This window comes from Peromyscus maniculatus, chromosome 5 (genome assembly GCF_049852395.1).
Source record: "Peromyscus maniculatus bairdii isolate BWxNUB_F1_BW_parent chromosome 5, HU_Pman_BW_mat_3.1, whole genome shotgun sequence".
In the NCBI taxonomy this organism is placed as follows: Eukaryota; Metazoa; Chordata; class Mammalia; order Rodentia; family Cricetidae; genus Peromyscus; species Peromyscus maniculatus.
The window spans coordinates 26,996,470-27,050,000 of NC_134856.1; the positions used below are offsets into that span (position 1 = coordinate 26,996,470).

General features: G+C 46.0%; 2 protein-coding genes and 1 long non-coding RNA gene across 7 annotated transcripts in view; 1 reads left to right on the forward strand and 2 right to left on the reverse strand.

Annotated features, from left to right (window-relative positions):
- Positions 1 to 606: 606 nt before the first annotated feature.
- On the forward strand, positions 607 to 37,107 carry C5H4orf51 (chromosome 5 C4orf51 homolog). The gene is made up of 6 exons (XM_006971727.3): positions 607 to 1,230; positions 19,963 to 20,039; positions 28,729 to 28,790; positions 31,409 to 31,469; positions 32,386 to 32,459; positions 36,878 to 37,107. The coding sequence occupies exons 1-6, from the start codon at positions 998 to 1,000 to the stop codon at positions 36,956 to 36,958; spliced, it is 588 nt and encodes a 195-aa protein (XP_006971789.1). The 5' UTR covers positions 607 to 997; the 3' UTR covers positions 36,959 to 37,107.
- Positions 37,108 to 46,607: 9,500 nt separating this feature from the next.
- On the reverse strand, positions 46,608 to 48,428 carry LOC121829375 (uncharacterized). Its single transcript, XR_006072159.2, has 2 exons — positions 48,359 to 48,428; positions 46,608 to 47,238 (listed from the first exon to the last, which is right to left on the reverse strand). It is a non-coding gene; the product is annotated as an uncharacterized LOC121829375 (long non-coding RNA).
- A 4,517-nt stretch (positions 48,429 to 52,945) lies between these two features.
- The window catches only part of Znf827 (zinc finger protein 827), a 172,854-nt gene continuing 172,268 nt past the window's right edge, over positions 52,946 to 53,531 (reverse strand). For all 5 annotated transcript variants that reach the window (XM_042277497.2, XM_016006182.3, XM_016006188.3 and 2 more), the window contains one exon: positions 52,946 to 53,531. This exon is cut by the window's right edge and continues 3,575 nt beyond it. The gene's annotated coding sequence lies outside the window, so the exon portion shown is untranslated.

A 53,531-nucleotide genomic window follows, 5' to 3' on the forward strand; every position in this document is an offset into this window, starting at 1 on the left:
TTTTAAATGCAGATTCCTGGGTTTGCCTGGGACTCAGTTTCTGAAGTCAGGGAAGGCAGCTTTTCTTCTGGAACACAGCTTCTCGGCACCACTGCAGTCACCTGAGGCAGAACCAGGCTTAGGAAGAACTGAGGGGTGGCTTGGCCAGACGCTAAGAACTGAGCAATGCTGCTCCAGGAGTGGACAAAGTAAAGGACAAACAAAACTTCGATTTCATTCTGATTTGCCGAAGAATTGTTGGTGGAGCTGGAGAAGTGTGGCCAGGCAAACACTAACGGTGTAGAGAGCAATTATGCAGGAAGGATTCCTGAGTCCAGGGCTGAATTCTGTGGTTTCTCAGCATTTGCTGTGATTCTCAACCTGGCAATTCTGTACAATGCTCAGGACTTGGCTTTTTAACGGTAACCCTCTGGGCTGACTGTATCAGAACCTGAGGTTGTATGCCGGGTTCCTTGTTATTTTAACAGTCCAGAATGGCTGTCCTGTCACCCGACCAGCAGGCATACGACTGCTCTGTGACTCACGGACACTGTTGAGTCTCCTGTTGTTGACATCACAAACAGCTAATGTTCTTTTCCCAGCTCTATGAGGTTAGGTCCTCAGGGACTATTCTTTCATCTTCAGCTCCTATCTCCTAAGCCACCATCTTTCAGATTTACATTATTTACATAGATAGTATCAATAGGCAAGTAATTTTGCCCAGTGCTTTCTTGCCATAATTATGAAGCAGTATTTTTCTTAGTCCAACAGCTAGAAGTTGGATGACTTACAAGTGAGTGAAAATCCATGTGTTTGGAATGGAGGCAGTATTTGTGGAATTTTTGACCTGTTGCCTGGTAACTGTACCTAAGACAGTTAAGCTCCCCTCTGTGACCTGTCAGATTTCAGAAGCTTGGTTGCCCGGTCGGTCGATAGCTTCTTACTACTAGAAGGAGATGAGCGCTTCACTATGCCCAGGGCTTGAAAAGCTGCAACTCATAGCAGCCCTCTCCTAGACATGTCCCACTTCTTCTACCTGGCTCCAGAAATCCTGCTCCCCTTCAGCCCTCTCACTTCTAAAGAGTTCGAGCTGATCAGACGCAAGGCCCGAGAACTGTGGCAGGAGGAGACGCGGTGGACCGCTTCTTCGGTGACAACCTACTCAGGCAGTTACCGGCTAAAGCAACTGGATGAAGCCACCTGCAGCCGACTGGCCCAAAGACCAGGCCAGCAGCAGTCTGAGTACAAACGGTAAGATCCCGAGACAGGTGCCATTAGAAAGGGGTGCTGGAGAGATGGGGAGACTTCAAAGATGTTAACCGTCTGCTTCCTGTGTTCATGTCACTTACCAGCACGGCTCCAATCCAAAATGGTATATAACAACTTATTACTGGAAGATATGAATATGAGAGTTTGACTAACATAGATATTTCTATTTTGCGAACTTGTCTATTATTACATTTATTGTGTGCGTGTGTGTGTGTGTGTGTGTGTGTGTGTGTGTGTGTGTGTGGTCACGTGGGAAGGTCAGAGGACAACTCCCGGGATCAGTTCTCTCCTTCCATCTGGTGAGTGTCTGGAATCAAACCCTGGTTATTGGGCTTGTTATCCTTGGAGCCATCTTGCTGCCCCTCCCCCTCTTTTAGACTGGGTCTCTTGTATCCCAGACTCCCTCAAACTCACTCTGTTGCCCAGAGCAACCGTAAACTCAGGATCTTCCACCTCTTTAGTACAGGAAACACAGGCATGAGCCAGCACACCCAGATTACACGTGTGGTACTGGGCATCAAACTGTAGACCTGACAACCCGACTCACATCCTTGGGCCTGAAATGTGGCTTCTGAGAATCTCTTTTGTTTCCTGTAATCCTTCCTTTTGGGGAAAGGCTAGCAAACCCACCAAGGGTGCACACCAGGACTTAAGGGTGCTCACAAGAGCTGAGGCCCAAAGGTATTCCCAAGGGCTTATTGGGACCCCAGGCCCTGTGGTAGGCCAAAGTCAAAAATTAATGCCAATTCAATTCTGCAGCAACAGATATGAGCACCCGACTCAGGGAAAGGAGGTCTCACCAGCAGGTCCTGATGAAGAGGGTTTGGCATAGTAAGGGCTTCTGGAAAGAGCTAAGGCAAGCTTCCCCGTGGTGGGAATAGGAAAAACACACCATTCCGAGGAAAGCATGTGCCCCTGGGCAAAGATGCCTGAAAACGCTGCATGCCAGAAGCCTATAGGTAGCTCAGTGCACATGAGCAGAAAGTGTAAGTCTGGACTCCGAAAAACTCCAGGGCTAATTATGAAATCTGTCTCTTTTGGTGTTATTTAGCAAATATCCAAATTCTGGAAACGTCTTTGAAAATACCTTGGATTATTGGCTCCAATTCCTGATGCAGTATTTGAATAACCCATGTATGGCTCTACTAAACGGCAGTTATGGGGCTGGAGAGATGGTTTAACTCTTAGGAGCACTGGCTGCTCTTGCAGAGAACCAGAGTTCAGTTCCCAGAATATGCATGTTGGGTAGCTTAGAAGTAGCTGTAACTCCAGCTTTAGGAGAGATGATGCCTTCTGGCCTTGCATCTCTCTCTCTCTCTCTCTCTCTCTCTCTCTCTCTCTCTCTCTCTCTCTCTCTCTCTCTCTCTCTGAAATCACGTGCATTATCCCACCTTCCCCAGCTCTCTGTAAGAGCTCTCAAGCCTGTCCCCATTTCAGTCAGCTTTGGCGGTTCCTCTGCGAAGTCTCAGGCTGTTGGCGAGATCCTTGGCCAGGTACGGGATCTTGATATGTTACTGAGATCCGCTCTAAAAACACATGGATCCAAAGAGACCCATACAACAAACTTGTTATTGTTTAATATGTTTAATAGACCTTAAAATGTGGTGAAAATGCACATAACTTTGAATTTGTTTCTCATTGTGTGATTCATCCCAGTTAGGAAGCCCAGAACATTGAAAACCACAGAAGGGCACATGCTTATGACATTTATCTGGGTGTGTTTGGAATCTCAGACACTTCAATATACTTACTGCACAGCTACTGTCCCGTTAGAGGCTAAAATGCAGCAATGAGAGCGAAGAGCAGGTCGAGCTTGGTTGCAAAGTACCGACGGCATGCTTTATTGCTTTTGTTTTTAATCTTTCTCTTTGCTAATTTTAGTCCAGAGGAGAAATGTCTTCTAAAGTTCCAAGCAAAAGCTGTTTAATTAAAAATTTTGCGAAACTGTAGTGTGTGGTGATATTGTGTTCTCCAAAATATCGTGTACCTTAATAAACTTATCTGGGGTCAGAGAACAGAACAGTCACTAGATATAGAGGCCAGAAAAGGATGGCACTCACACCTTTAATCCTAGCATTCCAGAGGCAGAGATCTGCCTGGATCTCTGTGAGTTCAAAGGCACACTGAAAACAGCTAAGTGTGGTGACAAGAGCCTTTAATCCCAGGAAGTGAGCACAGAAAGCAGAAAGGTATATAAAGGGTGAAAACCAGGAACTAGAGGCTGGTTAAGCTTTTAGGCTTTTGAGCAACAGTTCAGCTGAGATCTATTTGAATGAGGACTCAGAGGCTTCCAGTCTGAGGAAACAGGATCAGCTGAGGAACTGGGGAGGTGAGGTAGCTGTGGCTTGTTTTGCTTCTCTGATCTTCCAGCATTCACCCTAATACCTGGCTCCAGGTTTGTTTTTATTAATAAGACTTTCTAAGATTCATGCTACATCTGGCGGCCAACGTTCGTGGTACAAATTCATGAAAAAGCTGCTTGCCTGTGGCCTTGTGGGCCCCAGCTCAGGCCTGAGCTACACTCGGCTGGTTGTGGTGGCACACGCCAGTAAGATTTACTGAAGGAGGCAGAGGCAGGAGGATCTCGAGCTTGAGGCCGACCTAGGAGGCTTGCTCAGGAGAAGCTTCGGCCAGGCTGAGCCAGAAACAGTGGTGGGACCATGGAGGCAGAGACTGCTGCTCCGAGTTGCTGGCTCCTTCTCATCATGTTGGTGACTGCAATGATGCTGCTACCTGGGACGAAGAGTTTACTGCTTCTTGTTCAGAGAAGAATTGCCAGGACCATCGTGTTACAAGAAAGCATCGGCAAAGGTCAGTTTGGAAAAGTTTGGCAAGACAAATGGTGGGGAGAAATTGCTGTGAAGATACTCTCTTCTAGGGAAGAACGTTCATGGTTCCAAGAGACAGACATTTATCAGACTGTAATTCCTCCAAACCACAGAGGAGGCGCGCACACACACACACACACACACACACACACACACACACACACACACACACACACAGTCTGCAGGGAACTATGACCATGACTAACAGCAAATTTGGAATCTTCAAAAGGAAGCCGGGACTCCACAAAGATGATTCCACATGGACTATGGTAAAGCCATTAAGCTAATTAACACCACGGAAAGATTGACTTTGCACTACAAACTACTCAGGACAATTTTGAGATGGCTAGCTGAGATGATCCAGCCTGACAGACTACTTGAACAAGGACTTGAAACAAGCCCTGCACCTTCTCATTATGCAGCGACTGGACAAATGATACAGGACTTGACAATTAACCCAAAAATTTTCTTTTCAGGATTCCCTAAAGATGCCTTCACCTCCCAGAAAGCAGGAAGTCATTTTAAGAAAATGATGCCCACATTCCCAAGATGTGGGATGGGAGGTTTTTGGTTGTTTAATGAATTATGGATATTGTTGTTGTTTATGATGGTTGGTTACAAGCTGTTAATTGTTAATGGTCAGGGAAAAAGCTGAACAAGGAGATTAGATTCAGAGTTTTTGTTTAGAAAAAAGAAAGAAGAGAATAAAGATAAGAGGTAGATCATTGAATCTATTCTGAGAAAAAAGATAAAGGAATAATAGAATGAATAGATCATTGAATCTACTCTAAAAAGAAAAAAGGGAAGACATAAAAATGACAAAAGGTAGATTATTGAATCTCTTATGAAAAGAAAAAAGAGAGAATATGGATGTGATAAGATAAAAAGGTCAATTTTTAAATCTACTTTTAAAAAGGAACTACTTGTTTTAAATAGGATAAGTAATGACAATTTTTTTTCTGAATTTGTCAAATGTTAATGGACTGGACATTGTTATATATTAATGGAATTTTTTGTCTGAATCTGTCAATTGTTAATGGACTAGACATCGTTAATGTAATTCTTGACTGTATATATTGTATATACTTTTTGGATATAGTTCTTCTTGTATTAGTTATAAGCTTTTTAAAATTTTAGACAAAAGAAGACAGCAGAAAGTTGTAAAAATATTCCATAGAAACCAAAGGAAGAAAAAAGAGATCCAAATGGTTTTTTACAAAAGTTTTTTTGTGGTGGTAGTATGTTCCTCAAAATATTGTGCACCCTAATAAACTTATCTGGGGTCAGAGAACAGAACAGTCACTAGATATAGAGGCCAGAAAATGGTGGCACACACGCCTCTAATCCTAGCATTCCAGAGGCAGAGATCCACTTGGATCTCTGAGTTCAAGGCCACACTGGAAACAGCCAGGCATGGTGACTCATGCCTTTAATCCCAGGAAGTGATGGCAGAAAGCAGAAAGGTATATAAGGGGTGAAAACCAGGAACTAGAGCCGGTTAAGCTTTTAGGCTTTTGAGCAACAAACAGTTCAGCTGAGAACCATGTGGGTGAGGACACAGAAGCTTTCAGTCTGAAGAAACAGGATCAGCTGAGGAACTGGGGAGGTGAGGTAGCTGTGGCTTGTTTTGCTTCTCTGATCTTCCAGCATTCACCCTAATACCTGGCTCCAGGTTTGTTTTCATTAATAAGACATTTTAAGATTCGTGCTACAGTAGGGAGACATTTTTTATGATACTAAAAAGTCTTCTTCCATGTAAAGACTGTACAAATGCAGGAGCACAGCATGGTCACAGGGACTGTTTATGGGGCAGTGAGGGCATCCGAATAAAAATGGAAATGGTCATTTAAAATGCAGTAAGCCAGGGAAATCCTGCCCTAGAACACGACACTTTACATTGGCACTGTTCATCCTGTGTTTGCAATGACATCCTGAACCACACCAATTGTTCTCAGTTAGCCTAACTGTCAACTTGCCTCAGTTTACTGTCATCTGGCAGGAAAGTCTCAAGGGAGGAAATACCCAGGTCAGACTGTGGGCATGCGTGTGAGGAACTGACTTATCAGCTGACGTGGGAAGGCATGATCCTGTGAGTGAGTCACACCATGAGGCAGCAGGTGTGACGTTCCTTCATAGTTACACTCCAGGTCCCTGTTCTGAGTTCCGGCCCCGATTTCTCTTAATGATGGATGGACTATGAAGTAAGTGTAAAATGCAGTAAAACCCTTTCATCCCGGGAGATCCTTTTGGTCGGAGTGCTTTATCCGGGCAACAGAATGAAATTAGCATACGGCACAAGAAGAAGAAACCTGGGGGAAGCCTCGATCACTTCACTCTAAAGCAGTTTTAATTCATAAAATTCCTAATGTACAAAAACTGCGCGCGTGCTGGGGGTCGGAGATGCACAATAAGGGACGTGTACTGGTACGAGGTTAGGGTCAATCCTTGTTGCCCACCAAGATTAGAATGGGGGAGCATTGCACTTTGGAGCTGCTGAGACAGTGGCACTCTGCGCCACTAGGATTTGCTGTGCAGCCGTGGGGTGAAAACAGGGCCTTGCCTCCCCTCCGCGAGACAGGTGCTCCCTGAGGAGCTACAATCCCAGCCCTCAGCACACACTTTGAAGTCTTGAAGCTCTACTTGCTCACTCATCAAATACTTATTTAGGTCCTACTATGTTTAAGGTCTGAAATTTGATACACCGGTTCTAAAAACTCATGGTCCCTCCAAGAGCTTCTCATCAGGTGAGGGAAAAGTCACCAGGGAGACCTGAGCCATTGGGGTGCTGGAGGACCTGTTGTTTAAGCAAAGTGGGCGACAGTCAGTGTCCTACAAAGTGAAACAGTCTGATTGTGTTACTTCCGAAGCACATTCTTAGGTATTTGCTCAGGAGCACGAAAACTTAGTCCACACCCATACAAAACCAACGCAGAATCTTTATGATACTTTTCTTTATCATGGACACAGATTGGAGGAACCAATAGGTAAACAGACAAACTATGCTATATTTATACAATAGAGTATTATCCAGTGATTAAAAACAAAAAAGATATGAGGTACCAGGCTGTGAAAAGCTGAGGATGAGTCTTAGATCCATATTTTTATGAAAAGATGTAGGAAGTTACACATTGTATATTGCAAACACTGTATACACACACACACACACACACACACACACACACACACACACACACACACACACACACACACTATACAGATCACTGTTTCCAGAGGATGGGCCAGCGTTGAACAGATGAAGCACGCTGATGTTTCAGGTCTGTGGAGTTCTTCTGTGTGATGCCATACTGGTGAATACAAGACGTTAAATGTTTGTCAAAACATACAGCACTTCATAGCATAAAGAGTGAACTTTATGCAGATTGAGAAAACATTCAGGGGTTTGAGAAGCTAAAAATAGGATAAAGAGACCGAGAACTACGGCTCTGTGAGATGAGCTCACTGGCATGTGATAAAGGCTGAGGTCAGTGGGAGGGGGCTGTAAAGATAAAGGAGCTGGGCATAAGCAGGTTTTATGACTGGCAAAGTTGTTTCCCACTCGATTTGAGCAATATTTCTGAAACTATTATATGCAGAAGCTAGAACTGAACAATTCAGCAAATGGGTGATAGGTGGTGGAAGCCAAGGTTTTTATTGGAACAGGAAGTAAATGATAAGGAGTAGAGTCTAGAAATGACCCCTGTCATAATGATCAAAATTAGATACTTGCTTAGTGTAGATGATAACTTACTTAGAGATAACGATATGTGGAAATAGTTATGTGTATGTGTCTATATACAGGTTACTGTATATTTCCTCATTCTCTGCTCAGTCCATGTCAGTGGAGACCTTTACACAAAAGGACCTTGAAGCAATGTTTTGCAAGTGCAGAGATATCAAGGGCCCTGATATTGGTTTCTGCTAAGTTTTCTCCAATACAAAGGAATCAGATTTATTTAGAGAAACACAGACTCAACCAGGTGGTAGATACAATGAGCAGGGAGTGCCAGAAAATGTTAAAATGCCAAGAGGTGAAACAGCAGTGGTGGGGGGCAAATGATGGTTAAAGCTGAAAGGTACTGAGGGAAAATAAACAGATATTACTGCATCATAACCCAGTGTACCAAATAAACATCCATGAGTCCATACTGGAGTAAATAACAGTTGAATTGTAGTAGGGAAAGGACAGATTTCCCATACAGAAGAACGGCAGCCATCGGCTAATGCAAATAGCTTCTTCAGCAGCAGTTGCTACTGTGATAGTTTTTCTGCACCTGAACAGGGAGACTGATATTTGAATTTAAAAGCTTAATACCACTTATGTTAGCAGTCCCCTAAAATGAAATTTGTGAGTAAAAATTTCATAATATGTACAAGACCCACATAAAGAAAACTAAAATTCTGATACAAGAAATCATAGTATAACAAACCAATACAGATATTCCCTGTTTATGGTTAAGAAGACTAAATAGCATCAAAATGTTCTTCCCAACTCAGTGTGTGACCTGGCTTGTTTCCTGTTCCTGTGATGAAACACCCTGACAAGAGCAACGTGGAAGAGACAAGGTTCCCTTGGCTCATGGGTCCACGTTTGAGTTCATCACTATGGGAAATCAGGGCAACAGGGACTTGAAGCAGCTGGTCCCACCCACGGTTGAGAGCAGAGAGAGAGCACAGGCATGCTTGCGTGCTAGTGCTCAGTCCAGGATCCCCAAGCCTGGGGAGTGGGGCGCCTACAGTGGGCACAGCTAGCATGATGAAGACAGTTCCCCAAGCCAGGCCCATGGGCCATACTGATCCAGACAGCCCCTCATTAAGATGCTATTCCAGAAGATTCTAGATGATACCACATTGACAAAACTAATCATCACAATGTGTGAGTTCAATGCAAACCCAATTAAAGTCCCAGCAAGTAATTTTGTGAGCACCAAAAACTGGGTCCAGTGTTTAACTGGAGAGACAAACAGGAGGAACTGTTAGTTATTTAGCTGCGTTGTGTTCTTACCCTGCAAGGAAGTGTCACGAAACACGACAGAATCCGCTTATAAGAGTTTATTAGAAATACAGGGATAGAGAGTGCGCAGGCCTGTGGGAGAGACACGTGCGTAGAGAAGAGGAAGAGGAGAGAAGAGAGAACTGGGAATATGGCGCTCCGCTTTAAAAACCGGCTGGGGGCGTGGCCAGGACACGTCACTACTCCACGCATGTGCGTAGATCACATGGTCACGTAGCGCGCTTACATAGCCATGTAACGTCACGGATTCTGGTCACGCGAGATGCCTTGGCCGGAACTTGCTAGGCGGAGATGTCCGGGTCCGCCGGGTATCCTGGCTATGAGAGACGCTTTGACCCGGAAATGGCTAGGCAGAAGTGTCCGCCTGGTAAATGGGACCGTGGGGGGCATGTTGTAAACCCTTCAAGAACCACCAGCAGATTGTAGAGGAAAGGTTGGGGCACTAACAATGCTTGTCTGTGAGTACAGTACATGGCACTGGTGAACAAACAGACAGACAGACACTTGGGACAGAACAGAGCCCAGAAATAAGTGCACATAAAATATCATTTGTTAATATTTGGCAAAAAGCAAAGTTATCCTTTCAAAGCATGTTGGATCAATTGGACTCCTATGTGTGTTGGGTAGGGGGATCTAGACACAGACAAAAATTAACTCAAAATGGATAATGCTCTAGTGCAAAATGCAAAACTATAAGAGTTCCAGGAGATTAAAGCCTAGATGGCCTTGTGATTTGGAGGGCACAGAATCAAAGATTTGGTAAAATTGGACTTCATTAAAATTTTTTTAAATTATTTCTTTCTTTAAAATTTTTTAGATTATAATAGTGTCATCATTTCCTCCTTTCATTTCTGCCCTCTGAACCTTCCCATATACCCCTCCTTCATGACCTCTTTTCTCATTAGTTGTTGTTTTATACACACACACACACACACACACACATCTCTCTCTCTCTCTCTCTCTCTCTCTCTCTCTCTCTCTCTCTCTCTCTCCCTCTCCCTCTCCCTCTCCCTCTCCTCTCCTCTCCTCTCCTCTCCTCTCCTTAAATACCTACATACAACCTGCTCAGTCTGTACATATGTGTGTGTACACACATATTTATGTTTTCTGGGCTGACCATTTGGTAGCGGCTAGCAAACTGGTGTACTCTTCCTTGGGGAAGACAATCTCTCCCACTCTCAGCATCCTTAGTTGCCTGTAGTTCTTTGTGTAGGATTGAGGCATCCTGGGCTTCTCCCTGTCCCCTGACCTCCCTCTTCTGGTTCAGATTAGCCTGTCTATTGTTGTCCTTGTTCAGCTCACTTTCAGGCATCACATTGGTGAGACTTATGGGTGTGGCTTCCGACATTCCTAGGAGATGCAACCTCTCAGCAAACTCCCTGTTCCTCTGGCTCTCACAATCTTTCTGCCCCCTCTTGAGCTTTAGGTGTGGGAGTTGTATTGCAGATGTATCCACTGAGACAGGGCGCCACAACTCTCCATTTGTTTGGTTGTCGTTTTCTGTAATGATCTCTGTTTTTGCAAAGAGAAGTCTCCTTGACGTTAGGCAAAGACTGCACTCACCTGTGGGGACGAGGACAAACATTTAGAATGCAGCTAGGGATTCTGCTGGTGTAGTAAAGTGGCGGCCGCAGGTTCTCCTCCAAGATCCATGACTTCACCAGCCCTGGGCAGTTGGCTGGGTTTCTAGTCCCAGGTTGATTTCCCTCTTGTTCACTGTGTTTTCAGTCTGATTAGAGAGCTGTTGGTTACTCCCAAGGTGTGTGTGCCACTGCCGCACAACTAAAGGCTATTGTGCCATGCTGGTTCTTGTTCATTAAGTTTTAAATTTCTGAAAAATGCAATGCCAAGAGAATGAGAAAACAAGTAACAGATAGGGAGAAAATAGTTGAAAAGTCCTTTTTTGGTAAGTATTCTGATTAATATACCCAAGATTCAGAAAGAGCTCTTGTAATGAAAAGAATAAACTATTTGATTTTAAAATGGGCCCAAGACTAACAGATATCTCATCAAAGAAGATGTACACATGCTTCACTTCTATGCTATCAAGGAAATATAATTAAAACAACAATTAAATTTCACTACTCACCTGTTGGAACGACAAAAATCTGGGCTGAAGAAATGATTCGAGTTAATAGGACTCGGTGTACAACTACGAGAACCAGAGTTCCCATCCCAGCACCCATGCATGTATGCATCTGAGGCAGGTGGAGACAGAAGATCTCTGAGGCTTGCTGGCTTCTAGCCTAGCTGAGAAAGTACAGGCCTTAGGTTCAGGGAGAGATCCTGCTTCAAAGGAATAAGTGGAGAGTGGCAGAAAAAGAAACATGATGCTTTTTCTGGCCTTAGGGTACACAAACAGACATAAGCACTCATACTCACACATGCTCATACAATCACACATACACATAAATAAAACTTTTTTAAAAAAAGAATGATCAAAATCCAATAATGTTGGTGAAAGCATGGAACAGCTGGAACTTTCATTCACAAAAATACAAAACAGCCACCTGGAAGACGATTTGGCAATTTCTTGGAAAACCAAACTATATTGTTATTTAACAATTGTCTTCTTTGGTATTAATCCAGAGGAATTGAAAAATTATGTCCATATAAAAATCCATATAAATTCTTTATGGTAGCTTTATTCATAACCACCAAAACTTGGTAGGAATGAAATTGTCTTCTCACTGGTCAGTGGTTAAACTGTGGCACACACATACAACAAAATGATATTCAGTGGTGAAAAGCAATGACTTATCAAGGTATGAGAAGACATGAAGAATTTATACATATTACTAACTGAAAACAATCTGAAACAGCTATGTGCTCTGTGTAGCCAACTAAATGACATTTGGAAAAGACAAAAGAAATCTATGAGGACAGTGACTATATCAGGGAACTCCATGGGTTTGTTGAAAGGGGGAAGGATAAAGAGTTGATAAATAAAGGGGCTATTTTAGGACAGTATATCATATTACATTTGATATGATGTAATTACATTGATTTCATATCATAATGTGATATGAAAATATTACATATGATACTATTATGAGGGATGTGGATATTGTACAGGTGGCCAAACCCATGGGCTGCTCACTTCAGCTATGGACTTTGGTGTCCGTTCTCACAAGTGTGCCGCTCTGCTGAGGAATGAAGGGATGGGGAACTGTGAATGCACTAGAGAGCACTGCCTCCTCAGCTGCTTTCTGAGTGCTGCTATCGATCGAATGCTCTGACCAAGGCACCTCAAGAGACAGAGGGTTTGCTTACTCTGGTTCGCAGTTACGATGCGGGAGTCAGGTGGCAACTGGTCCCGCCCGCTGCGTTCACAATCAGTGTAGAGAGGAACAAATGCATGCTGGTGCTCAGCTCCCTTCACCGTTTACGTAGTTCAGGGTCCCAGCCAGGGAACTGTGCTGCCACAATCGGTGGGTCATCCCACCTCCGTTCCCACTCCCACCCCTCCCGTCCACTCCTGTCCACTCCTGTTCAGAAAACTATAAATTACTGAGGGAAAATAGACAACTTCTATGTATGTGGATAGATAAACCATGTTCATGGATTGGGAGACTGAATGTTGAAAAGCAGTGTCATTCTCTCCTAATTTATAGACCCAGTGCAATTCTGATAGCTTCTTTGGTTTAGAATTTGATGAGGCAATTCTAAAGCTTAACATGAAAACAAAAAGTGTTGTGATCCAGCCAAGATATTCTTAGGAAAGAATCAACTATTAGAGTTTACTCTACAGATAGCAAACACCGCTGTAGCTTAGGGGGCTACAATGAAGCCCAGTAAATAAACCGGGATAGTAGTATGGCACAAAGATAGAGCAACAGGTCAATGGAATGGAGGAAAACAGGGGCTGGAGAGATGGATCAGCAGTTAAGAGCATGTATTGCTCTTGCAGAGGACCTGAATTCAGTTCCTAACACCTCCTAACTGAGGATCTTCCTGAAACTCTGCCTCCAGGGAACCTCCCACGTCTCAAGTCCTCCACAGGCACGGCATGCACACATACACATGTAGGTAGAGTTTTCCGCCTTGCCCACAGTCAGGACAAATCTTTGTCACCCGCCAGTCCCATAGCTGCTCCGACCCAACCAAGTAAAAACAGAGACTTATATTGCATACAAACGGTATGGCCGTGGCAGGCTTCTTGCTAACTGTTTTTATAGCTTAAATTAACCATTTCCATAAATCTATACCTTGCCATGTGGCTGGTGGCTTACCGGCGTCTTCACATGCTGCTGGTCATGGCGGCGGCTGCAGTGTCTCTCCGCCTCAGCCTTCTGCTTCCCAGAATTCTCCTCTCTCCTTGTCCCACCTACTTCCTGCCTGGCCACTGGCCAATCAGTGTTTTATTTATTGACCAATCAGAGCAATTTGACATACAGACCATCCCACAGCACTTCCCCTTTCTTTTTTTTAAAAGGAAGGTTTTAACTTTTACACATCTCCAAAGTCAGCTTGGTATATTTGGGAATTTGGGCGTAGCTTCTCTTACTACTTCCTGCTGGAGGGGGGCGCTGTATCTTATGGGGACACAAAGAAAATTTTAGGATCATGGAGTAGTCCGTGAGACTGTATCGTCTGAGCCAGTTGCCTTGAAACGATTCTGGATGTTGGATCATCTGGGCCATGGTGTCATCGGAGACCTTTCAGGTGGTCTTGGCTGGTCAAACCTGATGTATCTTAATCTGGAACAAATCCATAGCCTCTGGCTTTCTGTGGAAACAAAAGCAGAGCCTCCTTTCCAAAGCAACATATCCTTATATCCAAATTTTGAAGTCAAGGTACCTTTAAAACACACATTTTGGCATAACTCAACAGCTTTTGCAATCAAATGTTTCTCTTCAGTTACGAATATCAAAGAGAACATAATCCAGATTCTCTGTGTGGTAGCCATCTTTATGTGGCTTATGTTTTATATTACCTTGAGCCTATTGCTTTAAACTGCAGCCTTTTAAGCCTGAAATGGTGCTGTGGCTGCTGGCTCCACCCACTTCAGCTTCCCAACATGGCGGTGGTACGTTTTCCGCCAGCTCTGGGAGCCATCGTGGGTCTGTGCTTTTATCCAAGCAGCGTGTAGCCCAGAAACCTCTTTTTGTTTTGTACTAGCAAAGGCTAAATCCACCACACAGCTTAATGTGCCACTTGCAGAGGCCTCATTCCTGCCATACTGCAGACCAAGCTCTCATGCTAGGAACCCGCCAGTAGCTCAAACCGGCAGGCTGCCGCTCATTTGAGAGAGACAATTAGGAAGCTGTTTTTAGTTCCGTTTTAGAATCTTTTCTCAGGTTTTAGGTGGAAACTCTTGCCCCACGTTGGGCGCCATTTGTAGCTAGAGTTTTCCTGCCTTGCCCACAGTCAGGACAAATCTTTGTCACCCGCCAGTCCCATAGCTGCTCCGACCCAACCAAGTAAAAACAGAGACTTATATTGCATACAAACGGTATGGCCGTGGCAGGCTTCTTGCTAACTGTTTTTATAGCTTAAATTAACCATTTCCATAAATCTATACCTTGCCATGTGGCTGGTGGCTTACCGGCGTCTTCACATGCTGCTGGTCATGGCGGCGGCTGCAGTGTCTCTCCGCCTCAGCCTTCTGCTTCCCAGAATTCTCCTCTCTCCTTGTCCCACCTACTTCCTGCCTGGCCACTGGCCAATCAGTGTTTTATTTATTGACCAATCAGAGCAATTTGACATACAGACCATCCCACAGCATACACACCCACACTCAGACACACATACACGGAATTTAAAGTAAAAGTAAGCCTTAGCCTTAACAAAGGAGTACAGATTAAAGAGCAGAAACAAACCTACGCTTGTAACAGGCGCTGATGTGTAGAAGTGACGTCACAGAAAGGCTGTGCTCCCAGCTCAGTGAGTTAAAGACCTTAAAATTTTCCCAGGGGCCTGCGCTGAGAATATTTCTCCCAGAGTCCTGGGGAAGACGCTATGGTCGGTGTGGGGTAGTATGAGGGAAAGGAATCTAAGTACACCGGGTTCTTTCATCGTTTACTTTATTCCTCTGAGATTAAATACTATTTACACAGCTTCAGTTCTGTACTCAGACTTAGCTCCTCTCTGTCCCTTTTCCTCCTGTCCTGTCCTAGTTCCAACTAAGCTCCTTTTGCCTCGTCCTCAGCTTTATCTTCATTTTTCTCCATCTTGGTCCTTCCCATTCCACTCCTGGAACCGGTTTATGACCTGGCAAGCAGTAACTCTCACAATACAATGCAAAACTTCAGAGGTCCCCACAAGGGCAGTGATAGCCAGCTTCATTTGCAACACAAAAGGGGACTGAATAGAGGAGGTGGGCTCAGATAAGGCCTGGAATAAGTCAGAGAATTTATGTGCTCAAAATATATTCTTATAAGTGGTTAGGTGAGTCTATCCTAAATGTGCTCAAACTACAATCCTACAGGTGGTTAGGTAAATGATTCTATAGGTCATCAAAATAAAACTGTCTCTAATTTCCTATGCCACCATATAGACTGGCAGGGTGGGGTGACTTTGCTGGGAGCTAAGAAACCTGTCTCAAAGCTAATTTGCACCTGGTATGCAAAAAACCCTTTTGTTCTGAGTCAATTGCTCTGGAATGCCATTTGGGCTGAGACAGAAAAGAGGGCCTGAGCTTCATTTGCATAAGAAATAAAACTATGCATCTACACCACCGCCTGTCTCCTAGGGTGTTACCTAGTTCAGATCAGGTGTGAGAAGCTTATACTGTTTGCCTAGGAGTTATGGGTGCACAAGAAACTGATAGTAGGAAACAGCTGATATATTAAAAGCCAAATAACATCAGATATTCCTTGATATTTGACTTCTCCAGAAGGATTCCTTGATCCTTCTAGTTATAGCTTTATCATGTACAGCTGAATCTCTATTTCATATTTTTGTGGCCTGCAGCAAGACCTGGTAACAGTGAAATATTTGGTGTCAACATTGAGGCTATCTTGATGGCCTGGGGGATTGGCAAAGATTTCTTTTTCTTTTTAGAGAGATCTTTATTTTCGCTCTTGTGTGGGTGTGTGCATGATGGCACAGGAGGGGGAGCATGTGTGTGGCGGTCAGAAGACAACTTTGTGGAGTCAGTTCTTTCTTTCCCTAACTCGGATTGCCAGACTTAGCAGCAGCCACCTTTACCTGCTGAGCCCTAGAAAAAAATTCTTAAACAGATGCAAAGAGCACTGACCCCAAGGAAAAAGTTAGATAAATGGACACCTTATCGTAATTCACTTCCTCTACAAACCTAGTTCTGTTATAACTTAAAAACATCATTTTTAAGTGTTGGTAAGGATGTGGTATGTGGGGATCTCCCACAAATGGCTGGTAGGGAAGCACACTGCTATGGATCCCTGAAGAAGCAGCTTCGTCTTATCTAGCATTGATGGTATTCAGCAACCCAGCAGCTCCACTTCCAAGTAACCACCATTTCAAATACACTTTTTCACTCTTACACCAAGACATATATAAACCTATTCTCAGCAGCATTGTTCAGAATAGGCAAAAAAAAAAAAAAAAAAAGAAAAAAAAAAGAAAAGAAAGAAAGAAAGGAAGGAAGAAGAAAGAAAGAAAGAAAGAAAGAAAGAAAGAAAGAAAGAAAGAAAGAAAGAAAGAAAGAAAAAGAAAAAAAAAACAAACAACCCCCCCCCCTCAAAAAACTGAACACAAGACAAATATAAAAGAAATTCCATAGTTGTCTCTCAAGTGCCAAAATCTGAGAGTGCCTGAATCCTGCCCCCTCTGTCTTAGTCAGTGTTCTGTTGCCATGAAGAGACACCATGACCATGGCAACTCTTATAAGGAAAGCATTTAACTGGGGCTTGCTTGCAGTTTCAGAGGTTTAGTCTGTTATTCGCATGGTGGGGAGCATGGCGATGTTAAAGCAGACATGCTGCTGGGGAAGCTGGGAATTCTACATTTAGATCTGCAGGCAGCAGGAAGAAGAGAGACCCACTGGGCCCGGCTTATGCATTTGAAACCTCAAAGCCCGCCCCCAGTGACACACTTCCTCCAACAAGGCCACATCTCCTTGGTGAACAAGCTATCAAACCCATGAGCCTATCAGGTCCATTTCTATTCAAACCACCACATTCCACCCCCTGTCCCCCAGAGGCTGGTAGCTGTATCCTAATGTAAAAATGCATTTAGTCTAACTTTAAAGGTCCCCATAATCTCTAACAGTTTCAACACTATTTAAAAGTCTAAAGTCCATCAGCTGGGCAGTGGTGGCACACGCCTTTAATCCCAGCACTTGAGAAGCAGAGGTAGGTAGATCTTTGTGAGTTCAAGGCCAGCCTGGTCTACAGAGCTAGTTTCAGGACAACCAGGGCTACCCTGTCTCGAAAAACAAAACGAAACAAAAAATACTACAAAAAGTCCAAAGTCTCTTCTGAGACTCAAGGCAATCTCTTAACTCTAGCCCCCTGTAAAACAAAAATCAAAAAGCAGGTCACATACTTCCAACATATACATTACCATTCCAAAAGGGATGGAAAGGAGCATAATGAGGAAATACAGTATCAAAGCAAGACTGAAAACCAGCTGAGCAAACTCCAAATTCTATCTCGAAATCTAATGTCAAAGCGCTCTTCAGATCTCCAACTTATTTCAGCTTTGTTGACTGCAACACACTTCTCTCTCTTGGGCTGGTTCCACTCCCTGTTAGCAGCTCTCCTCAGCAGGGATCCCACGGCTCTGGCATCTCCAACACCTTGGGATCTCCAAGGCAATTCGGGCTTCACCTTTATAGCCTTACACAAAGGTCTTTCTGGGCCTCCATGCTGGGACACCCCCGACACACTCCGGGACACCCCTAACACATGCTGGGACACCCCCGACACACTCCGGGACACCCCTAACACACGCCAGGACACCCCTGACACATGCCGGGACACCCCTGACATATGCCGGGACACCTGACACACCCCTGACACACGCTGGGACACCCCTGACACATGCCTGGACACCCCTGACACACGCCGGGACACCCTGACACACGCCTGGTCTCAGCAGCACCCCTTAGCTTCAGAGGAAGATTCCACAACCCCTTTCTTGAGTCCTTGACTTTAAAACCAGAACCAGGAGGCCAAAGCTGCCAAGTTCTGCTCGCTGAGGCTGGACCGTGGCCCTTTCATTCAGTTCATCTGCATCAGCCTTTTGGTTTTGACAGTTTCCTCCACTGCTTAAGCTGTTTAACTCCTTTTCACAAGTGGGGAGGTTAGCTGACTGGGGTCTTGTCCTGAGGTCACTCCCTTTATTCCATTTAGCATCAGGTTTTTCTTTAGTCTGTTTATCTCCTTGAGCACAGAACTTAGCTCCATTACACTTCCTGGTGCCCTCTTCTCCTCAAACTGTACATTTTTGTATTTTTTCTTGCTGAGTTTGGTTCTTTCCATTATAGCTCTGCGGGATAAAAAATATACATATCCTATAATTCCAAGGACAGAATTTAAAATTTGTATGTGTATGGATGCTTTGTCTATCCATATATCTGTATATTACTTGTGTGTCTAGTGGATGCAGAGGCCAGAAAAGGGCACTGAATCATCTGGGACAGGAGTTACAGATGGCTTTGAGCGGCCATGTGGGTGCTAGGAGTTGAACCCAAGTCCCCTGGAAAAACAGCCAGTGCTCTCAACTGCTGAGCCATCTCCACCCCCTCCCCATACAATGTTTTAAAAACTAACCAAACCACAATATTTGGAGATTGAATTATATATAAAGAAAGGGTAGTCTAATATAAAAAGAAAAACAAAGGAGTGGTTCCCACAGAGGTCAGCTCACGAGCTCCCTGTCTGTCTGTCAGAACGTCTACCCCACACCTACTGAGAGGCAGCCAGTGGGTGATTTATTCAGAAACTGCACTTAAGATTTAATGGCCGCCGGGCGGTGGTGGCTCACGCCTTTAATCCCAGCACTTGGGAGGCAGAGGCAGGAGGATCTCTGTGAGTTCAAGGCCAGCCTGGTCTCCAAAGCGAGTTCCAGGAAAGGCGCAAAGCTACACAGAGAAACCCTGTCTCGAAAAACCAAAAAAAAAAAAAAAAAAAAAAAAAGATTTAATGGCCTGTGATGATTGCTTTGCTGTCATGGGGTAGGAGAAAGATGCAGGGTGGACTTCCCGTCCCTGTCTGCAGTCTGAATACATGGACAGGAGGGGCAGGCAGGACTCTCTAATACATGGACAGGAGGGGCAGGCAGGACTCTCTGGGCTGATTTCAGCTCCACTACACCCTCCCTCCCCTCAGTTCCAGAGGCCTCGGTTTAGAAACCCTCTTTCCCTAACCAAAGGACCTTCAGTTAGTTACCACGACACGTGCAGGCTGGCGATCAATTTGTTCACTCCAGGCACAATGCCCCATCTCGCCCAATAAACCATAGCTTGCTGGTAAGGAATGCCATTTCTGAGTTCAGGGAAACTGAGATACAGATGCGTTTCAAAGGATACACATAACATCTGTGAGTCCCCACATTACCCCACTGCCATTAAATTTTATTTGGAAACCAATGTAATTACTGTAATCTTTCTTATTCCATGCATGGCACTTATCTTATTTTGAAAGCAACTCCCTGGAGAAACACTCATAAATCCTGCTGAAGTAATTATGAACTTAATGTTTGAGCTTTGCATGCAGAGATGAAAATGTTACCCTTTTATGACAAATCAGAGCACAAACAAATCCCTGAAGACTGTACAAAATTTCAGCTCGGGTTGATTTAATGGGAATATGGGGTGTGTGGGGGGGAATGGGAAGAGAAGAAAAGTAGCAGAACCTTAAGAAACCAAATGAAATTTAAATCTGTAGGCTCTGTGTGATTGCTGAGCCTACCCGTGTGTAACTTGTTTCTCCCACGGGCTTTCTTTAGGACACCGTTGCTGGGCGGTTCTGCCTACAGCAATCTACCCGGCCAGGCTGGTTCCCAAGAGGCGGCAGACGGCAAAGGTTAGTTCCTGATCCGTTCCCCCAAGCACAACCCTTTCAGACCCTTCTCCCCTACTTACCTGAGGTAGACTGGCGAATGAAGCTGTGTGTTCTAGGTGAGTCAACAGGGTGCTTTGATAAGTGTTTGTACTGTGACATGATTACCATGACAATGCTAATCAATGGTTTCCACATAGCTGTGTGTGTGTGTGTGTGTGTGTGTGTGTGTGTGTGTGTGTGCATGTTTGTGTGTGTGTGGTATGTATGTGTATATGTTTGTGTGCATGTGTGCTATGTGTGTGGTGTGTGTATGTGTGAATTTGTGTTTGGTGTACCCATATGTGTGGGTGTGTTAGTGCATATGTGTATGCATGTGTTTGGTGTGTGCATGTGTGCTTGTATGTGCACAATGAGCATGTATGTAGAAACCGGCATCTCTTCCCTCTGTGCATGTTGCATCTGTGGAGCAGACAGCTGTTGGCTGTGAACGATGACGAGCCTAAGATGAGGAATACTGAAGTACGTGTGAGGTGACTTGCAGATGACGGATCCTCCCCAAGTGGGGACTGGGATCCAAGATTCTTTGCTGAGCTCTAGGCTCTGGCTGGTTTGAGTTCTTGCCTCTGCTTCTTGGCCCTGATCTCCCTCAGCACCCAGCACTCCGACCACCCCAGGACTCTGAGTAGAGTCAGGAGGAAGTGAGCCTCTTGGGTGGTATCTGGATGGGAGGAGGAGCCAGAGCTCACCCCCTGCCCTCTACTTCTCCACGAGGAAGTACCAGGCTGAGATCTCCCTTGGCTCGGAGCTCTGCTGCCTTGGCGGTGACTCAGAGCAAGTGAAATGGTGCTTTCTGGCCTTGCAATGCCCCTGCTGTTGTCTTTCACTTCATGATGTGGCGGACATTCCCTCTGGACGTCTGGACTCCCACAAAGGTGTTCTCATCTATGGTTGGAATCCATACTTTTTATGTCAAGCTTTGCTAGAGAATAATGTCAGAAAAACCCCATTCTACCATCTTCTTGCATTTTCCTTTTCTACTCCCAGGTTCTTGATTGTGGCCCATATGGCTTCCCCTTGCCTAAAAAGGTAATATCCCTCTCACAAGAAAGTAACCATGTTCCACTCAAGATACAGTGCTTGTAAAAGTGACAGTCACTTTAAGGTATCTCCCCCTCTTCCATGTTAGTCCTAGAATGTGCCTTCCAGCAGAGCCTGGCCCTCGTTCATAAAGTGTTAATACTGGGTGTGCCGGCCTCAGATGAGACACCAAGGCTGGGGATCATCTGCTGCTCAGCACCGTTCGAGGTCGTCGTCCCCCACGCTGTTTTAGCCATTTGAAGTTGAAACCAGATGCTATAACAAGACATTAAATCCCCAACTCCAGTTTCTTTCTTTATACAACCAAAGAACACCTTTCTTCACATAAAGGCCAAAATGTTGCTCTGTGGGCTAGCTGCCCACGTGGCGTTTTTGGGGTACAGACTTTCTTCCTCTTGGGTGCTATTACCCCTTGGCACCCTAGATTCCTTTGTCTCTACCTTCAGGTAGGAGTGAGGGATAAGGAAGGCACACAGTCCCTTCCCTCCAGCCTGAGAATAGCTCTCCTTCCTCACATACAATATGAGGTCAGCGAGCTCAGACATGGATCCTCTGGGGGTCAGCTACATCCTACCAACAGCTGCACCTGGAGAAGGGAACAGCTGCCCATCCTGTCACAAGTCTGACTCTGAGGAGGAGACATAGATATTGTCCAGCACAATGGCCATCTCCAAGAGCTGAGTCTCTGGGGCATTAATAATACTGATTAATATAATCACAAGTGATATTTGAAGCACACCATAACATATTCTGGCACTCGGTCCACTTGGTGAGCTATTTAAGGTTGTAATGCACTAATGGGGTGAGCTGGGTGGTGGAAAGTCCCTCGGCAGCTTGGTGGGTGTTTGCCAACTGATAGAGATAAAGGTTTCCAATGTTTTCATTGGGTGTTCTCCTAATAAAACTCGACTTTACGAGAAGAACCTGAGATGGAGGGTCAGCATTCCTCCATGGCTTGCTGATGCATGATGATAGGAAACGTAGCCATTTACACCGTGTTAATCAGGCCACACTTTATTCCCTTTGCTTTGGAGAACAAAACCATTGGAGGACACTACTTAAAAACAGGTCCAAACTCACACAGGTGAGGTTAAGCAGTCTGTGGGTCACGATCCCCATTTCACAGAGGTCACATATCAGATATTTACACTGAGTCATAACAGTAGCAAAATTACAGTTATGAAGTAGCAAGGAAAATAATTTTATGGTTGTGGGGGTCACCACCACATGAGGAGCTGTTCTACAGGGTCGAAGCGTTAGGAAGGTTGAGAACCACTGGTTTATACGAAGGCAGGCTGGCAGTGCCTCCAATCTGAGGAGCCCAGCGCAGTCCCATTCCATTCACGGGGCCGTCTGTGCCCTTTAGAGCGCCAGTTAGAACAGTGATAACCCGTGGTCTGAAGGCTGCTTCACAGGCCCACGAGGAGACAGCATGAGCAGCAATAACTGACCGATACACAATGTGCAGCTTTGTCTCCCAGCTCCTTTGCAAGGTCTTATTAGGCCAAGTTGATCTCAAACTCTGTAACTAAAATCCTCCTGTTCCTACCTCATGAGTCCTGGGATTACAGACCTGCGCCGTTACTCCCTGGACAGAACAGATGGCGTCACATACTTAGCAGCTTTCAGATTCAATGAACAGAGCAGTAGCCAGTAACAATCAAGTTTCTGAAACCCAGTATAGAAACGACCAATCAACTTTCTGCTTAGTCTTTGCTATATGGAGTATTCTGTGTTACGTCTCATCAAGCAGCTTCTGTCCAGCTCTCTGTCCGTCCCAGACAACTCTGTGGTAGGACATATATCCAAAGTAGACTCGTCTCGCTCACTCTTGCTCTTTCAGGAGGTATAATTTGCACTGGGAGGGTTTTATATGTGCGAACACACCAAAATCCAGAGGTTATGATGCAGACAAGATGTCCTTGAGATAGTTCCTCGTCACAGAACACAATCCAAGTCTCTGAAGCAGCTACCTGGGACTACTCTTATAGCACAGTCTTTACAGGGATGAGAATGTCTAGGAGAATGTCGACACAAATCAAATAACAGACAGGAGAGATGGCTCAGCATTGAAGAGGACTCGCTGACCTTCTCAAAAACCTGGAGTCGTGTCCCAGAACCTGCATGGTGGCTCACAACTGTCTGCAACTCCAGTTCCAGGGAATCCGAAGCCCAATTCCAGTTGCCCTAGGCACCAGGTTTGCAAGTGTTACACATCTATGCAGACCAAACACCTATACACAGAGAATTTAAAACTTAAAAAGAAAGACTCATGTTTGAAGGGGAGAGCATGCCATGTACCATGTGATTTCGACAATGTGTATGCCCATTTGTAGCGTCCTTCCTCTTCTTCTCCTTGAATCCCATTTTAATTTTTCTATGACACATTCTCCTTACTGGAAACAACCCCAGAAAAGCAGTAAGAAAGAGTGTCTTGTAAGTCATGTCTCACCTATCCAGTCCGTTTTCTACACAGGGGCATACTAATATATAAAGGAGATGATATTGCTCTTCTGTTTCCTGTCAGACTTGGGTTAAGTCCTGTTTCCTTACCAAAACCTGCAGGGCCGATTGTGGATATGACTCCTGTGCCAACTCATATTTCCTCTTCAGTTTGTTCATTCTCTTCTAGCTACATTGTCTTCACTTAAATATGTGCATATCAAGCCAGTTTTCACCCCAGGACCTTCACACGCTGTTCTTTCAGGAACACAGTTATCTGGATTCTGCTTTCTCTGTATTGTTTGTTTGTCTGTCTTTATCTGTCTAAAACATAAGCTTCCTGCAGACAACACTTGTCTTGTTTGAGTCTTCAGTATCTCATGCAGAAAGAAAACAGATGCCCCCATGAGAGTTGGATGAATAGATGCCTAAGGATTAGGCAAGAGCCCTTGTGGGTTGGGCCAGGACATGGTGGCACACGCCTTTAATTCCAGCACTCAGGAGGCAGAGGCAGGCGGGTCTCTGTAACAGGCTTTCTCTGAGTGCCAGCCCCGAAATCATGACACAGAGACTTATTATTAGTTATGAGCGCTCAGCCTTAGCTTATACTTGTCCCACTGACTTTAATTTAACCTGTTTCTCTTCATCTACATTTTGTCTCTGGGCTTTTTACCTTTCTTCCATTCTGTATGTCCTACTCTGTGTCTGGCAGGTAGGCCCAGGGTGCTTCCCTTTCTTTCTCCCTCATTCTCTTTTCCCTTACTCCCCCAAGTCTAGATTCCTTCTCCTACCCACCTCCTCTCTCTGTCCACCAGCCCCGCCTATCCCTCTACTAACTAGCTATTGGCCGTTCAGCTTTTCATTAGACCAATCGGGTACCTTAGGTAGGCAACACAACACATCTTTACATCGTTAAACAAATACAGCATAAACAAATGTAACACATCTTTACATAGTTAAAGTAATATTCCACAACAGACCTCTAAATTCAAGACCAGCCTGCTCTACAGAGCGAGTTTCAGGACAGCCAGGGCTACACAGAGAAACTCTTTCTCAAAAAACCAAAACATCAGTCTTCACAAACTCACTCCACTTCCTACGTGTAGCTGGAAGTTTTCCTGTGTCCTGCCTGTTCCTGCAGCCACTCAGACCCAAATAAACACACAGAGGCTTATATTAATTACAAACTGTATGGTCATGGCCTATGGCTCAAACTTCTTGCTAGCTAGCTCTCAAAACTAAACTCAGCTAATTTCTATTAATCTATGTGTTGCCATGTGTTCTGTGACTTTACCTGTGTGCCGTTACATGCTGCTCCCTGGACAGCGGGATGGCGTCTCCTCCACCTCTGCCTTTCTTCTTCCTGTCTCTCTCCTGGACTTCCCGCCTGCCTCTAAGCTGCCTTGCCATAGGCCAAACAGCTTTATTTATCAACCAATCAGAGCAACACATATTCACAGCATACAGAAAGACATCCCACAGCAGTTACTTGCTGTTCAGTTTCCTGTGTATATGAAAACTGTAACCAGCCAACTTCCTGCCTGCGTGCCATACTTTCCCAGCCGTTATGGACTCTCCCTCTGGAACCTCAAGCCAAAGTAAACTTTCTTTCTTTGGTTGCTTTTGGATATAGTATTTTTATTACAGCAACAGAAAAGTAACTAATTTGTCAGACAAACCCTAAATGCAAAACATTCACATTTATCGTTTGAGTAAGTGATGGTCAGTGTGATCTGTGGTGAGGAGGAGAGGGAGCAGGTAGATTCTGAGAGGGCAGCTGGGGCCCGGGACAACAAAAAGAACTTCCTTTCACTTTTTACTAAGGTGGGCACCCTACAGGTTCCAGGCTCTGTTGCTTTTATTTGTATTAAGCCTTGGGGACCGTTCCTGTGTGCTGTTACTGGACCATTTCCAAAGCCTTCTCTCCTAAGGTTGGGGCACCAAGCCGAAGGTTGTAGCAGATGAATTAGGGTTTCCCTGAAGAGAGGGGCTTTTGGCACAAGGGTCCCCCTCACACAGAGGTTCCCTCTCTAAGGCCTCCTTCTGCTCTGACATCTAGAAATGGGCCAAGAGGAAGGCTTTCACAACCCTCAACTCTACACAGAGACAACACAGGAGAAAACCTGCCCACTGGTCCTACAAGAGACCTAGCTCTTCTTCTCCACAATCACACACAATACCCCATCCATCAACCTTCAGTGTGCTGTTCCTGCCCATCAGCCACTCTTCGCTCACTGTCCATCCCCTGGAGTGGGCCTGCTCCTCCTCCAACCGTCTCCCCTGCACCACTGCTGGGCAGGGTCAGAGTTCACCATTCCCTTCTGACACGAACCCTCACAGTCTGTTCTGGGGGGGTTCCCCAAAGCTTTTCAGGGGAGCCTGCATCACTTCTCCTGGGGCCGTGCTTGCTTGCCTGCCTCCACTAAAAGGGCAAGCTGTTCTGTGAGACCTGAGCAGGAAGGGAGCACACAGCACTCTCCCCTAACACTGCTCTCACCCTCAGGTCTCAGCACACTGTGAACTTGACAGCCACCACGGCCCCAGAGTGTGCAGGGCAGAGAACAAAGTGACTTGAACTCACCTCCTGGCTTCCACGTAGACTTTGGGTGTGAGCTGATGTGAGCTGGCAGATGAGGAGGGAGTGTGTTTAACACTAGAAATTCATTGTTTTCTGGCTAATTTGCATGCTTTGTTGTAAGAAAAACCTATATTTCTTCTAAGCTACAGAGAAAGAGAAAAAAAAAAATATTAGCCACCAATAAATCTGGGCAGAGTGATATGCTCTTAGCCTGGAACTGAGGTCCCACCGTGCTGATGATGGCAGACCTTTGCCAGCAGGCCCCAAAGAATCCCAGGATGGCCCTCCTGACTCAGGGACAACAGGGTTCCTTCCAGGTGTTGGGGATTTTGCTAGCTGTTTTTATTTCCCTGATTTAAATTAGGAAACTGACTAATAAATAGTTAAATGTGTTTGCCGGAAAATATTCAGATGTAAGGCTACAGTTCCCAGTTCCTCACAGAGCCTGGACACAGGGAACCTTTGCAGCCAAGCCTGTTGTTAAGAAGGTCACAAGATGCCATGTGCGACGGTGTGCACTTTCCTGCCATGACAAGGGGTGAGGTGGCTGCAGTTGATTTTGCCCGTGAGTGTGAAGCTGGCACTCTCTTGTGGACACACAGTGACTTGGGTAGGCCATGTGGGTAGACCAGGGGTCTGCCCCCAACAGGGCTACATGACTGAAGAAAGGAAAAGACGAAGCAGTTCTTGGATCCGTCTTTCATTACAGTTCACACATGTTTGGGGAATGTTCACGCCTGGCTTTCCTAAACTTTCTTGATGTCAGCCACCTTTGAATATGGCAGTAGCTCTCTTGGAATTCAGGCAGATAAGTGAACATTTTACTTACAATGGAAAAGTTAAAAGAATATGACAACCAGTTCCAGAATTCTTTCACGGACTTTACAACTGTTTACATTTTGCCTTATCAGAATTTCTAAAACACATTTTACTTTTCATTACATCTTATTTACTGGAAAGAGCATGCAACATGGCGCATATGGCGCGGTCAGAGGAGAGCTTTCAGGAGTTCATTCTCTCCTGCTATGTGGGTCTTGGGATCCAGCTCGGGCTTCGGGCTGATCAGAAAGCACCTTGGCCAGCTGAACCATCTCACCAGCCTGAATGTCTATTTGCTGATACATGTGTGTGGTTCTTTGTTGGACTATTGGGGGTAAATTAAAGTATATGTTTGCATGCATGAGTCCTCCAAAGGTCAGAATGTTTTCATGTATAACCACGATACTATCATACCCCCAACTTAACCAATCATAGAGCAATGTGTATCTCATACACAGACTAGTAAATTCTTAGAAATCTGCTATCTGTCCCAATGGCTAACGACTGTCTAAAACAGTGATGCCTAGTGGTTTTTAGACACTTTGAAAAACCCAATGACAGCCCTGGTCTTCAGAAAAAATCTCCAGACAGACTTTAACACCCTAATGGCAGCCATCTTGGGGCCTCACAGGTGGATGACAGGTTGTGTTAATCCATTGTTGATGCTCCATTTAAATTGCCCTCCTCTGGGTGCATACAATGCTCTATACAATACAAAAATGACAGACAGCACTCTGTCATCATCTCACACCATCATTTTGTGCTGGTGAGCCTTCATTTGAAGGAGCTTAATGTTCCAAGGAAATCAGGTAGGAGAAGGATGGCCCACCTGCTGAGTCGTCACAAACATTGCTCAGTCAGGAACATCGCTGAGTCACAAACATTGCGGGCAATTAGTCCACAGACGCCAGCAGGTGGACTAAATGATTAGGAGAAAGATGATTAGGAGAAGGAAATGACTGGGAAGGATCCTTCCAAACTGGGGCATCTCCGATATAGCCTCGGCAGGGCCTTACCAGCCTTGACAATCCGCTGTTAGAACCAAGTGTGTGTGGTGCTCAGTGTTAGCGCAGTAGTTAAGGGCCCAGTTTCTGAAGGTACAGATTGTTGGCAGTTATTGAGATAGTCTCGTCAATGAAAACTCCCACTTAGTTCTTGTTCTACACCTAGGAAGCAGCGGGGGAGGGGGGGGGGACGGGGACGGGGACGGAGGCTAATAAATTAGGGTAACGGTAAACATCCTTAATTAAAAAGCGGAGGTCAAGCTGCACTATTTTGTCAAGTGTGAACTTGCAAGGAAAAACGACTAGCCAAGTATATTCCTGAAGATGAGCTCTCACTGTTCTCCTCCACAAAGTCTGACAAAAACAAGACGTGGATTACGGCGATGCTGTGTAACTCAGTAAGCTTGCTGAAAACCTGCTCAAATGTACAGTGAAAAGTGGGTCAGAGTAGAGTGTGGAAGCCATAAGATCCACCTGAACATCTCAGGAGGTTCAGGGCAAGTGCAGCCTTGAGATTTCTCCACGGCCTCAGTTCCCTCTGAGTCTAAGAGTGATCACAGAAGAATGTTCCAGACATGGAAATGCTTGTCCCTCCCCTGAAGCTCCTGAAGGTTTACTACAAATTGAAGTGTCAGCCACGGTTTTTCCTCTAACTGTTCTGCGGTCAAGGGTGAATGGGGATCAAAGGTGGCTTGTGCAGAGTGGGAGTAGTTGTGTCACTTGTGAGTGTGAGAAGTTTCATCTTGACTCCCTCTTCATCTGCACGCAGGAGGACTCTCTGATGGAGCAAGACCCTCTGGGCACACTCCGCTCAACGTCAAGCACAGAGTGGTATGTTCTGACTCTTCCTAAGGCCCTTTTCAGATGCGTGGAAAGGACTGAATATGCACATTAGTCATAAAAAAATAAACTCGAAGGGGGTGAGTTCTAAAAACGAGTATTCATTCACCAAACAGTTCTTTCTGGGGTATTGTGTGTGTAGCTTCCTGTTAGGGGAAAAAAAAAAAATCCATGAGTAACCAAGGTTACCAATTGTAAACAACTGGCCAGGCTGAGGTTGTTGTCCCATTCCCCATGTGGTGGTCTCTTCTCCATGTGTGGCAATAATCACATGTAAGCTTCTAAGTCTCTAACTGTAAACTCCCAAACAGTGAAGAGATTAGAAATAGAAAGAACAGTGAGAAACAAGTATGGGAAAGCAATTGCTTGGTACCCCAGAAGGCCCTGGGTTCAAGTCACTGTGTTTCAAAAGAAAAAAAAAAACATGAGAAGTTCTTTCTCTTCCTCTGGGATAATAATTTACTTTTAGTCACACTTCTTACAACCTCAGTGTGCTTGTATGTCATCATATGTCTGCACATCCACCTGTGTCCAGTGAGTTGACCAGATCATACTGGACCTTTTCCTCTGTGATCTGCTTCTATAGACCAATATTTTTATGTACACCTTTCCTTGTTAACAAGCATAATCATTTGTTATCATAGCTAATGCACACATACATCCCTTTGATGGGATACATCACAATAAAAAAAAATGTTCCGTATCTGCAAGCATCTAGCATTTTTTCTTTTTCTAGCTTTTTCTTTTTTCCTTTTTGTTTTTATTTGCTAGACACTTAGGGTTTTTTATTTATAATTATTATAAACAGTGTTATGATAACTAAGAGTTATCATAAACATACTTATGCAATGGTAAACTCATCTTAGTGCATTCCCAGAAGTGAAATTCTTGAGTTGGAAAGCAAGCTTGTATTATTCACAGTTAAATCGCCTCCCTGTATTAGCCTAGGCTCGTTCCTATATTCTCACACCTGGTTTAATCCAGGCCTAGGGGCACATGCTGTGATCCCAGCACTCAAGAGAGCCCACATCAGGAAGGTCACAAGTTCAAGATCAACCTGCGCTGCACAGTGAGAGTGGTTTTTTCCTCAAAAGGTTAATGAAGATAATTATAACCTCAATGCTTCCCAATTTGATAGATGAATATAGTTGCATTTTCTTTACTTTTCTTAGATAGATTAAGTATCTTCCCTCATGTTTATTAGTTTCATGGGTGTTTTTATTAACAGTAGCTGATTCTCCTTTCTGCAGAAGTCACACTTTCTAAAGTAGGACCAAACAGTACATTACAGCAATCCATTGCTCCCATGGGAGATATATAGTTTGGGTTCTGTCAGTCTCTAGTCACAACATTTTCCTCAATTTATCAACATATAACTTTGTTTTTATGTATTCTTAAAATAAACTTTATTATGAAACACTTGCAAATAAAAAATCAGCACAGTAATTTTTATGTGAATGTTTCTGTTCAAAAACTCTTTAATATATGTCTATTAGCCTTGAACTTGAGCCAATAGCACTAACATGAAGCTTAATTAGAGCAGTTCTTTTCCTTGAGAGGCATGCCACAGCCTTCTTTTGCTTATGGACCCTACACCGTACTTCAGAAGGATGGTCAGGACCATTTTAAACAGCAAAATCCTTAACGAGGAAACATAAAAGAGGCTGTGAGAAGGACACTTAATTACCTGTGTCAGCACGGCCAAGGCTGCCTGTGCCTGACCTCGGCCTGGACGCACATGACAGGGAATTCCATTTTCCCACTCTGTGCATGCTCCTCAATGACCTCAAAAGTGCTGCATTAACCTCAGATTACACACAGATTTTAGCAAGTAGGTGAATTCACAAATATGGAATCCATGAATAATGAAATGTGATTGTGTATCTTCTTTGCCCATGTTTCTGTTAGGATAGTTGGTTTTTTGTTTTTGTCTTTAGTGATTTTTTAAAAAATAAACTCTTTACATATTAGGACTGGACTCTTTTGCCCAGCCTCATTTACAAGTACTATATCCGGTTTTGTCTTTTCATTTCACCGGTTATAGTGGCTTTTGTCAGTAGTATCAAAATGCCATTTGAATAAGGATGGGGATTTTGTTAGATGTTTATTATTGTGAAAATGGGTTTGTTGCTGTTGTGCACATGTGTGTATGGTACATGTGTATGTACAGGTGGACATGTGATGTAGAGGCCGGAGATTGACACGGGCACCTTTCTCTGTCCTCCACTTTATTGTTGCTCAGCAAACTTGGAGCTGACTGATTGGCTAGACTGGCTGGTTAGTGGCCGTCTGTCTGTTCACCTGGTCCTCACTCCGCCCCATCCCCAGCACTATGGTGAGCCAGCACCTCCCTGGTGTTTGGTTTTTGCACTTTTACTGTGGGTGCCGTGGGGCTGAGCTCAGAGCTCTTCACCTACAGAGCCATCTTCTCAGCCAGTTCTGGGCTCTGGTGTTCGTTGTTTGGGGTTTGGAGGCACAGTCTTGCTACGTGGCCCAGGCTGACTTCAATCTCAGTATGGTCCTGTCTCAGCCTTTCCAGTTCTGGGATCTCAGGCATGTAGCCCACGTCTGCCTTGGTTGGTATTAATTCCCAACTCTCTGTTCTCCAGGCACACCAGATTTGGGGGTATGAAGCTCCTTATCTAACATTTCCAGATTACAGAGTTTTACGTAAGTCCTCCCTGCCTGCCCTGTGCCCAGTAAGCTGCCATTCCTATCTGCTGTGGTCTTTGTCTGTAGTTTCCATGACTTCAGGGTCAGAGGCCACTTAACAAAGCCTGCCACACTACTGTCTCCGCCCTGCTGACCCAGCCACTTCATTTTATGAGACCTAACAGCAAAGAAAGTAGGGTCAGATATGACCGGGGGACATTCAGCAGACATCTGACTTTCAGCTGCTCTGGGAACAAGCATTGTAGGGAGTTGCTGCTGAGGTTGGGGAGACTGTGAGTGAGGGTCTGGGATTATTGTTTTAAAAAGTGCTTCAGAATGTCAGCAAATTTCAAGCCAAGCCTTGTAGCATAGCACGTAATCCTAGCTTCTCAGGAGGCTGAGGCAGGAGGATTACAATGTGAGGTGTGGCTGGGGAGCTTTTTGAGAAGCTGTCTCAAAATGAAAAGCAAAAGGAGCCTGAGTGTCGTGCTCAGCTATAATCTCAGCACTCAGGAGGTAGAAGTGGGCCCAGTTCTGTGAGCTCAAGGCTCACACACAGGCCTATGTGCTGAGTTCCAGGCCAGCCACATGCAGTAAGACCCCGTCTAAGGGATGCGGCTGGGGTAGGAATGGAGGTGGGGTGGAGAGTTGGGCATGATATGATGGCTACCGCTCGTAATCCTAGTACTTAGGAGGCTGAGACAGAAGATCAAGACAGGAGTGCAGGGCCAACTAAGTTACGAGAAACCACCACCAAAACTAGAAAGCAAGCAGCGAGGAGTGCTGAGGGTGTAGTGCAGTGATTTGCTAGCGTGTGCAAGACTGTGGGTTCAGCCCTCAGTAGGGAACAGAACACCAGTCAGTGTCCTCCCTTTCCCATGTTAGGCTTCGCTCTACCTAAAGCACTTTGGCCCTGAACGTGTCTTCTCTCTAGGTGTGAAACCCAAGAAGCCAGGCGTTGATCTCCTCATGAATTACAGGACTAGAGGGGAGAAGCTCCTGAAACATGTAAGAACCTTACCCGACCTTCGCCCCGGGGCCCTGGGCATGTCTGCAGAGCACAGCAGTGTGGTGCAGGTGCAGTGTGATGTGGGGTGCAGTGTAGTGTGGGGTGCAGTGGAGGTGCGGGGTGCAGTGTGGTGCAGGGTGCAGTGGAGAGGTGCGGGGTGCAGTGGAGAGGTGCGGGGTGCAGTGGAGTGGGGGTGTAGTGGAGAGGTGAGGGGTGCAGTGGGGGTGTGGGGTGCAGTGGAGAGTTTCGGGGTGCAGTGGAGTGGGGGTGCAGTGGAGAGTTTCGGGGTGCAGTGGAGTGGGGGTGTAGTGGAGAGGTGAGGGGTGCAGTGAGGGTGTGGGGTGCAGTGGAGAGGTGCGGGGTGCAGTGGAGTGGGGGTGCAGTGGAGAGGTTCGGGGTACAGTGGGGGTGCGGGGTGCAGTGGAGAGGTGCGGGGTGCAGTGGAGAGGTGTGTGGTGCAGTGGGGGTGCGAGGTGCAGTGGGATGCGGGGTGCAGTGGGGGTGCAGGGTGCAGTGGGGTGTGGGGTGCAGTGGGGGTGCGGGGTGCAGTGGGGTGTGGGGTGCAGTGGGGGTGCGGGGTGCAGTGGAGGTGCGGGGTGCAGTGGGGTGCGGGGTGCAGTGTAGAGGTGCGGGGTGCAGTGTAGAGGTGCGGGGTGCAGTGGGGGTGCGGGTTGCAGTGGGGGCGGGGTGCAGTGGGGGCGGGGTGCAGTGGGGGCGGCGTGCTTAGCGTTGGCACGTACACAGCCTTCCTGCATACTCTGAGAGGTGGGCTGTGCAGTCAGACAGGCTCCAAACACTTCCTGCGCGCTCCTGTCAGATGTGCAGGAAGCAGGCTTGAGAGAGGCTTTAGGGGTAGGAGCTGCAGGGCGGTGAGATCGCAGCTTGCCCTGCCCTGCTGGGGACCCACCCTGCCTGCTGAGTGTGCCTGTCTGTTCCCGCTCTCCTGGCCTCCCCTGACCAGGCCGTGACCGACCGCGCAGCCTCTCCAACCCCAGTGCTTTTAAACCGGGGTGGCGATGATCTTCGTTTAACCCCAGAACTCACCCCAAAGCTGGGTGTGGCGCCATGGGCTTTTGAATTCCTTGTGCTGAGGCAGGTGGATGGAGCCACTGGGCAAACAGCAGGCCAATGAGAGACCTGTCTCAAGAAACAAGGTAGATGGCATCTGAGGATCAGGAACTGAAGTTGTTTTCTGATGTCCACAAGCACATGCATGCATATCACACACATTACACACACAGGCACACACACACACACACACACACACATGAACCCACATACACACGAACATATGTACACACAGGAATACATATACACACATACCACACACATACATGAACACACATATGCACACACAACAAACACATACACACAGGCACGAATACACACCAACACACATATGCACACACATAGGCACATACACACATGAACACACATACATGGACACACAGAGACATGCATATACACATGAACACACACATGCACACACACAAACACACATATTTATACACACACACACACACGCACACACACATGCACACACGCTCACACTCATGCACACAATTCTCTGGCAGGGATTCCTGAAGAATAGGTTAAAAAGCAAAGAAAAACTTTTTTCTATGTGTGCCCTACTGACTTCATTTATTATAAAATAAAACAATAATTTTAGCTATCCCCCAGTTTTTATTATAACCTTCCTTCAAGTTGAATTTACACAACTCAGCTTTGTGCTAAGTAATTATATTTGTGATGTCATGTGTTTGGTATGCTAGCTATGTTTGTTAGGGAGAAAGAATAACTTGACCACTAAACATTTTTAAGTGTTATTAAAGTAGCATCTAAGATTGTCACACGAATGCCAACACATGTCACTTTGAAAAGGCTGGTCTGGGGCACTAAGGGAACCCGGAAAATTTAGTTAACAGGACAAGGTTGGCCCAACCTTGGGCCAACAGCTACACCTGTTTTCATGGCAGCCTTCAGGAATAAAACTTCTGCTTTGGATCTAGGCACTGTGTGGACACTGTGGATCTAGGCACTGTGTGGACACTGTGGATCTAGGCACTGTGTGGACACTGTGGATGTAGGCACTGTGTGGACACTGTGGATGTAGGGACTGTGTGGACACTGTGGATGTAGGCACTGTGTGGACACTGTGGATCTAGGGACTGTGTGGACTCTGTGGATCTAGGGACTGTGTGGACACTGTGGATGTAGGGACTGTGTGGACACTGTGGATCTAGGGACTGTGTGGACACTGTGGATCTAGGGACTGTGTGGACTCTGTGGATCTAGGGACTGTGTGGACACTGTGGATGTAGGCACTGTGTGGACACTGTGGATCTAGGGACTGTGTGGACACTGTGGATCTAGGGACTGTGTGGACTCTGTGGATCTAGGGACTGTGTGGACACTGTGGATCTAGGCACTGTGTGGACACTGTGGATGTAGGCACTGTGTGGACACTGTGGATGTAGGGACTGTGTGGACACTGTGGATCTAGGGACTGTGTGGACACTGTGGATCTAGGCACTGTGTGGACATTGTGGATGTAGGCACTGTGTGGACACTGTGGATCTAGGGACTGTGTGGACTCTGTGGATCTAGGGACTGTGTGGACACTGTGGATGTAGGGACTGTGTGGACACTGTGGATCTAGGCACTGTGTGGACACTGTGGATCTAGGGACTGTGTGGACACTGTGGATCTAGGCACTGTGTGGACACTGTGGATCTAGGGACTGTGTGGACACTGTGGATCTAGGGACTGTGTGGACACTGTGGATGTAGGCACTGTGTGGACACTGTGGATGTAGGGACTGTGTGGACACTGTGGATCTAGGGACTGTGTGGACACTGTAGATCTAGGGACTGTGTGGACACTGTAGATCTAGGGACTGTGTGGACTCTGTGGATCTAGGGACTGTGTGGACACTGTGGATCTAGGGACTGTGTGGACACTGGATCTAGGGACTGTGTGGACACTGTGAGGCACGCTGTTGCGGAGAGACACACGCAGGGCCCAAAGCTGTCTATTGAAAGTTCCTCGTGAGCTCGGTCAAGGCCTGCTTCTCTGGAGGGCTGGGGCTCACTTCTGGGAAGGGGTGATTTCTTGAAAGCCCTCAGCTTCCTCCTGGGAGTTGTCTGAGGAATGATTAACTACTATTAAACAATTCCCTCCTTCTGCGTGGAGCTGCTTGAGGCCAGGCAATTCTGCGGCCAGGCCAATCGCTGTCACAGCTGTGCTGAGAGACACTGGTCCTGTCAGGCACTTTCCCGACCCCTCCTCTAAATACATTTTCATACATTTTGTGATGTACTAACAGTACAAAATCGTTCTCTCTCTCTCCCCTTCTCTCCCTCTCCCTCCCTCCTCTTCCTCCCTTCCTCCCCCCTCCCCTTGTCATATGCAATAAATATGGGGGACTTATCTGAGAAATGTTGAGCCTAGGATCCTGACCAAAATATTTCAACTTTAAAATAAAATTTTAATTATTGTTATTTTTTTATGTATATGAGTGTTTTACTTGCATGTATGTCTGTACACTACACGTGTGCCTGATGCCCTCAGAGGCTGGAAGGCAGCTCCAATCTCCTGGAACTGTGGTTACAGATGCATGTGAGCCATCAAGGGTGCTGAGAATAGAACTCAGGTCCTCTGGAAGAGCAGTCGGTGCTCTTAACCACTGAGCCATCTCTCCAGCCCCCAAATTTAAAATATTTTTAAACAGGCACTGATGTTTTGGGGGAAGAAGCTCGAGCTGCCAGGTCACCAATACTCTTACTTTTTAAAAAATATTTGCTTGGTGACTAGCATCTTTGGTATCTGTCCTCGAATTATTTATATTCTTGGGACCTAACTTGAAGATCATGATGTAGGACTGAAAAGCAGACAATTCACACCCAGGATTGTGACTAAGGAGGTGGCTGGAAATAGAGAAGGGGTGAGCAGGAAAGAGGGATTCTAATCAGTAGGTCATTAGTGAGCCTGAGAGTTCTTTCCTTCAAGTTTGTCCTGCTTATTGATCTGTCCTTCGTGAACTGAGACACAATAGACGAAACAGGAAGTGTTTTTTTTATTTTTTATTTTTTTGGTTTTTCGAGACAGGGTTTCTCTGTGTAGCTTTGCGTCTTTCCTGGAACTCACTTTGGAGACCAAGCTGGCCTCGAACTCACAGAGATCCGCCTGGCTCTGCCTCCCGAGTGCTGGGATTAAAGGCGTGCACCGCCACCGCGCTGCCAGAAAGGTTTTTTTGTTTTGTTTTTTTTAAGATGGAAGAAAATGCAGAAGCAATCCCAGCCCCTGCTCGTGAATAATGTCTGGTTTGAAAGAAGCAATTTAATTCCCAATTTTGTGGGAACAGTGACTTTTGAGGATGAGCGAGTGTTGACAATCGGACCATTTTTTTCTCCTCCAGCTTGGGCGACAATGGGATTATGAAAGCAAGTTTGGCTCCTCGGAGGACTCAGAGGGGGATCGAAACTCCTCCGATTACTGAGAAGGCTCACTGCGCATCTTGAACTGACGAAGAAGGAAGTCCCAGAGCTGCGGCCCTAGTTTCTGCGTTAACCGTTAACCGGTTAAGACAGGAGGTTGGAGGAGGCCTTGGTTGGGTGTGTACCTAGGGAAGACCGTGCTAGAAATTTCCCTGGGTTTCCTCTCGTTCTTTTTCTCGTGTGTGTGTGTGTGTGTGTGTGTGTGTGTGTGTGTGTGTGTGTTCTGATGTGAAGGGGAGTTGTCATAATCATGAGTAAATGTTCCTTTAACGTAAGTGCCCAGACTCACATTCTGCTGTAGGAACCTCGCAAATGATGGCTGTCACTCACAAGAGAAGGCCCTCCGCCAGGTTTCCCTCCAGGCAAAGAAATGTGGCTGGGCCGCCCGCCCCGCCTTCGGCCCCGCCCACGGGCCTCCGGCCCCGCCCACGAGCCTTCGGTCCCGCCCACGGGCCTCCGGCCCCGCCCACGGCCTGCGCCTCCCTGGCCCCGCTGCGCTGCCCCCGCGGGGTCCCCACGCAGCCCTCCGGTCGCCCCGCAGCACAGCGCTGGGCGGGACCTGGCGCGGAAGGAACAAGGCCACGGAACAGGCCCTGCTGGCAGCCCCCTCCTCTGCCAACCGGCGCTTCGGCGCTCCTGATCGAGCCTGTCCCCCGACTCATGGCTCCTGCTGCACAGAAAACACAAAGTCGCACCCTAACCCCTAGCCGCGCCCCACACGACCCAGCCATTATTATTATTATTTTTTCCTTTAGCCCCAGGTTGGGCTAAATACATTCGCTGGAAGCCATCTGGTCTGCTTCCCAGGATCCCTTCATGTGGTTTCCATTAAGCTCTCCAGAACTGTGCATTGAAAATGCTGCCCAGGGCCGCTCAGGAGCCTCCCCCTGTCTGCCCTGCACGTGCAGAGCGAAGGGACCTCTGGGTAGGCGCCCAGGCTGGCACCCAAGGACCATGCCCTAGTGACTGCGCGTCGCCACTCCTAGGAATACATTAATCCATGGCAAAGCTTTCTCAGGCCCCCAGTGTTCGTTTTTTGCCGCATGCGAGCCAGTTTGTTAGAATGATGTTTCGATTCTAAAAATCAATGTCAACAGCTTTACAGACGAATTTTCAGAAATAACCTGGCCACAGAAACTCAGTGTGGCCAGCCACATTGGTAGGGCTGAGTCTGCCTTCTACATCTGTCCCTGACTGCCCCTATCCCCATAGGAAAAAAAAAAGTTAGCTTATGGAAAAATACTGCCTCACACAATGAGTTAGGGTTTATAGTACAAGATCAAGGAGACAGGCTGAGTTAGGCAATCATAGTGCGCTGTATCTACAGAGTTCCTTAGGGTTTATTAAAGATTACTCAGTTTATTGAGGAGACTGGAAAATGGAGGGGCTTGAGAAGGGTCACATGACCCGTGAGGAAAGTACTATCAGTACTGTGGCCTAACGTAAGGAAATAGTAGAAGAGGACCTGGCCGCCAGGTACTTTCAGGCAGCTCAAAGGATTCTGGTCAAAAGGAATTAATCTGCGGCGTCCTGTTCTTCCCCGGTCTTCCCAACAAGCAGAGTTTTTTCCTTTCCTCGGTCCGCACCGCCAGCCTGGGTTTCCTCCCTCTCTCTTTTTTTTCTTTGCTTTCTTTCTGTTCTCTTCCCACCCCCACCCTGCCCGGGTGATTTTATTTGGGATTTTAAAATGAAACCAGGTGCTTCGTAAAACAAAGGCAAAGTAATAACAAGGAAAGCCGACCCAATGCCCAAGGAATGTGCTGAGTTTTATGACTCAGGCTGTCCTGGCAAAGAACTAGGGTGACATGGAGAGGTGGGTGGCACCAAGTGAGGACCATACATGGCAGCCCTGGCCTCCCCAGATAGGGTGGTCAAGGCAGCCTGTGACTCACTCTGTAAAACCGGAGACTCTTGTTCATTGTGGAACAAGGCTTCCCAGGCTAGAGCCAAAGGCTCGTCAACTTTTCCCTGAGGGGCCAGATCCACGCGATGGGGCCAGGGCTACCCTGAGGTTTGGAGAACACGCCCTAGGCAAAATGCCACCCTTTCCCCCTGGAAGAGGCAGGCTTGGCGATGGAGCCAAGGGCACTGGTGCCTTTAGGAGATGAATAACCTGTAGGCTTTAAAGAGACAAGGAAATTAGCATGCCTTGTGGTGGGAACAATGGCTTGGGAGGGCTAGGTCTCAGGATTGCTGGAGTGCCTTGGGTGGAGGAGGAGCAGGGGTGGAAAAGCTTGTAGATGAGGAAGGGGGTTCTGGGGGCCATTCCTAACCTAGCCAGGAATAGCTACCTCAAGGGGTGGGCTGTGCATAAACACTCAGGGAGACACCCGGCAGACACGCACACATTCTGAGGATTCTTTTCAAATGAGCATAGTAATGGAGTGAGGTGTACTTTTTTTTCTGTTCCTGAGACAGGCTAAGAGTACAAGGAGAAGGTCTGTCCCAGCAGGGTGGGGGGAGGGGCCTGAAATTGGGTGACCAGGGTCTGCCAGGCTCTCTGCCTGAGTAGAACCAACTGGACGGCCTTCCTTCTGGTGTCCCTCACTCCAGAGAAGGCTGTCAGGGTTTGAATGAGAACACTGACTGTCGCAAATGAGATCTCCACACGGAGAAGCCTCGTGGAACATGGAGGCTTGTTTCTCCTTTTCCTTTTTTCCATTCTATGAATACCCACCACCAAGCTATGCTGACTATTCCATAATTTCGGGGAAATCTCTACTTAACTCTGTCATCAAAGGCTACTTACCTGGAAAAATACAGTCTAAGAACTGTGACTTCGTAAATATTCGTAGTGTGAACAGGCGACACTCCAATTTTGTGGGAGAATGGGCCCATTCAGGTTTATTTATGATGTGACACTCGGGTGAGTGACATCCGTCATGTGGCTCGGCCCTGCACCCTGTCCCTCTGAAGCATATTTATGGAGTGACTATGCCTGTGAATGTTTGCTATATTTAGGTCTTCTCTCCACTTAGCCTTCCTAAGCCCCCAAACAAGCAAAAAGCCAAGGGACTGGTACAGGGGAGACCTGATCCCCCATGACAAGGCACGGGCTCTTGGATGTGTACTAAGGGAACAGCTGAAAAATCGAGAGAGATAATTAAAATGGGGAGTTAGTTGCTAGTCTCCATTGAGATGGTTTGTTGGGCCCGCATCTCACAGACAAGGACCCTCAGCTGGGCCCACGAGGCCCTGGCAGGTGAGAGGCAAGTGCAGGTTGATGCTTATGGGATTCTCTCCTTTTGAGAGCTTCCTCTGCCCCACACAACCAGGCAGCCCCACACTCTGCACCCCACAGCTCTGAGGGCAGGACAGTGGGGCTCTGGGGCCTCCATTGAGTTAAAGTCTCTAGTACAATGAGAGGCTTAACCTCTTGGCCACCCTGGCCCTGGGTTGGAGCTAGCTGTCCACCATCGGACGTGGAGGAATGGACCCCCTAGTCTACAGCTCCAAATGCTCTGGCCTGAGCACTGCCTGCCAGACACAGGCCTCCTTTAGGGACAGTATCTGCCCGCCGCCCCGCCGGCGGCTTGGTCATCTATTGTTTATCCTGGGTAGGGCAAGGTCTTGGCACAGGGGGCATGAAGTCTTGCCAGCGGTTTATTTTTAGAGACAGGAAAATGTCCGCTTTCTGGCAGCTGTTCTTTTTCTGGCACGCATGAGGGATGGTGTAAAAAAGTTCAAGTGAGAGATTCCAAGCCTTAAATTCATGGCATATGACAGAGGCAATCACACTGTGAGTTTCTCAACAGAAACCTTGGGCAGCCTAAGACTGATCACAGAGGCCTTGCTGCTCCCCCTGGGGGTGAAGGGCCTCAAGGCCACAAGCCAGTCTGGACACCCCCACGGTCTCCTTTGAGCATATCAGATGGCCTGAAATACTAGTTTTTGATTCTCATTTTCACCCTTGCCAATCAGTCCAGAGCCTAGTCCAAGATGTTGGGAGAGAAAAGGAGCCATCTCCAGCCAGCTTTCCCAGATCCACTGCCACTGTCACGATGGCTGTTAGCAGCCAGTTTCCACCAAGGAGCACATGGGCAGAATCAGGGCCTGCATTTCTGGGTCTTAATGGGAGTAATAGTTTTCCAAATATGGTTCCCCCTTTAAACACACTTTTTGTGGGCTCTGTATTCCAGCTACTGACAATCTATCTGAAAACATTTTATAAGTAGTAATGACATATTGTACAAAGCAAAAATGGAAAGAAAGGCAGAAAATTAGATTGTCTTTTCTAACCTTCTTTTCTCCCCAGCCCTTGGGAAAAGATTGTTTTCTAATTATAAAAATAAAATAAATGTATGATCCTTTCCTGCTCTTATAGCCCACAACCACTTTCCAGTTCATTTTTCTTCTTGTGAGTAGATTCTCTTTTGTCCTCAGTCCTTTTCCTCTGGAGAAGTGGAGAGATGATAATCATCTCTGGGGCTTGTGTGGGAACTCCCTCTTCCTCTGTGTGTGTGTGTGTGTGTGTGTGTGTGTGTGTGTGTGTGTGTGTGTGTGTGTGTGACGAGAGAGAGAGAGAGAGAGAGAGAGAGAGAGAGAGAGAGAGAGAGAGAGAGAGAGAGAGAGAAGAGAGAAGTTTGGCTCCTTATACAGCTGGAAGTTTGAATTCATTTTTCCTGAGTATTTCTACACTGTGTCTGGTTGGTTTTTGGAAACTGCTGTGGTTAATTTAAGTCTCTTGCTGATTATGATCTCACCCCTTCGTAAGGAATCTCTCCAAACCCTGAATCCTGCTGCACCTTGAAGGATTGTCATTGTCCCTCTCGTTCCCTTGGTGTTCTGCAGTGTCATAGAATTATGTGGACCTGTTGATTTGGGCAGTGTATTTCCCGTGGGACTAGCTGAGAGCTTAGGCTTGTCTTTAGTGTGGATGTCAGATGAGTGTGGATGTGAGACTAGAAAGTTATTTGATCTGTATAGGAAGTACTGAGGACAGCTGAGGGCTGTGGACTTGGGCACAGGGGAGAACTTTAGGTAGATGTAGGGAAAATGAGAAAAATAAGTCTAGGGAAGGATTTTTGTTAGTTTAATAAGAAAAAATGGCCAAAGAAGATTCTTAACTTTTATGTGTGTGTATGAATGTCTACATGTTTGTGCACAGTGTGCATAAGAGGTCAGAAGAAGGTGTCAAACCCTTGGAGCTGGAGTCACGAGCACTTGTGAGCCACCCCTGTGTGGTGCTGGGAACAGAACTCCATCTGCAAGAGCATCAAGTGCTCTTAACCGCTGAGGCGTCTCCAGCCCTCCCAAAGAAGATTTTGTTTTTAAACTTTTTCTTTTTTTATTTTTTCGAGACAGGGTTTCTCTGTGTAGTTTTGGTGCCTGTCCTGGATCTTGCTCTGTAGACCAGGCTGGCCTTGAACTCTGCCTCCCCAGTGCTAGTATTAAAGGCATGCACCACCACCACCCGGCCTTGTTTTTAAACTTTGAATGCACATGAAAAATTTCCTCTTCCCTTGGGTGTTTCATGGAGGACTAAGACTTGAATTGGTCATGTAATATCTCATAAGATCTGCACTGCATATGCTATATAATGTATTTGTGAGACTTGTGTTGTGATTTACTATTGAGACAGATCTCCAAGACTGCCTTAGATTAACGGGAGTTGCACAAACAATTGTTATTGGTTTTACTAATTAAACAAATGTTTCTCTCTCACATTTTGTCTTTCTTACTTCCCACTTCTAAATCCAGGCTGTCTTTTTATTTTATTTTAAGACTGAGTCTCACTCTACACCCAGGCTGTACTGGAGCTCTTGACCCTAGTACCACAACCTCTGAGTACTGGGTTAGAGGGGCGTGCCACTGTGTCTTTTTAGTACAATGAAGAAGTGGAGTTGGGTGCTCTAAGGTCCTCCTGCAGCCTATTTGGTGTAGTTAGTGCTGTTTAGTGTGGTCCTTTCTGGTGCGCGTGCGTGCGTGCGTGCGTGCGTGCGTGCGTGCGTGCGTGCGTGTTCTAGTCTTCATGGGACCGAAGTAGAAATGCAATCTTAAGGACTGAACAGGCTGAAATTACGGTCAAGCCCTCCTGACCTCTCTGGATGCCTACTTCTCTAGATTGAGGAGTTTGTTCAGTAGATCTTCTAGGTCCCTCCATTGCAAAGGATGTGTGAGTGAGCGATGTGTGTGTGAGTAAAGGATGTGTGTGTGAGTAAAGGATGAGTGAGCAAAGGATGTGTGTGTGAGTAATGAATGTGTGAGAGAGCAAAGGATGTGTGTGTGAGTAAAGGATGAGTGAGGAGTGAGCAAAGGAAGGGGTCTTTGGAAAATGAGACTTGGTCTTTCTGTTCAGCCCACAACAGTATCTCTGAGCCAATGATATCAGAATCCTCAAATGGAGTTCAATAGTCCATGGGTGATGAGGGGCATCAGGTAAACATGGTCCCTTTGGATCCCAAGGGGCTGAGGTCACCAGATCAAACTTCCCTCAGCATCTCTTCCTTTCTGGAATGTAAGGATTTCCCCCTTAGATACAGAGAAATGTGTTCCAACTCATGATTTCTTTTTTGACAAAAATGTGAGTGTGAGATTTTAGTATTTTTAGATTTTTAATTGTTTTGTGTGGGTGATTGCTCGGGTATCGTGGTGCCGGTGTGGAGGTCAGAGGATAGCTTCTGAGAGCTGAGTCCACTCTTCCACCGTATGAGTTTCTGGAATGAATTCAGGTGGTCAGTGTGGCAACGAGGGCTTTTACTCCCACGGAGCCTTCTCGTTGGCCCATGAGGGCTTTAGCTGTGTTTTACAAGTAAGAACCACACATTTCCTTGATAACCTCAGGATGTTATTTTCTATTCTTTGTCAATTAAAAATTATTTATCTTTATGTATATGAGTGTTTTGTCTGCATGTACGTCTATACATCATTGACATGCCTGGTGCCTGTGAAGGCCAAAAGACAGTATCAGATCCCCTGGTACTGGAGTTAGAGATGATTGTCAGCTGCCATGTGGGTGCTGGGAATTGAACCTGGGTCCCTGGAAGAGCAGCCAGTGCTCTTAATGGATGAGCCATCTCTCCAGCCCCATGTTAATCTTTTATTAACTGTAGCTGCTCACTCTCCAGATTCTGCCATGCCCTTTCTCTTTTTTGAGACAAGGTTGTCCTGGATCTCCCTATGTGGCCAAGGATAACCCTGAGTTAATTGCGTCCTGCCCTCACCTTCCCAGGGCTGAGATTACAGGCCCACTCCATAACACCCACTTTATGCTATGCGTTGGGGATTGAATTGAAGGCCCTATGCACGTTAGGTAAGCCCTCTACCAACTGAGCTGTATCCCCAGGCCCCCCCTCCATTCCTCATGTTAAATAACTAATGCTCTAACACTGTATGTGAACAGACTGCTGGAGCTGGGGGCCCAAAGAAAGAATTATTTTTTAAGAGGGAGAGAGATTCTGAAATAATAACCACCTCTTGTATTAAAATTTTGTTCTCATAAAATGGCACTTAGAAAGAGTCACTTCTAGAACACTTGTGACAAATATTTAGCAGATATAATTACTGCAAAGTAGTTCCTTCAAACCCCTGCAAGTGTGGCTTGCTCTGAATTCGCTACTTTGAGGTAACACACGCAAAGCGTGGTCTTGGAGGCTCTGCCAGATGGCCCCTTCAGAATAAATGCTTTCCACATGAGAATGCTTATATTTGCGTTTCTGGCATGAATTAATACTCTTCTCATGATATTTAATAAAAAACAGATTATTTCATTTCTGTCTCACGAAACCAAGTACCTTCCCATTCTGTCTGGTGAAGGTTATTTTTCCTGTTGGTGAGGTGGCAGCCAGTGTGGGCTCTGGGGAAGGAAGCCCTTTCTCTCCAGCCAGAATGGCACGCAGCCGAGAAGGATTTGAGATCCATCTGTCTCCATGAAGGCTGGGTTAGCCTCAGAAGAGTGGCGAGAGGCCAGGGAGCCAACATGGACATCCTTTTAACTCCCAGACTTTCCTTCTAGCTCGCTGTTTCTTGAGATGCCTTTGGCTGATAGACACTGGGCCTCGCAAACAGTGAGTGCAGGGTTGGTTCAGAACAGCCTTCTTGCCCTTCAAAGACAAGTTTAGTCCAAAGAGATGTGAAAAGTTGGTGTGGAGCGTGGCTGGAGATTCTAAAGCCTGCAGCTGACTTTTCTCCTCTTGGAAGGAATTCAACATAGGAAGAGGAAAAGTTTAGAAGGGAGGGAAAGGTTGGGATCCGAGGCAAGAGCGAGATCTGCATGAGCTTGAGTTATCTCACTATTGAACTTAACGCTAGGCCGAGTTTTCTTCTCCTCGGTCACTCTGCCTTCTCACCTCCAAGTCACTCTCACTTACCAGAGTCTGGCTTCTGTCCATGGTCTGCCACTGAAATGATGTCCTTGGAAGTCACCAAGGTACATCTTTGTGGTAAAGACCGTGCGACTCAACCTCCCTGCACTGATCTCTCTGCAAAGTGTCTCAGAATTCTCTCTGCCCTCAGTTTCTGTCCTTGCTTGAGATTTCTCTGGTGGGTTCTTCTCTTTCTCCAGAGTTGCTACCCACATCTCCACCTCTCCAAATCTGGCATCTTCTAAGGTTCTGCCTTAGGAACCTTTGTTGCCATGACAGCTGAGTTGCTATCATAGTGTTATCAACTGTACTGTCTTCAAATACCATCTTTGCATCTACAGGCCTGATGGTGAACTTATTTTTAGCCCCAGAACCATTTCTTTTCTAGAATGTCCGAAACAGAGAAGAGTCTATTGTGATATACCTGGTGAAGATGTGGAGGACCTCTAGGAGTTAAGAGTGGAAAAGACTAGGCTGGAGAAGTGAATGGCTCAGGTGGTTAAGAACATTGGCTCCTCTTGCAGAGGACCCAGGTTCAATTCCCAGCACCCACAGCAGATCACAACCATCCATAACTCCAGTTCCAGGGATCCAACACTCGCTTCTGACCTCCACAGGCACCAGGCACACATGTGGCACACACACATACATGCACATAAAATGTATCTAAAAAAACAATTTAAAAAAAGAGCGGAAACTACTTGGGCACAGTTATTAAGTAGTTGGCAGGTAGAGTAAATAGGGCTCTGTAATGGCTTTGCTGTTCAAAGAGAGGAAGGACAGAGAGGGAAGAGGAGAGAGAAGAGGGACAGAGTGAACCAAGTTTCGTGCCTTGAGCACCTTGGAGAGTGGGTGCCACCCTACTGGAGTTAAGGAGCTTGTGTTCAGCCACAGCATTCTCAGTGTCTTTTGTAGTCTCTCACGGACTAGAGGGCTCTCAGTAGAAAGGGAGCAGGGCTCAGGACCTTAACAAGGGAACCGAAGCCCTTCACAAGCTGCCTTTGTTTGGTCTCACTGTAGTTTTCCCAGGGCAGCAGACTCCACAAGGCCGTTTTCCACCTTGCCTTTGCTCAAGCTGTTCTTTCAATCGGGAATATTCTTCCCACGTTTCCTGCTTAGGAAAGTGCTACTTCAGTGTGTACTTCACTTTCTCAAACTGCAAAGAGCCTCCGCCTTCCCATGAACACGAATGTTTCTGGGTTATAGGGAGTCTCTCTCAGGATGAGCCCCAGAGCTACCCATAATCCATTGCCTCCTTCATCATTGTTACCCACCCCTGCTCTTCACAGCCTAAAGTTTCTGTCCCCACATATAGGAAGTAGAACACAGAATCACATATGTACATAGATAAGAATTAATCTCTATCCAATATTTTATCAACATTTTTGTGTCTTTCTCTTGGTATTATAATGCATGTTTTCAAATATGCACTTTTACTGGTTGGCAATTCTATTTTGTTTTTCTTAAGACAAAATTTCTCTGTGTAGCCCTGGCTGTCCTAGAACTTGCTCTGCAGACCATGGTGGCCATGAACTCACAGAGATCCGGCAATTCTTTAAGACTGGAATGTATCTCATCAATATCCATTTCTTTCTGACTTGCTTAGCACACAACTTTACACACGAAATAGCAAATGAGTCCAGGAAGGGATGGGAGAGAAGTGGTTGTTAGAGCAGACTTGGACTCACTGTGGAATACGGTCAACTGGGATGGAAAGTTTGAATTCTATACATAGAATTCTCTAACACAAAACCATGTATGTGCATATTTAGCCTCTTATGCACAGGCAGACAAGCCAAACTGTTAAGTCCTTCATCAGCAGGAAATTATCACTCTGCTCGTTGAAAAGATACACGGCCTCTGTGTACCTGGCACTCCTGCATACCTAGCCATGCTGTATGCCTGTATCTGGTGCCATAAAGAGAGGGGGCCTTGACGGAGAGTCCAGGGACAATCCACTGCTGTTCCCGTTTGTTTCACTGTAGGGAAGATGGGAAAGGGGGAGTCTTTTGATTAATGAGATTTCTTTGATCCTTAATTATTCTTTTCATATGTTAGCCTCCTTCATCAACTTGCTTTGATTTTGGGCAGCACAAGGAAAAAAATGAAAAGATGTTGTCTTCTACTATGAGGCCTGGAATAGCAAACTTGACGACCTTCCTTCTGGATGCTCACACACATATGTTTGTTTATACCTAACACTATACACATTGTCTGTGCATTCTTTAGATATGTGTTCCATGCTATCTGACCACCCATCAGTCTCTGCTTCTTCAGTCCTCCTTTGGTAGGAGGATTTGATCTAGAGGATTTGAATTTTTGATTCGCTCTTCTCCGTGAAAGTAGAGCGTCACCGTCTAACCCGCAGTTTTTGAGGGAATTGCAGACACAGAGAAAATGATTGCTGAGTGTAATATTTCCATTCCAAATTGGGGTTCCCAATTGTGTTGTAGAGCCGCCTTCACAGTGTGCTGGGGTCTGTGAGAGCCACGGGGTGCCTTTGCTTGGCTGGAGGCTGGTCCTAGGCTACTGAGAGAGTCCTTCCTCTGGGCCCTTGTCTGGGCTCCCTGGCTCACAGGGCCGCCCAAGCAGGAAGCAGCTTACATCCTTGACACAGTTTTTCTAAAGGAATCCTAGAATGTAGTGGGTAGATGCTTGAGCCATGCCCTGAAGCACCTCCCCTAGTACTGTTACATCTGCCTGTGACCTTGAGGTACCTGCCCCTGGGGCGTGGCCCCTGGGGACCCTCAAGACCTGGGATGCATTAATGCTCTCTCTCTCCACTACCTCGCGGTTTTGGCCGCTGAGACCAAACAAATCAGCGTGGGACATAGCTGCGGGGACGGGGCGGGAAAAGCTCCCCCTGAACGGAGGCTGGTGGGCCGGTGGGTGCTCAGCACCAGGCGTATTTTGCGGCTTGTATCGGATGCAAGTCTGCCACGGTGTGCAGAAGAACATAGACTCGGAGACTTGGGAGGGAGAAGAGAGGGAGTGGATGGCCAACCCATGCTCCCATGTGGGGAGTTGGGTGCCAGATAATGGGATTAATCCACAGAGTCTACTGAATGAGCACAGCAATGTATTTGGGGGTTAACTCACAAGCACGGGAGATTTATCGTAGGGTCCAAGGTCTCAGCATCCGAAACCGTGAGGTGGTGACGAGAGAGCACATGAGTAAGCCAGGTCTTCGGCCACACCCCAGGGCCGTGTACCTCAAGGTCACAGGCAAGTGTAACAGCTACCTGCTACCTCACAAGGCGGTGCTTCAGGGCGTGGCTCAAACAGCCACTACACTAGAACATCCTCACCAATGGAACAAATACACAACCGACCCCACAATGAGAGTCCTAAATCAGTGGTAAAGCATTTGCTTAGCTCATGTGAGGCCCTGAACTCCACTGCAAGACAGACAGACAGACAAACAAGCAAAAATCAAGCAAGGAAGCAAGTAAACAAAATCCCAAATGAGAAGCGGCTCTGGAGACTCACCCATGGAGGGCTTTGGACTGCTTTTCCTTCCTCAGCATCGTGACCCCACGCTGCCCTTGACTCTGACAGCTCCATCATTTTTCTCATGAGTGGGAGGAAGAGGGAAGAACTTTGAGCAAACACCTCAGGTGGGGTGAGGGAGCCAACTTTTATCTAGAGCGTAAAGTCCTGGCAACATGGGGACAGGAATAACAGCTCTGCTGGCAGCTCTCGTTCCCCACTCTACAAGCTCGCTTTCCTGCGGCCTGTGCCAGCTGTAACCGATGGGGTCACAGTCTGACTTTACCGCGTGCTTTCTCCAGGCAGGCCCGCTCCGTCGTCAGCGCCGTGCCTGCCCCCAGAGGCCCATCCCGCCATCCCTCGCCATGGGCAAACCCATCGCTTACGGCTGAAGGAGTGACCACTCTCTGTTGTCACTAGAACCCAATCTTTCCACCCCTTGTGGCAATTCTCACGCACCTCGAGAGGGTCATCAGAGGGCTTGTATTCTAGATGTCCGTGGGGATGATTGGCACCAGCACAATGAAATTGGGTCTTTTTTTTTTTTTTTAAAAAAAAAAAAAAAACCTGTTGCATTCTTTCCAGTTTCCCACCTGTGTTCTGGAATTGCTTCCAAAATAAATGACTGCACAGGAATCTTTTTCTCAGGGCTTTATTGGAATCCAGAAAATACAGTTGTATAAAGCTAAATTACAGATAGGTAATAGGGACAGATAAACAGGTATGTCAATCTAGAGAAAAGATAATAGATATAGCTAGATCGACAGATAACATAAATATGTGGGTAGACAGACCCTAGAGAGAAGACAGCTAGCTAGCAGGCCAATAGGTAGATAGATGGTGATATCTGCTATACCTGTATTCTGGACAGACTCATTGCATGGAGAACGTTCTAGCAGACATTCTGCTTGGAAGGGAGAAGCAAAGAAGATGAGTTCCTTCCTGGCCTGTATAGCCCACACTGCAATGGCTATGGATTGTTAACTAGGAATTACAGTTAGAATAAAAACCGTTTGAGATGGAAGCCAGATAATGGCTGCTACTTTTCTAAGCTTCCTTTGGATCTGGAGAAACTCGTCTTTTGGGGATGATCTGGAAAGAGCCCTACAGATGTGGTCCTAGCTGGGTATGTGTACATCTATTGTGATATCATTTCCCTGTAAGCACACAGGATGTGTCTACGAGCTAGTTTTCCTAATGTGCCTACAGTTCACGGAGTGAGAGTCTTGAGAAAGTGGGCATATCATAATATTTAGCAATTCATTATGCTAAAATTAAAATGACTTTCGTGACACCTGCTAAGACATTTATTCTCTTACAGAAAACACATGAACCACTCTTGGCAGGGAGCTCAGCTACCCCATTCGTCATCAGAAGGAGACAGAGCAGCAGGGTGGTGGGAAGAGTCAGAGGGAGGGAGGTAGGCAGGGAAGGTCTTGACACCCCATGCATCTTTTTTCTAACTCATTTAACCAGATGAAGTAACCACAGGTTGGTAAAGCATGTTCAAGCCACCCTCGCGGTGACTCAGGCAGTCAAAGCCTGGTGATTTAGTTTTAATTCAAAGAGAACAATGTCAGACAACTCAAACTCTGGAATGGGTGGAAAAATATTTTTAGTCATTTTTTTTCATCCCAGAGCCCACTGTGGCTTGAGAACAGAGGTGCTGATATACTTTATGATTGCCTTGCAAGAATTCTGTCTTGCAATGACTTTTTCGTGTTTAGAAAGAGCCAGAGAATCATGCTTTATTATTTGCAATATGTTAGAATGAAGAGGGGTCTTAGCAGCTAGTTCGGCCTCTTTTGTGTGTGTGTGTGGAGGGGGAGTAGTCAGGGGGCAGCTTTGGGCATTGGATTTTGTTTTGAGGTAAGGCCTCCTGTTCTCCACTGCACATGCCAATCTAGCTGGCCCCTGCTCTGGGGATTTTTGTCTCCACCTCCTGTGAGAGGATTGAGATCACAGGCATGTATTATCACACCCACTTTATGTTCAGGGAATTCAAACCCGGCTCCTCACATTTGCCAGGCAAGCACTTTAGCCACAGAACCGTCTTTCTGGCCCTCAACCTCTTCTTCCGAGATGCTTAGCATTATGTAATAACTGCATCTTTCTCGGCTGAACCAGGCCTCAGCTTCACAGCAGTGTCTCTCCTGGTTAGAAGTCATTCATGACCAGACAGGTCCTGTCAAATGGGTAGAAACCCATCTGGCATAGGGGGATTTATTTTGAAATAGGAATTAAAGTAGACTCTCTGCTCTTGGTCTATTGAAACCTGAGAACTAAATAATACTTAGTCATTTCAAAAAGGAATTCCAAGAGAATACGGCCATTGGCTTTCTTCCTCTTTTTGTATTTTCTACCAACCTAAGCACCTGATGTGCTGTTCAGTTTGCAGATCCAACTCTTTAAGAGTTATGAATGAGAGATCTGTAACTTCCTGAGAAGTAGCTGAGGTCTTGATGGATAATTTGAGATCACTCAGGTTGTGAACAGGGGAGGATGGGCTTTCTTAGGTAGCAGGGGCCCCCACATGTCACTAGACCCGGGACCTCTGCCTGCTTGATTAATGGGATGCTTCACAAAATGAACCCCACTTTGAGGAGGCCCCCCTCTTCTGTGCTGAGGGGATTTGGTGCAGTTGAGAAAGCTGGCAGCAGAGTGACCTGAATTTCTGTAATTGATGGTCCTTTGGGATGAGGTCTGAACGTCTAGGGTACTCCTTTACCACGGGACTTCACTCACCAGCTCTAAGCTGCATTTGGGAAAGACTCAGTTTGACATTCTGTCAGCTGGAAGCACAGCTGAAGACCCTTGGTGGCCACCTCTCCTTATGTATGCTCTGCGTCCTCCAGGCCCTCCGTCCTCACCACTGAGAGCATCGAAAGGCCTGACGAGGTGTGCCTCCCCCTTTAAGCTGATCATGTTATCCGTCAGCACTCAGAACTGGGGTAGAATTCTAGCATGATACCCATGTTCACCAAACCTTAGTATTTCCCCGTTCCCCAGTGACCCAAGCCTCTGATTAATGATCAGATAAATGCAGACGTCTTCTGTCTTGAAAAACTCTGTTCTCAGATCATTCCTTACGTTCAGTGGAAGCTCATCTCAGGGAAATGATTTCCAAACTGACAAATGATTTCTGTCCATTGCTGCCTGTTCTCAACGACAGGGGATAGATATGGAAACTACTGTGTCTAGGAACAAAAGAAAACAAAATCAACAAAAGAAGTGTGCACCAAATGGGAAGCCACTAGTGTTCGGAGTGCTAACCAAGGAGTCTATTAATCTTAATATTTTTCAGAAAGGCCTAGGCACCCCTAAACAAAGCTGTGGGTCACATAAAAGAATATGCCTTCACTTAGAAGTACTTATTGAATAAAAATGAAGATAGAAATGATTAGTGGCTGATTCATTTACACAATGGCTTCTTCTACAGTACCACAATTTAGGAATATATTGACTCACTTTAAATGTTAGATTAAAGTGGCTCGCATTTTGAAATAAGCAAAGGATATTATATTTATAAGCATGCAAGTTGAGAGCCAGGCCAAACATTCTCATCCGTTTTACATATTTTTATCAATTGCCATGGATTCACAGGAAAGTCTCATGGATGGAACTTTAAAATGAATTTTAAAAATTATTTTTGGTAGTCATTAAGATTTTTATCTCCTTTTTTGGTCTTAGGTAATTTCTCTGGCATTTTTCCTTGATTGACAAACCATGACTTCTTGCTCTGATGTAGAATATGTTTAGCTTGAAGAATATACTATTCCCCCCTCATTAAAAATTCCTTTTTGCTGAACTTTACTAAGACAGATGGATTCATCTGCATGTTCACTCCCTTTGGCTATGAGGTCAATAAGATGACATCAGGCAGGAGAAGGTAAGTAAAGATGCTGAACACTTGGAAACATTCCTACAAACACGTCCAGGAAGGAGCCGGATGCTGTGGTCCTGCAAGACACGTCAGGCTCTCGGCCTTAACAGATGTTATTGACTTGCCGGTAGCCATGTTTATGAGCCCAGCTGATGAAAATTTGCTGCACTTTGCAACAGTTATAGCTAGGACAGGAATTTCAGGAAACCTGGAACACAGTGAAAAGAAAACAACAGGACAAAGAAAGATGAACAAAACTCTGAGGCTTCACAAGCAGTCAAGGATGGCAACCAAGAAAGAAAAAGAAGCCAGAGTATAGCCAACCTTTTTTAATTAGAGTATATTATACTTCCAAACTGGATACACTAGAAATCGGCAATGCAACGTAAGATGCAAAGGAGAATACCAGTTACTGTCAAAATGACCCTGTACAGCCTTGAATGCAAAAGCTTTATACAATACAAATCCCAGTCATGTACACAAACCTTGACAGTATTATCATCTGAACATAATATGAGGAGTTTAAAAAAAAAAAAAAAGGAGAGGAAAGTGCTGAGGACCCTAACTGCATCACTCTATGGAAAAGCGGGCAGCTTCCATGGGAGAATGCAGAGTGAAAGCCGAACTAAAGTCAGCTGCTAGGCGAGTGTCTCAAAGGTGTTAGTGTTTTTCACGGGAAGGATGTCTACGGAATACATCCTTCCCTGGGTATCAATCAGCAAACCAGATTCAGGGGCACATTTTATCTAGGTGGATTCTGAAAAATGCTGTAGATTTTCTTCTTTATTAATAACAACAATAATATAAAAAGTCAAACAAACTGCAAACACACGTTTTCTCACTCAGAAAACTTTATAATTTACCAGAAAGATTGATGACTCTTTCCAAAGTGCTAAAAAA

What these genes read in the sequence shown, in the direction of transcription:
- C5H4orf51 (XM_006971727.3), top strand. Translation starts at nt 998, where the DNA reads ATGTCCCACTTCTTCTACCTGGCTCCAGAAATCCTGCTCCCCTTCAGC. An exon ending in TCCAGATTACAGAGTTTTAC is followed by an intron (nt 31,470 to 32,385) that starts GTAAGTCCTCCC and finishes TCTTCTCTCTAG; the next exon opens with GTGTGAAACCCAAGAAGCCA. An exon ending in GGGAGAAGCTCCTGAAACAT is followed by an intron (nt 32,460 to 36,877) that starts GTAAGAACCTTA and finishes TTTCTCCTCCAG; the next exon opens with CTTGGGCGACAATGGGATTA.